The sequence below is a fragment of the Ammospiza nelsoni genome, chromosome Z (genome assembly GCF_027579445.1).
Source record: "Ammospiza nelsoni isolate bAmmNel1 chromosome Z, bAmmNel1.pri, whole genome shotgun sequence".
Classification (NCBI taxonomy): Eukaryota; Metazoa; Chordata; class Aves; order Passeriformes; family Passerellidae; genus Ammospiza; species Ammospiza nelsoni.
In genome coordinates this window covers 88,311,746-88,382,029 of record NC_080669.1, presented here as the reverse complement: position 1 = coordinate 88,382,029, position 70,284 = coordinate 88,311,746, and the positions used below count along the sequence as shown (strand labels likewise).

At 50.9% G+C, this 70,284-nt stretch overlaps 2 protein-coding genes across 4 annotated transcripts; one reads left to right on the top strand and one right to left on the bottom strand.

Moving 5' to 3' along the window:
• Positions 1 to 22,216: 22,216 nt before the first annotated feature.
• On the bottom strand, positions 22,217 to 59,607 carry WDR7 (WD repeat domain 7). 3 transcript variants are annotated; one of them, XM_059492710.1, is made up of 29 exons: positions 59,580 to 59,607; positions 54,364 to 54,532; positions 53,580 to 53,686; positions 53,114 to 53,192; positions 52,678 to 52,852; positions 52,458 to 52,534; positions 51,675 to 51,794; positions 51,215 to 51,360; positions 50,722 to 50,824; positions 50,468 to 50,609; positions 49,809 to 50,057; positions 48,932 to 49,152; positions 48,243 to 48,438; positions 47,194 to 47,408; positions 45,430 to 46,193; positions 45,234 to 45,322; positions 44,009 to 44,089; positions 43,416 to 43,534; positions 42,455 to 42,683; positions 41,684 to 41,797; positions 37,198 to 37,419; positions 35,027 to 35,213; positions 32,321 to 32,438; positions 31,970 to 32,119; positions 31,671 to 31,753; positions 29,510 to 29,609; positions 25,327 to 25,431; positions 24,394 to 24,597; positions 22,217 to 23,290 (listed from the first exon to the last, which is right to left on the bottom strand). In XM_059492710.1, the coding sequence occupies exons 2-28, from the start codon at positions 54,517 to 54,519 to the stop codon at positions 24,394 to 24,396; spliced, it is 4,551 nt and encodes a 1,516-aa protein (XP_059348693.1). In that variant the 5' UTR covers positions 54,520 to 54,532; positions 59,580 to 59,607; the 3' UTR covers positions 22,217 to 23,290. The 3 variants fall into 3 exon arrangements, with proteins under 3 accessions (XP_059348693.1, XP_059348694.1, XP_059348696.1); XM_059492711.1 differs by having other exon boundaries at positions 22,217 to 23,287; XM_059492713.1 differs by having other exon boundaries at positions 42,455 to 42,578.
• An 851-nt stretch (positions 59,608 to 60,458) lies between these two features.
• Positions 60,459 to 69,289, top strand: TXNL1 (thioredoxin like 1). Its single transcript, XM_059492800.1, has 8 exons — positions 60,459 to 60,678; positions 61,881 to 61,977; positions 62,302 to 62,475; positions 62,694 to 62,816; positions 63,712 to 63,781; positions 66,701 to 66,873; positions 67,996 to 68,100; positions 69,067 to 69,289. Exons 1-8 carry the CDS (start codon positions 60,581 to 60,583, stop codon positions 69,094 to 69,096), a joined length of 870 nt encoding a protein of 289 aa, XP_059348783.1. The 5' UTR covers positions 60,459 to 60,580; the 3' UTR covers positions 69,097 to 69,289.
• The last annotated feature ends 995 nt before the right edge of the window (positions 69,290 to 70,284 follow it).

Here is a 70,284-nt window from a genome sequence, read left to right as displayed (position 1 = left end):
CCCCTGGAGAGGCCGAAAGTAAATGAATCAGTGCTAGAAAGTGAAGGATATCATCCGTGCTGAATGGTGAAAAGGAGTCCTGAACAGTATCTTCATTGATTTTCCTGTAATTGACACAGAGCTCGGCTCGCCGGAGGCTGCAGCAGGAGCGGGGAGGCCCAGGTACCGCTCCCGCCTCAATTAGGCAGCTCGGGGCTGGGGGCAGCTCCACAGGAGCCACAGGGCCACAGGGTGCTCTGCAAGCTGCCTTGGGGACTAGGGGCAGCTAGGAAGGACGTGTCCCAGGCTGTCAGCAACTTCCCACCAGTCCTGGGATAGTCCCGGGTGCTCCGAGCCCTCAGCTGGTGAGAAACACCGGCCCTAAAGTCAGGAAAATCCAGCGGGGCAGTGGCAGGAAATCTGCTTAGCTGAGATCTGAGGCTCTCCTAGGAGAAATGTGCCTCGTGTGTGAAAGCTTTCAGCTGGGCAGCAGGACAGACAGACTCTCCTGGGGCAGAGTCCCTGGGCAGCAGGGGTGGCACTGCAGGAGGGATGGGTCCCATCGAGGAGAAGCACAGAAGGATCCTGGAGCATCAATCACTTCACAGCCCAGCACAGGAACCACCTGTCAGGTTGGGTGAGTGCTTAGGAAAGCTTCCCTCTTTTGACTTATTCATGCAAAAGGTACATGGTCTTTATAACAGCTCAGGAAACTTGTGCTTTGGAGATTTGCCCACACTGAAATCCCCTTTTTCCAGGCTATCTTTGCAATTTCCCTCCCTCCTTTGAAGCTGGTATTTGGGGTCTCCAAGCATAAGGGGGTCTCGGTCTGCCTCACAGCACTCCAAGTGGTTTTAAAATCTCTTTAAAACCAGGTGCTTGTCAGCCTGCTGGGGTGTGAAGATCCATGAATTTATTACCACGAGTATGCAGGATTACAGCAGCTCTGCTTGGGCTGCTAAGGTGTTCCCGGGGGAAGGGTGTGAGGAGCGAGTTCCTGCCGCTCCTGGGACACCCTGCTGGGCTGAGGAACCCTCACACGCCGGCCCTTGAGGCAGTGGGAGCAGCCACGGAGGCTGGAGCCAACCGGGGCACAGCGGGGACACCGCCGTGTGTGCTTGGGACAGACGGAACCCCAGCGAGGCCTGGGCCGGATTCAGGCTGGAACCAGGCGGGATCCCAGTGGGACCCATGCATGACCAGGTACGATTGCAGTGGGACCCTGGCAGGAGCCAGAGAGGATCCAGGCGGGATCCAGGTGGGATCCAGGCGGGATCCAGGCGGAACCCCAGCGGGACCTCGTCCTCCTGAGCCCCGCGGTTTCCCTGAGTCACTCCCTGCCCGGAGCCCCGCGTTCCTGCTGATGCAGCGCCGGGGTCACTAAATGCTTTGTTGAACGCCTGCCCGCATGTGCCTAAGTGCTTTCAGCCTGGGTGGCTGCTGAATCAGGTTTCCTGGGACAATTATTTTGAACATAAGTACCCAAAGTCTGCTCGAGTCCTTTTCTAAGTGCTTACGTTATTTTGTTTTAAAAACCTGGCGTTGCATCCTTATCCCTGTGGTCAGAGCCGTCGTAGGGATGTACTTATTTTAATTATATTTGGAAAAATGCTTGCTGGGCACAACAGGCACGTCTCTCCTCCTGACTCTAAAACGTGCAGTGATTTCTCTCAGCCTGTGAGCTCTCACCCTTCTGGCAGTGCTAGGAGCCCACTGAGCCCCTGATGGGGTCACATCCCATCAGGAATCTTTGGGAATTCAGTGCCAAGCCTCAGTGGGACACAACGGGAACAGTCCTGGTGTGCCCATGAGGAGGGATTGGGGTGTGTGTTGCTACCTCCTGCACTCACTGCTGCTCTTAGTGCAGGACCAGGGTTAGTTGAGCCAGGCCTGGCAAGGCTGGCTGCTGGATGAGGTTCCTGGGGGCTCAGGAGGACACGGCTGCCCCTGGAACAGGGAAATTGCCAGTTCCCAGGTTATTATTCACTCTCCACCTGGTTCAACCACCAGGAATTTACTAAAGGCTTCAGGGTTTAAGCTCATTATTTCTTTAATAGTTTATTACATCCTAAAACCATCCCACCACCTGGTTTGTTGCGCTGCATTAATGTCTCCCATGCCAATTGCTTCACCTCCTTCCCAAGGAAGCTGGAGAGATCCCAGAGAGGGGAGCCGGTTCCAGAGGCTCCTCTTTGTAGTGGAGAGAAAGGTGATGAGCCCAGCCATGTGCCCAGCACTGCGGGGTTGGAGGGCACTGCAGGGATGCGTGGCACCGCAGGGACTCGTGGCACTGCCACTCTCCAGGCTGCTGCCGTGGCCCCGTGGGCTGGCACACGGCCGGATCCCTTGGGATATGTCTGTCTGTCTGTCTGTGACAGCCAGCCCCAGCAAGGACAGCCAGCCCACTGTGCAAAATCCTAATGAAAGAGCTAAAGCTGGGAAGAGTGAGGAGCGATTAGTGGTGTGCATGCAGCTGAGCCTCCTGCAGATTACTCGTCTTTAGACCTAATCCTCCGCGCTGGAAAAAATCCCAAATCTCTTCATTTTTTTTATGGAGTGATTATCATAGACTACGGAATGATTGTGTAAAAATTAATCCTGGGGGATGAGCTCAGGTTTGAGCTCAGTGTGGTGCTGGCCAGGAGCTGGTAAACAAACCTTTCCCAGAGTGAGGGCATTGAGCTCCAGAGGCTCCCTTGTTTTCCCTGCTCTTTGTCCAGAGCTCCAGCTGGGTGCAGGAGCAGCGCATCGCGGGGTGGCCAGGGGTGCCCACAGGCCCAGGTGCCAAAGGCTTTGCCCGCTGAGGTGGGAGGGGGCTGTGCAGGACAGATGGGGACACGCCAGCAGCAGGGCTGTGCTGGCACCCCGGCTCCAGGCGCTCATCCATCCTCAGGGCTCGGGTTCAAGAAGGTGCTTAAGCCCAGCATTAGGAGAGCACGCCATCCCCATCCCGCTGCCAAGTGTGATGGATCTGTAACTATTCTGAAGCCATCCATGAATATTGCATGTGCATCCACTTATTGGAGCCTCCCCTGCATGGCTGCCTGGGCCTGGTTTAATGTTGGGCTCTCAGGAAATGCAAGCCAGGGAGGAATAATTGGGGATCAGCCCTTTTGGTGCCAGCAGGCAAGGGTGGGAGGGGAGAGGCAGGGAGTGAGCCAGGGGGCACTGCCAGGGATGGGGGTCCTGATTTAAATCCCTGCCCTCAGGTGTTTGATCCCTGGAAGAGAACAACACATGGCTTTGGGGGAGCCCTGGGCAGGAGCAAAGGGACAGGGACCACCTGCTCAGCCCTGTCTGGAGCCACAGCAGGGAGAGGTGACAGTGACTTGGAGTCTTGCTTGCAGACTGGTGCCGTGTTTCTCCAAGCCAAAAGCAGAGCAGGGCACCCAGGACGTGCTGCTGGCAGAGCCCTGCACACGGGATGAACAAGGTCAGAACTGCTGGGGAAAGGCAGCCCGGGAGGGGGCTCTGCAGTGATCCACTCAGGCAGGAGTTGGACATTAAGGCTGGGTTAATTTTATGCATTAATCAACAAGAGAGGGAACGTTTTACTTTACTGGAGGGCCGGCGTCCCTCCCATTTACACCGCACGGCTCCATTGATTTCATTAGGATCTGCCAGGCTGCAACGAGAGCGGAACTTGGCCCCTTAATTAAGACGACTGTTGCTAAAGGCAGAATGATGGAAAATAATTAACCCTGTAAAAAAACCACACGATGCTGAGAAGGAGAAATACATAATTTAGGAATCAGGAGGCCATTATGCAATATTAATTGCAGACAGCATGTCTGAACAGCACGACACACGGTGAGTCGTGCCGCTCCTCACAGGGCTGCTGGAGAGGCCAATCTCGCTCTTGGTGGCCGACCAAGAGCCCCAGAGCTGCATCTCTGGAATGCATGGTGGGGTCTGGGTGCATCGGGGGGCCCGGGCTGTGCTCAGGGGAGCCAGCAGGGAGCTGCTGTCTCCGCTCCCAGAGCTCCACAGATACGCTGCTTCTGCTGGTGGAGGCTCAACCAATTTCATTAGTTAAAGTTCTAATTGTGCTAAGGGAGCTTTGACCTCCTAGGAGGACCCTTGCCCTTCTTTGCCAAGAAAATTGGATTATTCCTCCTAGTGCTGATTGTGAGAGCCTTCTCTGCTGCTAAAATATTCTCTCTACTTCCTAATCAAATGACTTAAAAAGGCCAAACACAGAACTTTCAACAGCAATAGCAAACACACCCATTTATTAAAACAGACACAAGAAACAGCAATTCCATAGGCAATTTCTGGAGAAGGCTGTAAATGGATGCAAAGGGAAGCTCCACTTGTCCCTGGTGACACTTTAGGGGCTGGATACTGGCTGTGAAGCTCCTTTTAACAGAAAAGGAACCAGCAATGCCCTGGAGATCAGGATGTTGGTCAGCCCAGGGCTGGGATAGCAGCAGGAACAGCTGGATAATTTCAGGATGAGGGCACTGCCACAGCTGCATGCCTCTTGTATTTACTTCACCACAATGAAAGTGCTTTGCCCCATTGGTTCCACTATTTTGGTCTCAGAGGTAGCTCCATGATTGTGGAAGGGAAAGAGGGTTGTGAAAAATCAATTAATGTTCATTTCCTATATCATTAATGGCAAAGCTGGTAAGAACCCTCTTGTTTAACTGCTAGCAGGAGCAGCACATGGGGCCTCTGCCCTTCAGCCCCCTCTCCTTATACACTAAATCAAGGAATTATTTCCTAACTGACTGTAATTTTATTTTGTAGCTCTCACTAATGAGCTCTTTGTGTAATGTATCATAAATTACTTACAGCAAGATTTTTCTTTTACTTAGAATGGGTAAAAAATCAGCGTTGGCTCCAGCCTGTGCCCGCCGTGCCCACACCGCACTGGATTTTTCCATCTGAAGCTCAAGCCCTAATTTTGCAGATAAACAGCTTCTATTTCATTAAATGAGCTCTGCACAGAATGTTTATCTTAGTTATTTCCAGAAAATTAATTCATAGGGCTTAATCTGTTTAGCATCTGATTAATGGGATTTTTAATCACCCATAATAATGATAATAACAGGCTTAAAGTAATAACCCAGGCAAAGGTGTGTATTTGTCTTTGCTCTGCCCATTGTCCTGACAGCCATCAGTGCTGCACAATAACTCCAGATATTTGGCATTGTTCCTTTCAGATCTATTGATCAGGTGGGAAAACCAGGCCTATTTTCTCATATACAACGTTTGTAAAAGCACCTGTTATCAGAGAGGGAGTTTGGGAGGCAGCACTGGAGCCAAACTGCATCCAAACTGCTCCCTGCTGGGACACAAATGCCATTGAGCCCTGTCTCTGGTGATCAAACACCTGCTGCATGACACCTAAATTCAGACCTGTTAGCAGCCATGGCAAGGGGCTCAGGAGGGTGTGCTGGAGTGAGGGTTTAGCGGGACAGTGACCCTGCTGGGGCACAGGTGTTGGGGTCTGTGGTGTTTCATGGTGGGTGTCTGAATCCCACTGTTGATCTGGGTGCCACATCCCCTGCTGCCATCCTCAGGGTCCCACCTGGCCATGAACAGTGCAGCTGAGAGCAAACACAACCCTCTGCAGATGTGGGCAGGGCTCACCCTCCTCCTGTCGGGATTTATTCCTTTCTGTGCTGCTGCAGAGTGGCAGTGGCTGCTGTCCTGGCTGGGACACCCTTCACCTTTGTGAGGGAGAAACTCCTTTTGTGCCTGCAGAGACACAAAGCTGGCTGGTTTTGGCTCTGGCAGGTGAGCGGGAGGTCAGGGCACGGGCTGCAGCGCTTCCCAGGGAGGGATCAATACCCAGCCAGCCGTGCTCCCGCTCTGAACGGGCAGAAACACGGACAGGCACGTGCCGGGGAGGCAAAAGGCATCCTCTGCCTCTCCTCAGGCTCCTTCCCTCTCCCGGCTGAAATTGGAAAGAAATGGATCGATCTTTGACTCTTTTCGGGGTGAGGGGAAATTGCAGAATGAAGATGACTTGAAAGAATGAGATGGATGGGAATAACTGGAGCTCATCCTCCCCGGGAGAGGAAAATGCAGCACAAATGATGATGTTAGCCATCCATCCCTCGGTCAGGGCCTTTATTCTGAGGTCCATCATGGGGCCACTGCAGCCGAGGCCCCAGTGCTGTGCCCTGCTGGGCTCCCAGGCTCCTGGGAAGGGGAGGACTGTGGGGAGAGGCTGGGAGCCACCTGGGCCAGGGGAAGGTGGCCATGGCTTAAAGCACTGCATAGGCTTTAAGACCCCTTCCAAATCAAACCATTCTGGGATTCTCTGGTTTCCCATGCCTGAGAATCCTCCTCCACACCAGAGGAAAAGCCCCAGGGCATCACCAGGCTCAGAGGTGAGGCAAAACCTGCCTCCTTTCCCCTGCTTTTTTTCCATGAGGGTTCCCTTTTGCTCATCAGAGACAGGTCTGTATTCCCAACAGAAGCATTGCCAGCCGTGCCACAGACAGGTGTCCCCATCACCGTGTCACTCTCCAGACCCTGAGCCCCTTGAGGGTGCTGGGGGATTCCCTGGGGGAGCAAACACCCGTTCCTAGCCCAGGCCAGCTCCCCCAGCTCCTGCCCAAGGGAGGGATGAGCTCTCCTGGCACAGCAGTTATAAATTCCCAGCATAGCAGGCTCCAGGCTGATTGCCTTTCCTGACGGAGTCTCTCTGTAAATGAGGCTTTTCACAGATGACAGATAGAGCTGCTCCCGCGGAGCATAAATCCTGGCAGCCCGAAGTGCCGCCACAGCCTGTTTAACAGCCTGCTTCCCCCAGCCCCGGGTGCAGCTCCTCGGGATGACACAGCGCTCCGCGGGCGATTCCTCATCAATTAGCCCTGCCGGCACCGCTGGGCCCCGCCGCCGCTCGGCCGAGCCGGGCACCGACCCTGCTCCGGGTAACCCTGCTCCGAGGATGGCCTCCCTGCATTGCTGCCATGCCCTTGTGTGCGAGGATGGCCTCCCTGCATCGCTGCCATTCCCTTCTGTGCCAGCTCCTCCGGGACATCCTCCTCCCTCTCGTACTGTCTCTCCCTGCAGGCTCTCCCATGAGCCGTTTATCCTGTTCCTGACCTCTGGAGCAGATGGCACTGCGGGGTCACGGAGCTGCCCGGGGTGTGCTGCGGTCTGTGCTGGAAATCCCAGCCAGGGCACCCATGGCAGGAGCACAGGGATGCCCTAGTGCAGGAATTGGCACGGGGATGTTCCTCACAGGCACACAGGGATGCTGAGGTGCAGGAATTGGGACAGGGATGCTCAGCACAGGGATGCCCTAGAGCAGGAACTGGCACAGGAATGCTCACACAGGGCTGCTCAGCACAGGGATGCTCGGCGCAGGAATGCTCCATGCTGTGCCCTGTGCCAGACTGGCGGCAGGGAGCACCAGCTGTGCCAGGGAAGGACACAGGGGCCATCCATGGTGCTCTAAAGGTCTGTCCCTTCCTGAGCTGGACACAGCCGGGCTGCTTTACCCTGTGCCACCCTGGATCAGCTCCCTGCAGCCTCTCTCCTTAACCACAGATCCCAGCCCAGCTGGAGCCCCTCGCAGGCCGATGCTGAGGCATCATGTGGAGGAATCAATTTTGCCAGCCACCCAGGATACTTTTTCCTGGAGAAACTCGAAGTTTGTGAAGGAACACAAACATTTAGGTGATCCTGCCCCTTTCCCAAGGCAGCTGGCTCCTGCTGGAGCCATCGGCATTCCGGCCGAGGCGGGAGCAGCCCGGCTGTGCTCATTACTCTGCTCCCAGATGAACAGTAAGTCTCTGGAACAGTACTTACAGCCTGTAATAATATTACTGCTCACTCTGCTACATGGTCCCTCAGTCATTTTTTCAATTAAAAAAGGCCCAATGCTCTATTAACCTTTTGCCTGCTCCTCCATCCTTCATCTGCCGGCGGCCAGGATCGCAGCCGTGTGTTAAAGAAGGCATAGATTACTGTAAAGCAGCGCCGAGCCCTCTGTCATGGCCACGATGAAGTGTCATTTGTTCATTTAAAAATATGAGCCAGTTTATCAAATTCCCCACCTCTGAACCGGGGCTGCAATCTCTTTGTTACCCGTGCAGGAGGCAGCGCAGCGAGGCCAGCCGGGCTCACTGCCGGGGCTGGCAGGGCTCCTGATGCCCCTTCTGCCCTGGCCAGGTGTGCTCTGCCCCCAAAGCCTTCAGCAGCAAGGGCTGGCAGCTCGAGTGAGTGTTGTAAGCAAATACACCCATTTCCATGGCCCTGCAGCAGGGAGGGCAGCGAGGAGCCGCTGCTCCCATGGCCGTGTGTCCCATCCCACCGTGCGCCTCTGCTCCTGGGAAACTTCATCCCATTCAGCTCCCTTGGGGCTTTCCTGGGTGTTTTACACATGGACCCAGGGAAGGTGCACCCGGTGTCCCACCACTGCCAAACATGCTGGGTTTCATTTTATTCCCATTTATTTCTGATTTGCTGCTTTTATTCCTCTCTCAAGGCACCAGCTACTGGCTCTAGCTACAGGGACTTGTTAGACAAGAGCCCCGGATGCTCCAGTTTGATTTCCAGGATCCACAAATAACAGTGTACAACACATTATTTGCTAGAAATTACCTGAAGCTCAGCCCTCCGGAGCTCAGTGTGCTGTGCAGAAAAGAGACCCTGTTCCAATCAATATCCTTTCCACGGTCTCTGCCTGTCCACTGGCCATTATTTCACTGGCTTTATTTTGCTTACAGTCCCAGCTGCATCAATATAAGAGCTCCAAGTGGTTTGGAGGTGGGTTTGGAGCTCTAACCCTCTCCCTGGTAAGGTTACATGTCCTGGAAAAAGATGATATCCATAAAAACTGCTTCAGAGAAGTCCAAAAATGCCTGTGTTTGTCCCAGCAGTGCAGAGAGCAAAAGAACAGAGAATTTGCAGCATCACCTCCATTTTGGGCAGTGTCCACATCCACCCCCTTCCCTTCCCAGCGGTGTGTGAAATGGCTGGGATTAGCTGGGAGCCCTGGGAGCCAGGGAAAATGGGGCTAACTCCATATGAATATTGCTGTTGAGCTTTATCCTACAGTGCCACACTGAATTCATACACTGCTCATTTACCAAAGGCCTGGAATTTCACTCCCTGATCCTCCTTGCACCCAAGAGATGTGCCTGTGTCAGCGGGGAAGGGCTTGCACAGCTTCCCCCAGCTCCAGTCTGGGGGCTCTTTCCTTGTGGAGCAGCCTCAGGTTAAAGGTGCCTTGTTATCCCATCATTTTTCCTGTACAAGTTCCCATATCCGGCTATCAGGGCATTTTCCCCTCTTTCCTTGATGAGCTAAACATGTCAGGCTCTTTCAGCTGGTTGCTGTGCAGTGTCCTTCTGGCTGCAGGTAATTTTTATGGCTATTTTCCGTTCTCTGCCCAGTTTGCAGCATCCTCTCGAGCCCTGAGTACCACAACAGGCTGTAGCACTGCAATATCTGGCTACAAGTGCCCCATGCTGAGAGGCAGGAGCAGCTCCCCTCCGCCTCACCTGCATTTACCCAGGCCTTCCATTAGCCCATTTTCTCTCGGCAGCTTTTTGGGTATCATGTTCCATTGTTTATTTGAGGACAAACACCTAAAAGCTGGGTGTTTTTCAGAGCATGGCAGGTGACCCTGGATCTCCAGCTGCAGCTTTTCCTGGTGCCCCCCAGCTCCTCAGGCTCGCCTGCTGCTCCTGCTGCTCCCTGCATCCCTGCAATTGTTCGGGATGGGGCTTGGAGCAACCTGCCCCAGTGGAAGCTGTCCCTGCCCAGGATTGTCCCTGTCCCTGTCCCTGGATTGGCTGTAAATGCCTCCCAACACAAACCAGCCCTCCCAGCCCTGGCTTCTCTCCTGGGCTGGTCCCATCTCGCTGGTAATCTCTCTCTCTCGGAGAGTTTATGTGGATTAGCAGGTCCCGTTGTGTTATCCGTAAACCTCGCTGATCCCCCAGGGACGGCTCTAATGGGATTGTGCCACCTTTTCCAGGCTGGATGCGCCTCCTCCCCTGCTCCCTGTGCCCGCGGGCTCTCCCTCTCCCAGCCGTGCAGAGCTCCCTCCTTTCCCTTCTTGGCCCCCAGATTTATTATTCTACAGTGATTGTGTTGAATTGCATTTGAAATCAATTAGCACAGGTACTCAGAGATGAATGTTCATGCTCTGAAAAAAGGTGATGAAAACATACCATTTAAATAGAAATCAATTTCCCTTTCATGTATATCTTCCTAGCTGCTGCCCGAAATTAATAGTTTTTAGATATTTGTGTGCGAGAGGAGAGGCTCCCCTCGTAAAGCACTTCCCTCTCCTCCTCCTCCTCCGCGGCCGCGGGGCTCTCCCACGCCGCTTCCCTCTCCGGCAGAGGGGCTGCTGTGTCTGCCGAGCGGGAGCTGCATCGCCTCCTCCCTGCTCATCTTCCCGGGCCGTCATTAGCCACTTCCCCACGGGAAGCTCCTTAACTGGAGCGCGGATAAGCAGCGGGGCCGCAGCGCAGGGACCCCAGGCAGCGCGGGGCCTTCATCTCAGCCCGAGCGCCAATTACCCTCCCGGGGAGAGCGGGGCACGATGGTCCCGGCGGAGCGGGGCCAGCGCCCGAGAGCCGGGCCGGATCGAGGGAGGGATGGTCCCCCCGTCCGCCCCGGCACTGCGAGCACAGGGAGCCCCAGCAGCCCCAGGCACCCCTAAACGGGCCGGGGTCCCACCTGCGTCAGCTGCGGTGCCACTCGGGCTCCAGGCTGGGGACAGAAGCCAGGGAAAATGCCCAGAAACAAAAGCACCTCTTTGTTCAGAGCAGCTCTGGGTGTGGAGCCGGCTGAGCTGAGGGTGCCCCTGCCAGCGCAGCCTGGCCTTGGTGGCTGTGCTCATCCTTGCCCTCCCAGCCACCCCAGTAAGAATTCCACCCTGGAACTCTGTCCCGCTGAAATGCCATGATTTTCCCAAAGCCCAAATAAGTGCACGAGCCAGCTAAAAAGAAAAAAAATAGCTTTTTTTTTTTGCTAAACTTTTCTGGAAAATTGTGACCGCAGGATCCTTGTCCCATGCTCCATGGATCCCCTGAAGGAGGAATTTCCCCTGGGCTAAAGCAGCTCTCAGCAGTCAGGAGATGACCTTTGGTAGGGTGCCCTAAAACTGACCCGTCCCCTCATCCCTGGCTCTTAATGCCAAGGGTCTTCCCAGACTGCTTGTCCACAGGGACCAGCACTTCAATGCCATAATCATTTCATTTATTATCTTCTTTAGGCTACAAAATCTAATCCCCAAATTTAGGCAAGCATCTGTCCCCCTCATTTCCCACAAGGCACCAAATTATCGCTCAGCCCCTCTGCCTCGCCCTGATCCCTTCGATCTGGTTTTCTATCAGTGTTATTATTAATCTCCTCCTCCAATCATTTTCCTCACCATCTGTTTTCCAGCAGGACTGCCGTGCTTAGGGGAGGACCCTGAGCCCTGGGACTCCCTGCTCTAATCCCGTGGCAGTGAGGCTGTGGCCATCCCAAACAAGCTGCTCCCGTGACCTCCTTGTGTCCAGGGTGGAAGTGGGGCAGCAGGAAAGCTGAGGTGCTGCGCTGCTGCTGAGGTCTCACGGGGAAACGCAGTGCAAGGGCCAATTAGGTCAATGTTTTTAGGAAATGGGGGCAGTTCTCCCAGTGGGAAGGTGATGAAGTGTCCTGGAGAGGCTGTGGGTCCCAGGCTGGAGCTCTGGGCCTGCTGTAGGGTGGGAGTGGAGCTGATCCAGGTGCTCAGGAGCAAGCCCCGTGCTGGGATTATTGTCTGTGGGAGGATGCATCTCCAGCTCTGAGCTCTTCCCTGCTCACTCCGTTCTCACCATGGATGAGCTGCAGAATGGATGTTTGCCATCCACTCTGGATGCCCAGGACCCCCTCCCACACGCTCAGGGCAGCAGGCAGTCACTGTCTGGTGACAGAGGCACATTCCCTGGTCCCTGAACTGGGCTGTGCCCATGTGGTCTGGCAGAGATGCCCCAGGGTCCCCTTTCCCTGTGTCAGGGCCCCCATCCAGCCCCTGGCAGCAGCTCGGGAGTGCTAAAGGCACAGGGGCACCTTGCAGTCAATGGCCTCATTTACATATTTCATTTTTAGTCATTTCTGAACTACGCCCATGAATTGTCTAAGAGAAATGAGGTTTTTAGCTCAGCCCCTGGTAGCACAGGTCAGGAATAAAACCTGTTCACATCCTCTGTGTTTCTGGTCTCTGGGTATTGATCGCCGTCTCCATTTTCCCCACTCTCGGCTTGATTCCTGCCACTGCCTATTTTTGGTTTATGCTTCCTGCCAGCAGATCCTTCTGGAGCTTTTCTCAGGCTCCTGCCTTGCCTCCCACCGGCACTGCAGCATCTCCAGCCCCCCAGGTCCTCCCGGCTGGCTCCCAGCCCTGCCGCTGCCCTGTGCCCATGCAGGGGCTTTGGGACGCTGGGCTGGGTTTGTAGTTACAGCACATGTTCATATTTTAATGCAGAGATTTCATTCACCTCCCAACCAACCCCTCTGCATTGCTAGGATTTGTATCCCCCTCTTATTTTTAGATCTAGATATTTGCTAAAAGTATAGATTTTCACCCTTCTCTCAGCTGGCAATCACTCTGTGTGGGTAGGACTGCAAATCTGAGTTATTAAATCTTTACATACCCAGGACACCACGCTAAAGGCTTATTTGGGGTTCTGTTTGCTTGCAGGGTGTAAATGGAGTCTGAGCTATCCAAATCCCTGTCCTGCCCCCATCCATTTGTTCTGCCGTGACTGTGATCTCTTTGATTTCACAATTTTTCCCTCCCTGTGTTATTTGTTACCCGCTCAGACGAATGCAGGCTGGCAGGCTCAGAAATCAATTCAGCAGCGGAGTTTCAGTCTCAGAAGAGCTGTGTGGGGATGGCTGCCACCTTCCTGGGATGGTTGGTGACAGAAGATAAATCGCCGTGGATTTTTTGCCAACGTGCCATATTTCAAACTCATAATCAGTCCAGCATCACCCTGGGCTTCCTTCAGCAGCTCCTTCCACTGCAGGTGATTTATGGCCCCGGGTAGCGACACCAATTGTACATTTCTAATCCTCTCTTGTATAATTTCTCTGTGCTGCATTTCCTTAATTACCCTCTTTCTGACCTTCCTTTTCCTTCCTTACCCCTGCTTCCAGCTTGCTCCTGGCCTTCCTTGCCCTCGCTTGACTCCTTCATTTAATTCACGTTGTGAATGTGGTTGATGAGCGCCCTCAGCCCTGGTGACATTGGGGTTTTGGGGTGGAGTGTCCCTGAGGCTGGAGCAGGGGTGAGAGCAGCCCCTTGCCAGGCTGGGTTTGCCTGGAAAAGCTCCACAGCAAAGGAGGTGGGCAATCTCTGCTTTGGGCTGTTGAAACCACCCCAACATCCCTTCCCTGTGTGTAAAGCGTCCCTGTGCTGGCATTTGTCACCTCTGCTGTCAGTAATTCCAAACAGCCAAAGCCATGGGGACATCCTGGTTGTTCCCTGTGCACAGGATCTGGGAGCAAGCAACCCTCTGGTTCCAGCGCTGCAGGGACACAAATCCATGGCCAGGTGCCAGCTCTGCCATCCTGGAACAAGGTCATAGAGGAATCATAGAATCCCCACAGGCTGGGAAAGCCCTCCAAGCGCATTGAGACCCAACGCTCCCCCAGCACTGCCCCATGTCCCCAGGAGCCACATCCCCAAAGCTGTAAATCCCTCCAGGGACGGGGATGCCACTCTGGGCAGGGCTGGCTGGGCTGGGCCTGAGGGCACAGGGAAAGCACAACAGTTAACTTTAAGCAATCGCTGGAACATCTTCTTCATAATTAATAAATGGGAGATGTTACTGCAGCTAATCAATAAAGTTGTTAGAGGGAATTGATCGCAGGGGGAACTCTTTTTGTGGGTACAATTTTTCACCTCTGTGGAACAAAGGGCTCCCCAGGGTGCTCTCACCGTGATGTGCGTGGGGAGCCTGACCCAAACAGCCAAAGAGGGAGAGACTATTAATTAATTAATTAATTAATTAACTAACTAACACCCTGAGAGCCGGCAGAGGGGCAGAGACTGTTGGCTGTGCATGTGTCCCTCCTGGGGTGACCTGGGGCACCCTCAGTCTGTGCCACTCGTGCCAGCGCCGAGCAGGCAGTGCCCATGGAATGCTCATGGCAGGATGTTTTCCCAGCTCCCTCTTGGCTGGGTCAGCTTTTCCATGACAAACCCCAGCGCCAGGCAGCAAACATGCCTCTAGCAGGGGCTTTACAGGGTGATAATGAGCACAAAAACCTGGGACTGATGCTTGAAGTTAAAGGATTTGCCTTGGGAGATGAAATTTAAAGAGCTTGTTTGGGGTTCTCTCCTCGTTTGGGGTTTTTTAAAGTGGTTTGTTCCTTTTCCACTGGAGAAGCTGTTTGTGCCCCGGCATGTTTGGCTCCTGAACAAGGCTCGGGGCAGGGAGAGACATCCAGGAACACTCCTGGGGACAGGGTAGGGACAGCTGCGGGCCCTGGGGACAGGGCAGTGACAGCTGCGGGCCCCGGAGGCAATGGTGCCCCACGGCAGGGCCATGGGCAGTGCGGCCGTTCCTCTGCTCCCTTTCCTGCCTCCTGTTCCTCCTGGCCTCCAGCGCTTCCAGGGTCCCTTTCCTGCTCCTCCTGGCCTCGAGCACTTCCAGGATAGGCCATTGCTCAAACCAAGGTGAATATCCTTGGCTTTCCTGCCCCAGGTCGCTGTCCCAAGCAGGCACTGTCCGGGATGTCCCTGCAGCGGCAGCCAGTTACTGCCTGTAATTAACTCCAGCCAGCAAATCTCCTCTAAATCAATCACAGCCTGACTAATAAATAAATCTTGGCTCAATCACTACCTGTAGAACGTGCAGACAAGGGTGAGTGTCTCTGGTTTTCCGCTTCCTTGTGCTGGGTTGGGGAATCACGGGCTGACGGCAGGAGGGACACGGGGATCCGAGCGTGATGCATTATTTAAAACTTCAGAGATAATAAAATTCTGGAGGAGACTAGCCCATTAGCTCAGCGTCCCCACTGACATTTCTCCCACTGTATTAGGCGCTGTGTTAATGATTTTATATTCCCTTCTGACTCCCCACTCATTTTTCTTTGTCATTTTGGCAGGGCAGTGGGACAGGTTCCACAGTGACACCCCAGCAGCCAGAGCCCCCCTGGCCCCTCAGAGCAGAGCCCTCACCCCTGGTTTGGCTGAGCTCCTGTGGGACCAGCTCAGCATCACGCGTGCCTTTGCTAATTCCAGGGCCGTGTACCTTAATCCAATGGCTAATTCCAGGAATCTGTCACTCCGTAATGGGCTGTGCCCCCCGGGATGCGCCAGGATCTGCTGCTGAGACGCTGAGCAGGGAGGATCCCGTGGGGTCTCGGATGAGAGGGAAGCTGGCTAGAATTCCCTCATTAGCTCATTAACTCACTAATTGTGGGATATTTGTAAAACCCAGAAAACGGCCTGGAAATGAAGGAGGGAGTCGCCCAGCCAGGAGACTCCGTGGGAGGTGGCACTGGACCCAGAGCCGTGGATGTGCCCCACCCTCGCTGCCAGTGCCGGGGAGGCGTTTCCTCAGGGACAGGAGCTGTCTGTGGTGGGAAGCCCAGCGGAGCCGGGCGCTTTCTGCCAGCCAGGGAATGCCACGGCTCCGGCCGTGCGGGGTGCAGGGGCAGAGCAGGGGCAGGAGCCGCCGGAAAGGACCGGTACTCCTCACACAATGCAGCCTTGACTCGTGTATTTTTCATCCCAGCCGAGGGTACAGTGTCAGCCGATGACCTTTGTCACACCCCAGTGCTTTCTGGGATGTAAATTAGGGCCTTTTTTCCCCCCATCTGGACAGATAAGACGGACTCTGACTCGCCCGTCTCGGAAGCCGATATTTATTGTGAGCCCACCGCTCCTCTCAGCAGGTGGACAAAGATAATACTGTCATTATGTGCTCAGAAAATGCTTTGTAAAATTTGGTAAAGTCCGCGAGATAACATCTGCCTCGAGGACCGCTCCGCTGTAAACAGGGCTTGGAAAAATAGCACCCACTGCTTCTCCCCGGGAATATCGATTTTTGGTGTTGGAAAGGGTCAAATTCAAATCGGCGGCACAAAGAGCGGCTGCAGCTCCCGCTTTTCACAAAGAACAAAGTGCTGCGGCGGCGGGAGCGGCGCGGGGCCGGCGCGGCGCCTTTCCCACGGGAGCGGGCAGCTGCTGCCCGCGGGGACCGGCCTGTCCTGCGGGGAGCCGGGGGCTCACCGGGGCTCGGGGGGCTCACGGGGGCCCGGGGCGCCGCGGACACACCTGAGCCCCGGCCCGGCACCGCCTGCTCCGGCAGCGCCGCTCCGGGGCGGGACTGGGACGGGGAGGAGCAGGGAGAGCTGTCCTTGCTGCTGCTGCACCTCCCTGGGGACAGCGACATTCCGCCAAGGGCTGTCCCTGTCCCTCCAGGGCAGAGGAGTGTGGGCGTCAGAGGTGCTGGAACCCCAGAGCGGTGTGATGTGCCCGCCATCCCCTGGCACCTTCCTGGGCGCCCCTGCTGTGCCCCAGCAGGGAACAACCCCCAGGCACACCCCAGGCACGCTCCCCCAGCAGAGGGACTGGCATTTCCCAAATCCCTGCTTGCTGCTGCAAACCAAACCCCTGCTTCGCAGCACCAGCCCACAGCAGAGGGTCCTGGAGCACTGACAGCATCGTGCCAGCCCTGGAAATTCAGCAGCCGAGCTCTCGTCCCTCAGGAGCGCCTTGGACACAGCTCCTGCTCTAACGGGAAGCAAAAGCCTCGGCAGCAGAAAGGAAAATGCAGGAGTGGCACAGGCTGTTGGAAAGGGAAGGGTTTTGCCCCAGGAGCACGTGGCAGCTCCAAATCCCCTCCATCCCCAGGGCATCATTTATTCATATTCCCGTGTACAGACCGGGGGCTCGGGCAGACACAATCGATGGAGAGCACAAAAAGGGAACCTGGGATCGGAGGGAATCTTACACAGCAGGCCCTGAAAGCAGGATGGGCTGTCCAGGGAGGGGCAGGGCAGGGCAGGGCATCCCCCGTGGCATGGCGGGGGTGTGGGACAGCAGGGGACATGCAGGACAGCAGGGGACATGCAGGACAGCGGCACCATGGCACTCCCAGGGACCCTCGGAGGCTGCCAGGGATGTGCCACCGCCCTGGAGTGTCCCACAGCCCCTCCACCCCTCAGCTCCAGAGGGCACAAGGAGAACAGGGTGGAGCTGGGCAGGCACTGGGCCCTGCTCCCAGGGAGCAGGAGCAGGAACAGAGCTGGAGGAGCCCGTGCTGCTCCCCAAGGCAAGGACATGGCCCTGGATGGTTTGGGCCTCCCCTCCTGCTGGGAAGTGGGCTGGGCTCTGCCTGCAGGACACAGAGATGATGCTCTGTGGTTACACGCACGAGGGAGCTGGCATCTTGTAAGGGAAAAATAAACGTGCTTCCCACTCAGTGAAATGGAACTGGAGGCTTTGGAAATGCCAGTGGGCTCCATTTGTGGGTTGGGATGGCTTTGAGAACCAGATCATGCTGGGAGCCCATTTGGGGGAGAGCTGCTTGTTCAGCACATGGATTGTTTTTGTTGTGTGAGAATTGGCGCACAGCACTCTAAGCCCCATTTCCAGAGCAAGCTGCTCCGTGTGCCGTTTTCCAGGGATGCAGGTGAGGGGCTGGAGCAGGCAGGAGGATGGCAGGGTGACACACTGAGCCGTGCCCCTTCCTGAGGGGGTTTGGGCCTTTAGGGCCCCTGTGCAGAGCCATGTGTGACAGGGACAGCACACCCAGGGGATCTGCAGCCCTGATCCCAGATCAGAGCTCCATCCCTGTGCCCTGATGGGTACTCTGAGCCCGGCTGCATCCCTCACTCCCTGGATGGATGTGGGAACAGCAGCTCCCAGAGATGCTCCATCTTTCACCTCCAAATCCCCAGCACTGCTGCCACAGAGCTTTAAGCTGGTTCGAAATCCATCTCCCAGCTCATTATTATGCCGGGCAATTTTTCATTCATCGGGAATCTACGGCAGCATTTTAATGTGAGAAGCTCCCTGCTCTGTTTCTCTTCCCCTGAAGAAAAATAGCTTAATTTCTGCAGTTTGATAGATTTTCCTGAGCCTTCAAAAGGTAGAGAAAGACTCTTGAAAATCGGTCGTTGAACTATCCACAGGCATTTTATAATGGCCGTAAATAGGCCTGGACTGAATAGCTCTCCAGGCATCAGCTTGAATGGTGTCCTTGACACTGTTATTATTATCCCCACGGAGAAAAAAGGGAAAAAAGAAAGGGAAAGAAAGTCTGGGAGCCTCTCCACACTGCAGTTGGTGTGTCTCTAGGCTGGAAGAGCTAAATTCCCCCCGCTGGATCTACACTCCCAGAGATGTGCTGGTTTTCACCTCCCAGAATTGTCATAATTTTCATGGAATTTCCTGCATAAAAAAAATAACCAATGAACTTGAGAAATTTTGCAAGCTCTGGAGCAAATGAAGTACAAGAAGTTTAGGGGAATTTATTTTTTGCCTTTTTGCCCACCTAAATCTGTGGTTGCTTTCCATCAGGGAATTACTTTTGTAACTTCCAGGCTGTTGCGTCCCCTTGCTCTTTGCTGAGGAGCAGCCTCTGATCCCCAGTTTTGGGGGGTTACTTTTCAGGGTGACCATTTTCAGCACCCCAACACATCCCCATGGAGCAGCTCGAGAGGTTTCCAAACCCCATTTGGGCCCTTCCCCACTGCATATCCCAGCAGCTCCACCACACCTGTCCTTCTCACCGCAGATCCTGTGGGATTGTGTCACCAGAGACACTGTGCAGAAGCTCGAGGTTAATCAGCAAGAACAATTTTCTCAGCTTAAATAGGGTGCTTTCATTTCTTGAAAGCCACTCTGATGTTTCCAGCCCCCTCACAAGGCAAAAATAGCGTGTCCTAGAAATGTCACCGGCGTATGGATCCCTCCATATGGAAAACGAGCTCGGTGATGGGCCGTGTCTCTCCTGGAGCAGCCTCCCATGGGGTGATGCTCTGCCAGCCTGTGGGCTGTGCTGCCAGTCACAGAATTCCGGGCTGGGAAGGAGCTCAGAGCCCATCCAGTGCCAGCTCTGCCATGGCAGGGACACCTCCCGCTGTCCCAGCCTGGCCTGGGACACTGCCAGGGACCCAGGGACAGCCACAGCTGCTCTGGGCACCTGTGCCAGGGCCTGCCCGCCCTCACAGCCAGGAATGTGCTCCTTATTCCCTCCCCTTCCTCTGGGGGCTAAAACAGAACAAATACATCTGCGTTTTACCCCTTGGCCCGTGCTCAAACCGGGCAAACAGCTCAGCCTGGGGCTGGACTCAGTCTCTGCTGCGGGAACAGGGGAGAGCACGGCACTGCTGCTCTGCCAGTGCTGCTCCTTCCACGGCCGCATCCTCGGGGTGCCCCGGGGCCCTCTGTGTGTGCTCTGCGTCCCTCGGGCTGCCCTGCATGCCCCGGGTCCCTCTGGGTGCTCTGTGTCACTCTGCGTGCCCTGTGTCCCTCTGCGTGCCCTGGGTCCCTGTGTGTGCCCTGTGTCCCTCTGAGCGGCCCGCCTGTCCTGGGTCTCTCGGCATGCCCTGTGTCCCTGTGCGTGCCCTGCCTGCCCTGGGGTCCCGGCGTGTCCCCGGGGCTGGCAGCCCCTCCCCGCCCGGCAGGGCTGGCAGCGCCGCCGCCCTTCCCGGCAGAGCCGCGCTAATTGCCCGGCTCCCTTCGGCAGCCACCGCCGCGCTCCCTGCGCGCCGCTCCCCGGGGGCTCCTCCGCCGCCTTTCCTGGAAGTGTTTCCCCCTCGGGCCCCGCAGTTCCGCCTGCATCCATTATTGATGCCAGCGAGGGACCGGAGCTGGGTTCTGGTACCGCATCCTGCGGGATCCCACCCAGGAGCCGCCCGCCGCGCTGCTTTGGGGGCAGTGGGACACGGATGGGGCCGGTGTGGATGGAAACCTGCCCTCCGTGAGCTCGATATCGGGGATGAGCTTCGGGCGGGGTGTGCCAGGGCCGCCGGCAGCGCTGGAGCCTCTCTCCCCTTCCCAAATCCACCCCTGTCACAGGGAGGCGGCTCGGGACGGATTTTCAGCCCTGCCAATCTCCTGGCTTGCCGACCCTGACCAAAACTCTGTATTTAATGCCCCAGCCCACCCAGTGGTTACATAATTCCCAGCTCCGGGCTCGGGGCAGCATTGAGCGCCCGGAGTTTTTAATTGTCTCCCTCCTCCCCGACAGTGCAGGAGAACAGACAGAGCAGGCACGAAATGAATCCCACAAAACCACAGCTGACAGGTTTAAAAATCTATTTTCCTGCAAGGATCTACGGGAAGGACGGGTGATTAATGAAGACTATGAAGAAAAGGTTTTATCCAGCAGATTAATTCCAAAGGGTGTTTAAATCCTTAGCAGAGTTGGACAAGATGCTCCGAGGAGCAGCTGGGGGGGCTCCCTGGGCACCTTCCCAGCAGGGCACGGCATTCCAACCATTCCAAACAGCCAGGGCTCCATGTGCCCCCAGCAGTGGCTCCCTGTCCTTGTCCCCTCAGGCACCCCTTTGGCTGAGGCTGCTCCAAGCACTTTGGGTGCAATAATGCAGTGTTTCACCAAAAAGAGGGAGTATCTGTTACCCTCCACGTGTGTTTCCTGTGCAGGGACAGCCAAGGAGAGCAGCAGAAGGAATCTGGTGTAGATGGAGGGTGACCATTTCCAGCTCCCATGTTCAGGAGCAGTTAACTATCCAAACCTCCGGTTTGGGAGAAAAAAATGTTTTATCTCTTTTAATCCCTCTGAGCTGGAACCCACATCCCACAGGACAGGCCTCAGGCACAGAGGATTCCCTGTATCCCAGAAGTGCACTGTGTGGTTCTGAGTCCACGAGTCCCATTTATTCTCCTTCCCAGCGCCCCCACCGTGTGCCTGACAGAATTCCATTAGGGAGCTGCTATCCTGAGCTGTGTCCCTGCCCATGGCAGGGCTGGAGCTGGCTGAGCTTTCAGGGCCCTTCCAGCTCAAACCACTCCAGGATTCTGTAGCCCCCTCCCACAGCCAGGAGCAGGTGATGGCTCTGGACAACTGAAGCCACAGAAAATTGACTCTGAAAGGAGCAATCACAGCAGAGGCGGCTGCAGCTCTTCCCATTTCCCCTGGCAGAGCTTCCCCCGGGACCGTGTGCGCCTGACCCTAACCCTTCCCCATTTTCCAAGCCAGTGCACTTGATGGGAGCTCATCTCTGCTCTCCCCACGGCTCCCTGGCACGCCGGGCTGGGACACGGCGCTTTCGGCTTGGCTGAATCCCTGACTGCAGGCACAGATCGCATGGGGGCTCTGCCTCCATTTGCCGCCGCTCCTGCCAGCTCGGCAGGCATCCTCACCTACGGAGCACAGGCTGCTCTGCTCTGCTCTGCTCTGCTCAGGGGGACAGGAACTCCCTCAGTGCCCTGCAGAACACACATCTGGGCTGGACAGACAGCCTGGGAGGGCCAAGGAAACCCCTCTGCCACCCTGGGACCGTCCCTGTCCCCACCCTCTGCCTCAGCAGCAGCACCTTTGCTGTTTGTTCCTGACTAAAGTGCACTTTAACCCATTTTCTGTCTGAATCCGTTGTTTCATAAAAAAGCCAAATTAAACCTTGCAAGGGGTGCAGATTCCAGCATCACTTCCAAGCTGGAAGCATCAGTCTCCTTTCACCGTGTTGTAAACTGTGAGTAGCTCTGCAGGAGTGAGTAAATGCCTGTTTAAGGTTATTTACATCAATAAATAAATATTTACCCCTTTTTAGGCATCTCCGGTCCTCGCAAACAGGTTTCCAATTTACAAAAATCAATTAAAATCTGATATTAGAATGCACCAGCCCACGGTGATGTTCCCGGAGATGTCACTCAGCCTCCATTCCAAGCCCCACATCAGCATTCCAAAAGCTCTGCTGCTGAAAGAGCAGAAAGTTTCACCTTTTAATTTTTCATAGCGGATTAATTTTTAATTTTCAGACATCAGAGAGAGGGGGAAGTTCCCCAGGAGCCTCTCCCGCTTCAAAGCGTGCTCCAGGCAACCGCTGGACCGAGTGTCAATTTATCACACCGGAGGCTCCCTTCCAGATTTTTACTGAGGTGGTTTTTTTGTTGTTGTTCTTCAGACAAAAGTATTAATGCTGGTGAAGTTCCCTACAGCATTTCTTAATATCCTCCCAACCCAAACCATTGGAGAGCAGGATTCTGCTCTCATTCCAAAGGAAATGGGGGAAACTGAGATTCCTGATGAACCATCAGCAGGAGATCACTGACACCCAGGCAAGCCAGCACATTTCAGTTGGATTTTATTGCACAAGCATATTTACACCAGGAATGTCAATGCACAGAGGGCAGGGATGGTGGAGAAGCAGACACTGGGACCACCCCAGGGTTCTCCATCCCCCCCATCCAGGGACAGCTCCACACGCACAGGGACCAAGCAGCGCCAAGGACACGCAAAGCTGGCAGCAGGGATGGGCACAGCCCTGGCACAGACCCGCCTCAGCAGCTGGGGTTAGCCCTGCTCAGCTCTGGGCACACAGATATGGAGCTCCTGGGCTGCAAATCCCACACAGATCACCCAAGGCGGAATAAAACACATTTATTTCCTCTTTTGGAGCCATGTGAAAAATTAATTCCTGCATTTTTGGAACAAGTACCATGTTTAGCTTAGCAGGTAGTGCCAGCCTCAGGTGCAAGCTCTGCAGCCAAGGAAAAGCTGCACAAACAGAGATACTGAAATAAAAGGATTCCAGAGATTTTTTTCTCTTCCCCATGAGCAGTAAACAGAAAATTCCACACAAAATATTCCACAGAATCAGATATGTAAGAAGGAAACACAGTCACAGCGAGTGTCACACAGGAATATTCCTACTGAAGGAAATATTTCAGTACATCCAGTCAATAATTCATTTTTCCATAATTTTGATAATTTTTCCATTCAAAATGGCCCCCTTTGTCCTTTATTTAAATAAATACCTGCATTGGTGGCAAAAACCACCTTTCTATATAAATACTGCTTTTTTCCAAGTCTGCCATTGAACAGGATTTTTAAATTATTTATTTACACGTGGACTATAATTTTTCCTTCGGCCTGGGCACAGCAGCACTTGCAATCCCCTGAGGAAGGAGCCTTGGGATCAGCACATTCCAGCCCCGTTCCAGGCAGGTGCCTGGCTCTGGGGCAGCACTCCGCGGTCACCAGGAGCACGTCCATGTAAACACGAGCCTTTGTGGTAAACACTGACATTCTGGGAGGCTCCGCGGGGAAAGGGTCGGGTGACATCCAGCGCCGCGGGGCCGGGCTCAGCCGGCTTCGGGAGGAGCTGCTCCTGCTCCTGCTCCTGGATCCCGCTCTGCCCCCGCGCCCTCCTCCTGCTGGGGGCACCGAAAGGCTGTCAGTGCCACCGGCCGGCCGGCAGGGGTGAGCTCAGCCCCCCAGATCCGGGCAGGGATCCCTCAGATCCGGGCAGGATTGCCTCAGATCCTGGCTGAGCTCTTCAGATCCTGGCTGATCCCCTCAGATCCCGGCTGATCCCCTCAGATCCCACCTGGGCCCTTCAGATCCTGGCTGAGCCTCTCAGATCTGGGCAGGACTCCCTCAGATCCCGGCTGAGCCCCTCACTCCCTGGCTGATCCCCTCAGACCCCGGCAAGGCCTTCCCAGGTCCCGGTGATCCCTGGCACCGTTCTGGCATGGCTCCCTGTGCCCACACATGCTCACCCAGACCATGAGGCAGTGCTCCCTGTGCCCATGCTCACCCAGACCATGAGGCAGTGCTCCCTGTGCCCATGCTCACCCAGACCATGAGGCACTGCTCCCTGTGCCCATGCTCACCCAGACCATGAGGCAGTGCTCCCTGTACCCACACATGCTCACCCAGACCATGAGGCAGTGCTCCCTGTGCCCACACATGCTCACCCAGACCATGAGGCAGTGCTCCCTGTGCCCATGCTCACCCAGACCATGAGGCAGTGCTCCCTGTGCCCATGCTCACCCAGACCATGAGGCAGGGCTCCCTGTGCCCACACATGCTCACCCAGACCATGAGGCAGTGCTCCCTGTGCCCATGCTCACCCAGACCATGAGGCAGTGCTCCCTGTACCCACACATGCTCACCCAGACCATGAGGCAGTGCTCCCTGTGCCCATGCTCACCCAGACCATGAGGCAGGGCTCCCTGTGCCCACACATGCTCACCTAGACCATGAGGCAGGGCTCCCTGTGCCCATGCTCACCCAGACCATGAGGCAGTGCTCCCTGTACCCACACATGCTCACCCAGACCATGAGGCAGGGCTCCCTGTGCCCACACATGCTCACCCAGACCATGAGGCAGTGCTCCCTGTGCCCATGCTCACCCAGACCATGAGGCAGTGCTCCCTGTGCCCACACATGCTCACCTAGACCATGAGGCAGGGCTCCCTGTGCCCATGCTCACCCAGACCATGAGGCAGTGCGCCCTGTGCCCACACATGCTCACCTAGACCATGAAGCGGTGCTCCCTGCCGTCGTGGGCCATGAGGATGATGTTGCGGTTGGAGGTCCAGATGAGGCGGGCCAGGCGCAGCGCGGTGTGCGAGCCGGGCGAGGCCGGCTGCACCGGCGGCACCTGGTACGTCTTGACGCAGCGCAGCTGGGGCGCCGAGTTCAGCATGCCGATGCTGCCCAGCAGGGACGTGTTCATCTGGGGACACAGCCCGGCTCAGGTCCCCTCTGAGGGCCAGCAATGCCCACGGCACAGAGGGCACCGGAGCCGGGCTCTGGCACTGCCCGTGCGGCACAGCAAGGGCTGCGCTGAGGATCAGGGGCTGGCTTGGAGGGAAGGCACCTCAGAGCCCACCCTGCCATCCCCACTCAGTTCTCCAAGCCCTGTCTAACCTTGGACACCTCCAGGGATCCGCTGGGTTTGCACTGCTGGTGCCAGCTCCAAACTCTCCGTGCCCCCACAAGCAAGGCAGCATTTCCGTGCCCAGCAAACCCCGGGGTGTTTCATTGCCCTGAACCCCGAGCAGTGCCCTGTCCCAGCCACCCTTGTCCCGGCTCTCCCGTGTCAGGGTGTAAATCACGGCATCCCGGCCGGCAGTGTGCGAGCCCCGCGTGTGACATTTTCACAATTTAAATCATCCTGAGTAATAACCCTTTTAGGATGACTAATGTGCCTGATTTTCCTGCATTAATAATTGTGCCAAGCAGGACACGGAAGGGAAAAATCACCGGCGCACGAGGTCACATTTGAGAACTGCAGAGGTTGTTTAACCCCTTGTGCCTGGGCTGGGAGGGATTTCAAGGATCAGCTCATCCTTCCACCAGCCCAGGCTGCTCCAAGCCCAGCCCCACTGTGACCCTCCCTCCCTGGGATGCCCTCCCTGCTGGAAACGCCTGTACAGAAGGGACAACCCCCAGATGAGCTCACCTGCCAGAAGCAGAGGTGGCTGTCGGAGTTGGAGTAGGTGGCCAGGTAGCGGCCGTCGGGGGCGAAGGCCACGGCAGTGATGGGTCCCTTGTGGCCATGGATGGTCTGGGAACAGGGCACACCGTGGGAATGAGGGGCAGCCACGAGCTGGCAGCCCCAAAACAACAGCCGCACATGGAAACGCCTCCCCAGAGCTCCTCTCCCACAGCAGTAACCCCAGAAAGCATCAAAAAACCCAAGTCTGCATTAAATCCAAGGTGCCACACGATCTTCTCCTGGAACATCCCCTTCCCTCCTGGATCAGCACTAGCAAACCCCATTAGCAGGGCTCCTGTGCCCAGGCCCGGGTTATTAAAAGCCCTGCTCAGGGTGTGCACCTGGAATGAGCCTGATAAATTAACAATCCATTAAGGTATTCATTTATTCCTGGTGGAAAAGGGGGGTGAACCCCAGATCTCTCTCTTTAATGGGATCCCCACAGTTAATTAGTTTAGCCCCATCCCACTCTTTAGCACTTAACAAGCACCGAGCACTTGTCAATAAAATATGTTTTGGTGAGACAAAGGTAGAAATCAATAGGAGCAGCACACTTGTTGCTCTTTTTACTCCTGGAACTCGTTCCAAGAAGTACAAATCCTTCAGGGAATCCAGCTGCTTTGTTATTTAAAGGAAGTGCTTCTCTAATTGATGCTAATCCTTCCCAGGCAGGATTTTTGTGCTCTTAGCTTGCGTTTTCCACCAGGAAGTGAAGCAGCTGCTTCCAGCTTCCCTCTGCTGGGCTGGAATGGGAAGGGAACGCTCCTGGGAGCCTCCTGCACCACTGCAGCTATCCCAGAAACCCAGCTGCAAGCCCAGTGCTTGGGACAGTCCCCACTGAACTGCTCTGTGCCACTAAAGTGATGTAAACACCCACACTGATCCTTTTATATTCATAAATGCAAAATGGTCCCACCAAGCCTTTCAAAAGAAATCCCTATTTTTGAACTGATGTAAGGGAAATCTCTATGAACCCACACCGGTTTTAGCACCTTTAATAATTTGATTTCATAAATAAATCAATGAAAGTCCCTTCCTCTGTTGTTTCTATGTTTAGAAAAGGCCTTTATCCAATTGAGGTTACACTCAGGAATTCCCTTTTCTCTGAAATTTCAGGATGTGCTTTCCAGTGGCCTGGTTTGCCTGGAGATGCAGGATAAACACCTTTAAAGCACTGTTTTCAAGAACAGCATCTTCTACCCTGTAATTAATTAAGCCAAGCCACAATTCATTCCAAATGGAATATTAAATCCTTTTCTGCCTTCCACATAAATCAAACTTTGCCAAGGCATCCAGGACTGAAATAAAATCAGCCCTGCACAATCCAATTAATGCTCAGATTGCTGGGATTTTAATTCTGGAAGGACCCAGGACCAAACAGTATTGATTCCAGCCCAGGCTTAAAAGTAGTTTTTGCTTTGAAATAAACCCAAAATAACTTATGTTTCCCTTTAATCTTCCAGGTTTATTATACCGCAAATGACCCAGGTTTTAGGTACAAAAATTACATGTATTTCTGAAATGCAGCTCTAAATATTTATGATGAATCCCAAGATTTAATCAATAAAAATGGAATATTTCAGAGTCTCTCCTTATAGACCCAAATATGGTCGTAAAGGAAAAGAAGATAATTAAAGAATCTGTACTGAGGAATTAATTGGGGGATTTTAGGCCAGACTCTGGTACTCAGCAAGAATTTGCCTGGGAAGATATTAATATTTTCCCACCATCCCAAAAGCAACTATCAGGTATCCTAAAATTCAGTTACCTGCAATCTCTCCCTCCAGCCTCATTTTAGTGTTTAATTTCATATAAAATAGCATTTATGGCATAAGTATTTCCTGTGTTACTGCACCTTTAAGTGCAGGATTTTTACCTGTGTGTTAATAATTAGGAATCTTATGCAAAGTATTAAAAATTTGGTTGGAATTTAATATTACTTTAGTGTTTAATTGGGCAAACAGACCTTGTGCTCAACGATACCTTAATCCTGCTGCCTAATCCTTTTAGTATTGTTGTAGATGCATTATAGTTGTAATTATTAATCCAAGGGGTTTATTTTGGGATAGAATTTGCCATTGGTGTTTAATCCTGTGTGCTGTGGCCGTGGGGTTCCGAGCTGGGCAAACAAAGGGCACATTTCCAGGTGGAGCTGCTGCTCTCAGAACTGTTTTCCAATTCCCTGTGCAGCATCAATTATCTTTATCAAATCCCAGATCTCATCTCAGCCCTGATCAAGATGGAGCCCTGCTGGAGCAGGCCTGCCAGAGCCAGGGAAAGGCCGGGGAGGGAGGGAGGGATCAATAGTCATCATCGGATTGTGCTGCAGCTCAGGGGTGCGCAGGGAGGCTCCACCTGCCTTTTGGGAAGCTGCTCAGTTTAACCTCTGCCTCACCTGAGACAGGAGCGCTCCAAACGCTGCCGGGATGGCCGCAGAGCCCCCCCAGCACAGGCATGGGGCTCAGGAGCAGCACAGCCCAGGGACAGCCCAGGCAGGGAAAGGCCCCAGGATTTGGCTGTGGAATCCTGTGCTCAGGATAAAACATCAGGATAAAATCATACATGAACCCTTGGGGGAACTGGATCCTCCAGGGGCTGGTTCAGTCCCCACGCAGCAGGGAAACCCTCGCTCACAGCCCTGACCTTCCCCCTGTCCGGGCATTTCAGGAGCTCAAAGAACCTGCCACAGACCCACTGCTGCTCCAGCTGGAAAAGCATGGAGTCCACAGCAAATACTGCTGCTGCTTACTCCCAAAATTAAAATGGAGTCAGTTTGGGGGGAATTTGGAGCTTCAGAATGGGATCCCTGAAATCTCTGTGGGGGAATGTGGGAGGAGGAACATGGAGGAGGAATGAGTGAGGAGGAATATGGAGGAGGAATGAGTGAGGGGGAATATGGAGCGGGATTGTGTGAGGGGGAATATGTAGGTAGGAATATGGAGGGACAATGTGTGAGGGGGATTGTGTGAGGGGAAATATGGAGCAGGAATGTGCGAGGGGGAATGGGTGAGGAGTAATATGAAGCAGGATTGTGTGAGGGGGAATATGGAGCAGGAATGTGTGAGGGGGAATATAGAGGGGGAATATGCGAGGGGGGACATGGAGGAGGATTGTGTGAGGGGGAAAATGGAGAAGGAATATGTGAGGGGGAAGACGGAGGGGGAATGTGTGAGGGGGAATATGAGGAGGAATATAGAGGGGGAATACGTGAGGCTGCTGCTGCTGCCATGTGGGACAGCACCTGAGTGCAGGGCATGGATCCTTCATGATGCCCTGGCTGAGGAGGAGCTGCTCCCAGAGGGAAATGCCCTGGCAGAGGCTCCCAGAGGGAAATGCCCTGGCTGAGGCTCGCAGGGGCAGTTTATCAGGAGCCCCTTGGAGATGGGTGAGAGAGCAGAGCCATCACAGTGAGCGCTCTGAGTCAATACCCTGCGAGCTGCTGTGGGAATGAATAATCAAGAGCCAGCCCTGGGAGCTCTGGGAGCTGCCAGCAGCTGAAGGGCGGATCAATGGCCATGGGAAGGGCACTGCCAGCCCCAAGCACCCCATGGAGCCAGCAGCAACACCCTGGGAGGGTTCACAAACTCATTTCATTGGGGGAGGAGGAGAAAGATATGCTTGGATATGGAGTTATGGAAAAATAGACTCAGTGTCTGCATTTGGAATAGTCATAATACAGTCTACTAACACAGTAAATTTTACTGAGGGGAAACCCCATCCTAGATAAATGCTGGTTTATTTTTTGTTAATAAGGGGAATTTTTTATATCCATCATCCTATTGATCATTCCAAGTAATTTCTCAGTCAGTTCCTACAACCACCTTTCTCAAAAACAAAAATTACCTGGAAGGGGCAATAAAACCAAACCCAAAACGCTTTTCAGGATCCCAAAACCCCTCACAGGAATGGAAATTAAAACCCTGAGCTTTTCGCCAATGGCACAGCTTTTTCAAGTTATTCCATGTTTGTGAGCAGCCAGAAAAGTGTGCAGTTGTGAGAAATTATGTATAAAATCAGATTTGGAAGCAGGAATGTGTATCCAGTAGATGGTGCTGCCCCACAGTAATCTATCTGGAAATATTTTGTACCTCATGAATAGTAATTAACCCTGAAAAGGACCCGTCCTGATTACCCCAGCCGCTCTCACCTGGCACTTGCCGGTGCGGATGTCGTAGAGCGCCACGGAGCCGTGACGGGCGCCCACGGCGATGCGGTGGCTGCGCTCGTAGTAACTCACCATGTAGAACCTGGGGGGGACAATGGCACAGGGAGCTGGGGCTGGCACGTCACACCACATCATCTGGGTGCCACTGAGCCGGGGCTGGCACTGGCTCACACTCATCTGGGTGCCACTGGGCTGGGGCTGGCACGTCACACTCATATGGGTGCCACTGGGCTGGGGCTGGCACGTCACACCACATCATCTGGGTGCCACTGAGCCGGGGCTGGCACTGGCTCACACTCATCTGGGTGCCACTGGGCTGGGGCTGGCACGTCACACCACACTCATCTGGGTGCCACTGGGCTGGGGCTGGCACGTCACACTCATCTGGGTGCCACTGGGCTGGGGCTGGCACGTCACACTCATCTGGGTGCCACTGGGCTGGGGCTGGCACGTCACACTCATCTGGGTGCCACTGGGCTGGGGCTGGCACGTCACACCACACTCATCTGAGTGCCACTGAGCTGGGGCTGGCACGTCACACTCATATGGGACTCACTAAGGCCTGGAACTCAGAGGTGATTAAAAGATCCACTTGCTGCCAGTGTAACACCTGGCACTGCACAAAACCAGCTGATGTTACCATGGAACCTGATTGGATTTATCCATCAGATTTATTTATTTATTTGCGAATAATCTATGGGATAACCACCAGCTCCCTGACGGCCATGGGTGTACCCTCCCTGTGCTGGAACACCTCAGTAAAGCTGGTGAAGTGCCCATCCCACACCCTGTGTGACAGAGGGCATTTCCCATGAAAGTCACACAGAAAGGAAGGGAAGTGGAAGGAGAAGTAAGCAAACTCATCAGTTTCTGATGGGCATAAAGAAAAAGGAAGAGGGAAATTGGCCATCACGCACTCTCGGCTCCAGTAACACCCTTGGGGTAAAGGCTGCAATAGTCCTGAACACCCAGTGTGACCACGTGGCATTTATTGGAATTCCAGCAGCTGCAAAATCCAAGGAATTTCAGCACTTTGAAACCCAGGAGACACTAAATCCTAATTGCAAATCCAAATCCTTGGGGATATCACTGTGCCTTATCACAGGAGAGCAGACCTGTGGAAGTGCCAGCTGCATTCCGAATTATGCTGGAATTTTGCAGCTAAATTTTCCTCTACCAAAATGCACCAGAAACACCTGGAATTAGTCTCAAAAACTGTATTGCTGAGCATATTTAGGGCTTCAAACAAGCCACCTTTCAGACCTCTCTGCTGGTTCCTGGGGATTCCCAGTGCCATAGCAACTGCTATGTGTGAGACACGTCCTGCACTGCAGGATGGCAGCTGGCAAGGAAGGCAGGATGAAACACGGGGAAAATCAAGAAAGAATAGAAGGGAAGGAAGAGAATCCCTGGTTTTTGTGCAGGGAAAAGGGAAATGCAGCTCAGCTGCAGCTTTGCATGGCAGTGTGTCCCTCCCTGAGGTGTGACCGTCCTTCAGCTTTGATGCAGGACTTGGCCACACAATTCCAGTCCAGCATGGGGAACACTGGGACATAGAGGGATTAACCACGGGATGCTGCAGTGCTTCCCTGGAATCTCTGCAGAGATCCCCCCACTTTCTGTGGCCTGTTGGCAATTTCCCCATGGCTCTCTCCATGGCTGGGTGAGGCATCATTTTTACACTGGCTATAACCAGGAAATATTAGCAGAGAATTTAAAATACTGGATGGCTATAAATATGCACAGCAATAGGGAGATTGGGCACTCAGTCCCACTTATCCTTCCCTTTATGTTTTAAGGAAAGCCACTTAAAGCATCAGGAAGGAGGAAGATCATTCCATCAGGATCCAGCCTGGCAATGGGATAATTGTTCTTTCTGTGAAAGTATTCCATATTTTAATAGGTTATTAAATTAAAATGTAATGGCCGACAGGTGATTATTAGAATTTATAGGCTGGACCAGTTTAAGAGGATGACTGGGATATTTATTCACACTTACAGATACTGGAAATGCTCCCATTTTATAAATCACCTTTTACTCTTTGTTGTGTCACCTAAAAGACTGTTTCACTCTTAATTAGGAAATATATCCTGCTGGTGATCCTATAATTTATTTCATAGTATTCCCGTAGGAAGGGCTCACCTGCAGATGGCTGGGAAACATTCCTGAAGACCCTTCTTCTTAACCAAAGATCCTTCCAGGCAGTACATGATGATGTCCATCACCTTGCAAACAAAAATTACCATCAGCTGACAACCAAGTTCTCAGGGTCATCCCATCCCAGCAGATCAGGTTGTTCCAAGCTGTGTCCAGCCTGGCTTTGAGCTGCTTTAGCTTGGGATATTTTCCCCAACAATTTCAAGTTTGTGAAATATAGAACAGATCCTTTCTAGTCCCGAAGTGCACATGGCAAGCAGCTCCTGTGGTGGAGCCAGTCTCACCTCCACGAGCAGGTCCACGACGTCGGAGGGCATCTTGTCGATGAGGATCTCGATGACGCGCAGGATCTCGCCCTTGGCGCGGGCCAGCGTGCTGGTGTGGATGTTCTGCTGCGACTGCGTGTTGGCCGCCAGCGCCGTGTGCCGGTGCACCTGGGCACAGGGACACCGCTGGCACCGGGCAGAGGCCTCGGGGCCGCGGGGCCGGCCTGGACCCAGCACCGGCTCCGTGTGCCCCCCAAGCCCTGTGCGTGTCCCTGACCCCAGCCTGGGCCGGGCCGTGCCCGGTGCACACCGAGCCCCCAGCCCCGTCCCGCGGTGCCCATCCCGGGAGAGCCCCCCAGCCCCGCTCACCTCCTTGGCGATGGTGGTGATGAAGGCGGGCGGGCGGGCGGTGGCGATCAGGGACAGCGCGTGGCGAGCCGAGCGCGCCGAGTCGGCCGCGGGGCTCAGGGGCAGCCCCATTGTGATGCTAAACGGGAGCCGCACAAAGGCAGGCACAAAGGGAAGAAATATAGAGTGGAAAGATTAGAACCAGCTTATAATGTCAGTTCAAGGTCACCGGGAGCACTCCGGCAGTTCCAGTATAATGGACTCCCAACAAAGAGCAGTGATTAGGAGTCAGGGTGTTCCAGCATCAACCCCAAATCGAATAATTAACCATGAAGATTGAAAACAGTAAGTGCATCTGTCCAAAGTGGGCAAAAGGCCTTGTTAACAAATTATCTGTATGTGCTGAATACATATCACCCCACGGAGGCCCACGGCGTCTTCCCGAGGATTTATGGTTTGGTCTTTTACAGTATTTTAAACACAGCCTGAAAAATCCCCTGGCCAGAGTAATTCTCCTTAATTCAAGGCTTTTACTGGCTGTGACAAGATAAAAGCAAAAAGCAATAAGGTGCTAAGTACCCAGTAACTGCAAAAATAAAATTTCTACGTGCCCTGCACATTATCCAAAAATTCCCCAAACTGTAGGGACATGGAATCACAGCCAGTTTGGGTTGGAAAGGGTTTTAAGCATCACCTATTCCACCTCTGCAATGGATAGGGACACCTTCCACTACCCCAGACTGCTCCAAGCCATGTCCATCCCAGCCTTGGACACTTCCAGGGATGGGGCAGCCACTTATTTTTCTAGATAACCTGTGGAAGGGGTTCCTCCTTCTTCCCTGTGCTTTCTGGCTGATTTTTTGGGAAGAGAATAGCAGGAATTTATAATCTCAACCTGTTTATTTTCCTGTCCTATCTCTCACCATCACTGTACAGATTAGAATGCCCAAATGCGAAACTAAATAAAGTTTCACAAGGTGATGTCTCCATTGGCCTTTCCTTGGAAAACCACATGTAAATGTGACTTCCAAACTCCTGTCCATGAGGTGTTTCATGACAAAGGGATAAGCCAGGGAAGGACTATCCCAGTTAACTTTTGGAGGGACTGCCAAAGTCAAAGCCAGCAAACCCCAGGTGTCTCTCTCCCTTTCTGAAGGCTCAGTGTCACACCAGCAGTGTTTTCCCTTACAGGATGCAATACCAAGTGTGTATTTTCCTGGAAAGCAGCAGGCCTTTAGTGAATCCCTTCCCTTGGGAGGATGTGACAGAGGAGAGCTGGGGCCAGCCCTGCCAGGGGACACTCCAGCCAGGACAAAAGCACCCCGACCATCCTGGGCTCAGACTGCTCCAAGGCACAGATGAAATGCACGGATTGATCCCAAGGCGATTTGCTAATCTGGCTGCTCCCATCCGAGAACAGCCCAGGGAACCTGCGGCTGCCCCATCCCTGGAATGGTCCCAGGCCAGGCTGGATGGGACTGGAGCAACCTGGACAAGTGGCATGTGTGTGAAACACAGCTTAACTCAGAAAGCAGAAACACAGCCACAAATGGTTCCTATCATCATCCCAGAGGCCCAGAATGCTGGGAGAACACTCTTTATCCCCAGAGCTGAGCAGTTTCCCTGGCACAGTGTCACCCCCGGGAGCCAGGGCGAGCTGGGCAAGCGAGGGAGTTCCGAGCACCTGAGTTTTGCCTAACAGCTCAGATACTCCCTTGATTCAGCAGGGAAAAAAGAACCCCACTCGTTTTGCTGGTCAATAAATGTGATTTCTTCTTTTCTATCTAAAAGCAGAAGCTTGACATGAAAGCTCTTTAATAAAACCTCCGGGAGAGGCACCGGCAGCTGTGTGCCGTTATTGTGTCCGCGGCAAATCCGGCACAAAGCGGGAGCTCAGCGGGGCTCCGCCAGGGTGAGATCCACACTTAACCCCAGCACACATTGTTGCTCCATTTCTTTCCATCTCCCTCCATCCTGGATCTGTCAGCAATGTAACAGGCCATTTTCAATCTAAATCTTGTTATGGATTAATAAGCAAACGCTTTCGCGCTTATTATGCAATTTATCATGAGGAAAATTGCGCCGGGCTCCTCAAGGCTCCACGCTGATCCCTTCATTTATTCCCTGCTCTTTGGAGGGAGAGCCAGACTAATCTTCCTGACAGCTAAGGGTGGAATCACACCAGCACAAGGACTCGCTGGAGAGCTGTGGGCACTGGGATCCTGGAGTTGGGATGTGCATAAAATGGGGCTTTGGGAAGGGACAAGGTGCTGGTGCCTCCTGTCACACGACACGGCATCACTGGAATTCACACAAAAAACAATGGTAATCCAATTTGTCCATATTTCTCCTGCCAACACAGGACAAGGATCTGTTCATTGTATGCTGAGGAAATTAAAACTTACATAAAATGTGCTTAGAACAGTATCAGAACCCTCAAGACTGAGGGATGTGGAAACACATTTCTGGAATTGAAACAGCCTTGGGCAGCTCCTGATTGCAGGTGCCATTTAAATTCTGTGTTTGTCAACAAACAGTTCATGGAATCATGGCATGATCTGGGTTGAAAAGAACCTTAAGGATGCAACCTTCCACTAGGCTGCTCCATGCTTTGTCCAGCGTGGCTTTGGACACTTTGGCAGCCACGGCTCCTCCCCACCAACCCCTCTCCAATATCGCCCGTCCCTGCCCCCAGGGTTTGCCTGGCAGGGCTGGCACGGTACCCACTTGGCCAGCTGCTTCTCGGCGTCGGCGCAGAGCTCGAGCAGCCCCATGAGCACGGCCGACACGTCCATGTAGGGCTCCCAGACGGTGAAGCCGCGGCCGATGAGGTCGATGGCGGTGCGGCGGATGGTGCTGTGCGCCGGGAGCCGCGCGCTGGCCGGCTGCAGCAGCAGGAACGTCAGCGCCTTGCCTGCGGGGGATGCCAGGGGCTATGGGGGTGGCACGGGCCCCACGGGCCCCCGGGGCTGCCCCTGCCATGGGCACGGCGCCTTCACCCAGCCCCGCCTGCCCCAAGCCCATCCGACCCGCCCGTGGGCAGCTGTGCCACCCTGGCTCTCAAACACAGCACGGTCACTGCCTAAGAAATAACAGCAAATGCATTTTGGGGGGGAAAAATAGAAACGGAATCCTGAATCTTGATCCGGGTTCTGCACATTTTGGAAATATTCATATTTCATTTAACAGCCCGCTTTTACTTACACATAAATGGAGGAGGGCAGTGCTGGCTGATAATTTAGCATTATCTTGCCATCATTATTTATTACCCCTCAATAGTGCTTCTTGTGGTAAAGATAATTGCTGATTTTATCAGGCTTTGCTTGAACTGTCCTCAACAAGTTGCTTGGTTTGTTTATTAAACAAGCCTCCTGGTTTTAGGACCACGAAAAGCCAACAGAGCTTCTCTGGTTAATTCACACCAACCAATCCCGATCTGTGTGAAACAGCCCCCAAAATCCCTTCCTGTCATGCCACCAGATTGGTTTTCTGCCTCCAAACCAAACCCTTACTTAAAAGGTGCCTCCTCCAATAAACCCTCCCCTGTCCCCTCAGCACCCAGCAGCAGCCCTGACCCAAGGGTGGTGCCAGGCAGGACATCTTTGTTTAAAGCTCTGCCCAGCCCGAGCCAAGGAATGAATATTGACAAAAACATCCGGGCGCTAATGAGTTGTTCGTTAGGGCAATAAACATGTCACATTAGAGTCGGGCAGACGAGGTAATTAGCCCTGGAACAGCTCAGCACCCGGCATGGTGTGCATCCCCAGTGCCCACTCACCCTCTCCACCCCAAAATGCAGCTGGGCACAACTCCCCCAGCAGCCCAGGGAATGCCATTCCCTGTGCTGCATTCACAGTGCTGCCAAAACAGGGTTTATGCCCGGTGGTTCATCTGCACTGGCACATTTGCTCCTCTCGTCACTTTGTTAACCCAGATGTGCCCAAATGCTCCAATTTATCACCTGTTGCCAGTGCACAGCAGCCCCTGGATCCCAAAATGTCCTTCCTTGCCGTGGAATCTCTGTGAGCACACGGCTGCAGGCAGCCTTGTTATCCCCAGTTTGCCAATGGATTTTAAAAAATGAAATTATTTGCTGGGGAAAATCAATAGCCCAGGCAGGAACGAGCCACTGAGAACTCTGATCAAGATCCAACTAAATCCAAATGATGGACTCCAAGAATAGGATTTAACTTGATTGTGACCCTTTCTAGATGATTTTTTCCCCTGATCATTCACAGAGAGACAGAAATTTGGAGAGCTTGGTTAAGATTCCATATCCCTTCATCCCTTTCTGCTCAGTGGATTTTTAGTCTTTTATTTTTACTCCAGATCTTGTCTCAGGTATCAAAGCAAGATAAATTTAAAATCACTTGTTTTTTGCATAATGATGATCAGATATTTGGTTTTTTCCCAGTTACAATCATTCCCATCTGGAATTGCTCCAGGGCACCCTGGGCTGGTGGGATCCGTCCTTGCCCATGGGATGGGACAGCCACAGCTGTGCCAGGGCCTCTGGAAAGAGCTGTGATTAATCCAGGGAGTAATGCAGGTACCAGGCAAGGGCACAGCTGGAATTTCTGGAGAATTCCACCCTCTCCAAAAGGCACACAATCCCAAACACCCTGCAGCTGATGGATTTAAGCTTGCCCAGAGAAGTCATGGATTCCCCACCCCTGGAAGTGCCTAGAGCTGGGCTGGGAGCATCCTGGGGCAGTGGAAGGGGACAAATAACCAAGAACAAACCAGATAAATGCAGTGCACTCTTTTCTAGGAAAACTGAACAAACCCATCCGCAGGGGATGCTGGGGGCACTCCCAGCCCGTTCCCACTCCCCAGTCCCACCCTGTTCCAGGCAATCCGAACGAGCCCACCCCCACGGGAGCGCTGTGGGCACTCACACGTGTGCCTGGCCAGGGAGTAGTTGGCGCCGGCGCTGGTGAGGCCGAAGCCCTCGGGGATCTGGCTGGAGCTGCGGGGCCGCGTCAGCAGCTTGGGCGGCTCGATCTCGGCCCCGAACTCGGCGCCGATGACGCCCAGCAGCACGATGGCCGTGGCCTGCTTGCGCCGCTCCTCGTAGGACGAGGACACCTTCTTGGGCTGGGGCAGCCCCGCCAGGCAGCCTGCAGGGAGAGACAGGGCAGGGCTGTCAGTGATGCAAACACAAATTAACCATCAATGTGTCAATGGCATCGCGGCATCATGCGTCCCTGCGAGCACCGGGGTTTTCGTACCTCCATTCACCTCTAAAAACCTCCAAAAAAGTCAAAATATCCCTTCAAAAGCGGCCAAGAACTCATGGGGAAAGAGTCACCAGCAATTTCCAGCTTGGTTTGCTCACTGGTAGAAGAATTCTATGTTCACCTACTGATTTCTGCTTCTTGGTCACTTTGAACTGGCAAGTTGCAATTTTAATTGTTTTTTTTTTTTCAGGATAAGTTCTTTGCATGATGTATGGTATATAAAAGCATCTTTTTGATATAGGATCCATCACTACATCCAGCTTCCTATTAAGTGTCAGGATATTTAACTTTTAGGATAACAGTACACACCGTTAAACCAAAGGGATAGCAAAATGGCACCTATGGAATTTCAACAATGGGACAAAACCACAATTATGAATTGTACATAAAAGTACAATATTTGTTATTAGTTTAACACAGTCCAGGGATTCTGAGTTCCACCAAGCAGAGGAGGTTTTTTTATTTGGAGTAAAATCCCCAAATCTGAGAAGAAATTATTGGAATGAACCACAGGCACTTATTCTGACAAATAAAGCCCACTCTCACCTAGATGTTCATTTCCAGCATCCTGGGAAATTCCCTACCATTTGTAGGGAATAAATGGGAATTCCCTACCATTTGTAGGGAATAAATATAAGGAAGTTTTAATCCTTCCCAAGAGCTGTTTGCTGAGGAGTTGGGAGGCAGCACCTGGATTAATGAAGGCTGGATTAATGAAGCACACGGGATGTCTCTGTTAATGACATCCACGGGGCTCCGGAGGAAAACAAGGAATTCACCAAAATTTAGGAGCTGTGCTCGAGCCAAAAGGGAGAGAAAAACAAGGGAAACCTTAACAATGGGAAGGGAGGGGAAAAAAAGGGAAAAAATCGATAGCAACTGCCTTTGGAGGAAGAAGGATGCAAGGGGCTGGAACAAAGCAGGGCAGGAACAGCTGGAGGTGCCCAGGAGCCGTTTGTGCCGGGTCCCACACCCTGTTAACCCTTTCTGCATCCACAGGGAGCATCCCTCACACCACAGAATGGTTTGGGTGTGAGGGATTTGGGGATCACCCCATCCTTCCATGAGCCCAGATTCCTCCAGGCACTATCCAGCCCGGCTTTGGACACTTCAGGGATGGGGAATTCTGGGCCACAGAATCTGTAGAAGGAGAATTTTCATGTATCAACCTGGAATGGCCAAAATAAAAATCCCACTGGGAATCCAGGAGCTCCCCTGTGCCAAGACATCCCTCCTTGTTCACCCCACAAGAAATTCCACCCAGGACAGGCTGGGAAAGATCCACATTAGCAATCTGGAATGTGACAGCTTGATCCTCTGCCTCAAACCCCCAAAATCCCCCAAACCTGCCCCAAACTCCAAGAAATTCCAGACTGACCAAGCCAAGCCTCAGACCCAGCAGCATCCCCTCTGGAAGCACACCTGGAAGAGGGGATTTCATCTGGCTGTGCCCATTTGGTATTTTGTCCCCATGCTGCGTGCCCCGTTAATCACAGCCCGGGCTGACACGCAGATCCATTTTCCTGACAGGGCCCTTGATCACCTATCACAGGCAGAAAATTAATAACCTCAATGGCTCGGTGAGGAAAACACGAGCTGGGCTGCCAGGAGGACAAAAACCACTGGGATTGCAGCTAGAAAAATCCCAGTTCAGCCTGATGGAATGACAGAACAATCCTCAGTATCCCACTGCAAGCCCTAGAGCCCAGGGTGATGGAAGCAGGGGGGAAGTGCCCAAACCTCCCTGGTTTGCAGGCTGTGGCTGCTGCACTTAACAGCCAGCAGCACGTGGCTCCCCAGCTCCCCTTAATTGGCTTTGCACACTTCTTTGGGAAATTAATTCCAGCCCAGCTTACAATAAAAGGATTAAAGGCCCAGGAGATTCTCCAGGGTGAGCTGCACAGGGATCCACGGGTGTGGGTTAAGGAGAGGGGCACTGCAGAGCCAGGAACCCACCCCAAAACCCAGCCTGAGCCCAAAGCCCTGCCCTGGACAGCCCTGGGAACCCCCTGGGCATGGCCTACTCCGGGGTGTAGCTACTCAGCACTTGCACCAGGCTCAGCACTCACATGCATAACGACCACCTGGAAACACAGGAATACTGGGAACAGACATTTCACATGGAGAAATTATTGGCTCAACACACACACAGAGTTGTGAGGGCTCTCTCCCAATAATCAGGAGTGAAAATATTGTTCAGGAATGCCGGTGACAGTGCCCACAAGGGAAACGCAGGAACGGGAGAGTATTTTACAAAACCTGGGGCCATTCCCAGATGCACAGCTCTCTCTGCTGGCTCCACAGAGAACGGCAGCCTGGCAGGGAGCTGGGTGCCTGGAGAATTTGGGAATTTCTCCCTCACAGCCCATCCTCTGTTATGTCTGCCATCATAATTCACTGCCCATTCCTCATTTCTAATAAAACAATCAGTGCTCTGGAATATCTGAAATTCTAAATTGGGAATAATTTAACGGCTGAGCTCCTTAAGTGCTGGAGTTGTCATGCATTAGAAATTACAGCTTAATTCCTTTAATTGCAGGTAGATGTGCTTTTCTACATGTAAAATGAGCATTTGTGCAGCCATTCCCGTCTGCCGCAGTTCAGTGGAATTTCCTGCTCCCTTTTCTGAGGGAATGTTTCACTGTGCAGCTGCTGCAGCGTCTGGGAACGCAAAATGGGTGAGGATGCTGCAGCCTCTTCCAGGGAAACAGGCAGAGACAAAATGGATCCTGTGCTGCTCACATGGGCAATTTCAGGCACCTTTTGGCCAGGCTTCAAAGCACTGGGCCCATCCATCAACACTTCCCTCATTTAAGGGATGAGAATCTCAATTTTTTAAAGATCTGTTTATTGTTAATGGGATCTCAACATATAAGAGTCTGTAGACCAATGATATTTAATACTGGATTTGAAATTTAGTGACAACTTCCCAACAGGATCACTTGGAACAAATATTGATGAGTAAGAATTTGGAGTAGTTGCAGCCCAAATTCCAGCCAAAATAAAATTAAAGAAAGATATAGAACACACACTTCCACCAGACTGCTGATGGGCAGGAATGGGATTGTGGAGCTTCAGACTCATTGGCATCAATTTACCTACAAACATTCACCCACAAAAATGGACCCACAAATCAAAAAATACCATTTCAGAAGTGATTTAATGCCAGCAGTCTTGGAGCTCAGGAAACTATCCCAAAAGGAAAATGCAGGAATCCAGGTTATTAAAATTCACACTGCTACAAGCTCAACATGAGCAACTCAAATTAAAACAGCACATTTGTTACAGGGTTTCCCTCTGAAATATTTGATTTCTCCAAGTAAAACAGTTGTACTATCACACAGAACAAATAACAAATCACTTTGGAATTCATTGGAGGTTACCCAAAATCAGAAAGTCTGTAATTTACACAATTCAAAATATACCCAATATATAATATATATATAGGGTATATGTATTATATACCAAATATATGTTATAATATGTCCAATTATATCCAATATAATTATACCAAATATATATTATACATATTAACATATATAATATATAATTGGCATATATTACATATAATATAAGCCAATTCACCAAATTCTCAAATTCTGATCACTGGAGCCAGGAGAATTTATGCTCAAGTGGGAAAAAATGCTGCTGCCCATGTGTGAATTATTTAAACAAACATTTGGTCTGTTTTTAGTTACCCAAAAAAGCCTTTCCGGCATTAAAAGGAGATTTGAGGAAAGCCCAAATTTTCTAAGTAAAAACCACTGGAGTGTATTAAGGATTTTCAGCTAAGATGTTTCACTCTCCCTAAGTTCTGAGGTGCAAATCCTTTTAAGAAATGATCTTGATAAGTGGAAGCTTTTGGGGAATCCCAAGTTGGAAAAGATCCTATTGAGGAAAAAATTCTTATTTTTGCCTCTCTTCTCCCAGTACAAACCTCAGTGTATCCCCCTGAACCCAAAATTCAGCCCCCTTCGATCAGATCCCCCACCAGAATAGATGATTTGGGGAACAATTACAGAGAATGGCAGACAAGCACAGAGATCCTTTATTTCTGAAGGGCTGCTGCTGGCTGTGGGCAGGTGTGAGAGCATTAATGAAGCACATTAATTATCCCGGTGACATTAATGATGTGAGGGCTCACCTGCAGCGATGTCATCGTCCACCAGGTCGTGCTCCTCCTCCTGGACCTTGGCCTCAGCCCCTGAGGGCTCTGGGGGGGCACCTGCACCCTGGAGGGCCTCTGTGGTCACTCCAGCTGCAGAACAACCCGACACAACATCAGGGACTTGGCAACATGGGGAACATGAATGAGAAACCATTTTCAGGGAAAAAAGCTCCTGGAAATGCTCTCGCTGCAGGGAGAATCTCATCCCAGGATGGATGAGTGGGAATGTGGGGCTCCCTCAGAGGGTAACTGGGAATGTGGGGTTCCCAGGATGGATAACTGGGAATGTGGGGTTCCCCCAGTGGATAACTGGGAATATGGGGCTCCTTCAGTGGATAACTGGGAATGTGGGGCTCCTTCAGTGGATAACTGGGAATGTGGGGCTTCTTCAGTGGATAACTGGGAATGTGGGGTTCCCTCAATGGATAACTGGGAATATGGGGCTCCTTCAGTGGATAACTGGGAATGTGGGGTTCCCAGGATGGATAACTGGGAATATGGGGTTCCCTCAGTGGATAACTGGGAATGTGGGGTTCCCTCAATGGATAATTGGGAATGTGGGGTTCCTAAACCCTTTCCCAGGATGGATGACAGGCAATGTGGGGTTCCCAAGACCCTGTCCCTCAATGGATAACCAGGAAAGTGGGGTTCCCAGGGCCCCGTCCCTCAATGACTGACTGTCCCTAAGGTGTTCCCAGGCCCTGTGCCCCCGTTTCCCAGGCGAGGGCAGTGCCAGGGGCTCCTCACGGGAGATGACGCTGTCCATGTACTGGGGCAGGTACGGGGCCCAGGTGTCGATGGTCTCCTTGCGGCCCGCCTGCTCGATCCTGCGCAGCTCCGCCAGCAGCAGCGCCTGCGCCGCCTCCCGCACCTGCGGGGACAGCACACAGCACCGAGCCTTAGTGCCATTCCCGAGAGTTGAACTGGGATTAACTGGGAACTGCTCCAGCAGCAGCGCCTGCGCCGCCTCCCGCACCTGCGGGGACAGCACACAGCACCGAGCCTTAGTGCCATTCCCGAGAGTTGAACTGGGATTAACTGGGAACTGCTCCAGCAGCAGCCCCTGCAGCACAAGCACAGTTCTGATGCCTTCAGTTTTAGCTTTCATCTTTTCCACATTCTGCACTGCATTGGTGTGTAACTCTGAATTTCTTATAAAGTGTTGGCAAGTTCTCCTCACAGTTTAGTCACACTAAACAATCCTTCTCCAGCCCAGAACCAGCACTGACAGTGTTGCAGCTTCAGTCCATAAAGCACAAACAACAGGGAATTGAGGAGAGCAATCTAGGAAGATGGGACTGCACAGCCTGGATATGGAATTGGACAATGAACCCCAACATGGAAATGGAGCAAAACTTATAAAAGTGTGAAAATCTGTGACCTGGAGTCCATCAGGGGTGCAGCCCTTGCACTACCCAAGCTGTATCCCTTAAAAGCCTTTTACTAAGGGAGAAGGATGTTGGAAAACATTCAATTTTAAACTTGTGCAGCATGATATTTAAAAGACAAAAAAGAGTCAAAAGGGCTCTCATATTAACAAGTAATTATGCTTTGTTGGACTCAAACCTGCTTTTGTTGTTACTCTTTTTTTCTTGCAGTAGAAATAATAATGGCAACAGCAGAAATAATGATGAGCAACAGTAAATAATAATAATGATAATGATAATGGTAATAGTAATCATAATAAAAAGCAGAGGGCTGGCCTCACCTCCAGGCAGCGATCCTGCCACCTCCGGGCCAGCATCTCCAGCAGGGGCGGCCGGAACTTCTCGAGCCCCAGCAGGTCGGGCAGCATCACGCAGTGCATGGCAGCCAGCTGGCTCCAGCCTGGGGAGCACAGAAATGAACCCCAAAATCATCCAGAACGGGCCCTGAGCATCATCCAGCCCAGCCACGTCCACCTCTGCTCACATTGCACAAACTCATCCTCAGTTAAACTTGTGCAAACAGATCCAAGCACAGTTTATCCTTACTAGCACACTGCTGTCCTTATTTTCCAACTAAATTCTTTATTTCAGCACACTTAATCCAGGTGCATTCCTACTACAGCTCTGTGCAGGTAAAACCAGGAGAGAAATCCAGAGTTCAAATTAAAATGTCCCATATTCTATTCAATGTATGTCCAGTATTCAATTCAAATCTCCATCAGCACCAAAACTCAGATTTAAGGCTTCCCCAACAGGGAAACCTACCCCAGGTAGCCCATGTTCAAAGAATTCCCTCAAAAATCAAATAAAAAGAACAATGAGGAGGGGTTTTGGCTGAAGTAAAGGCCAAGTAGAAAAGTGAGGAAGGAAATACCTTCGTTGACTAAGAAACAGGAATGGAAAGCAGAAGTGTCAGAGTGCCCAGATTCCGTGCTGGAAGCAGCAGCAGGAGCAACTTGCAGAGGAAAGAAGAAGAAATAAAAAGAGAGAGAAAAAAAAAAGAGGGAAGTGAGGAGAGCAGCAGCAGAAAAACGGGTTAGTATCACTGGAGAATGGAAAACAAGGGGATGATCTTCAACTTAAATATTAAACTTAAAAATAAAACTCGGCTTCAAAATAACATCCAACTCAAAATAATAACCAACTTAATGAGAATTCCAGGTTTTCCAAGAAGGAAGAGGCAGACATGCAGCTGCAGAGGAACATGGAGACAGTGACAGAAACTGGGATGTTTTGAAAAGACCAAAATACATCTAAATCAAGTGATTTTAAATATGTTTTTAGGCAGGTGGCTTTGGTTTGACTTCTTGCTTGAGTGTAAGTTAGAAACCCAGGAATTTTGCTGCTTCTTCTTGTGCTTTTCCCACATTTGCACAGATTTGGAAGCTGTGCACCAAAGGCCAGAAAATTAACCTCAATCAGCCCGAGCTGCCCCATCTGTTCCACCAGGATGTCCAGGATGAATTCCTGAGGGCTGCCTGAATTTAACTTCATTCTAAATGGGCCTCTAGGCAAAAATGCAACTCTTTACCACAGAAATGCCAACAAGCCTGAAGGACACAAAAACCTTTTCTCCAGGCCTTCCACCCCACCAGGGTGGGGGGCACAGAGTGGCTGGAGCAAACCCCTTCCCAACCCCACTTGCATCAAATTTAGGGAAACCAGAAATGATAGCTGCACAAACCCACCCAGGCTGAAACTAAAGCCTCACTCCAGAGGTTTTTGCCTGGTTTTGCTGGAGCTGCTCACTCTGTTCCAACGTGAGGAGCTCCAACCAGCCAAGGAGTGATCCTGGCACCGAGCTGGGACCATTCCCACAGGAACACTTTGGGATGAGTCTGCAGAGCCTTGAGCTGCAGGTTTTAAGGCCTCCTCAGAGCCAGAATGTGTGGGAGCACTTGAAACAGGAATGATGATGTCAAGGCAGAGTCAGCATCTTGTACTGGCTCCTAAACCAGTCCTAATGCCCAGTAACTTCATGGACATTAACACTGCATTACTGTGTCCTCCCATGCAGTAATTTCTTGGTAACAAGGTGTTAAACTCAGTGCAATGAGCTGCAATAACAGAATCAAGGGTTGCAAAAAAAGCGGTTTTACCTTGTTTGATTTGCCCCTGTGCTGCATGGCTGGCCACGGGAGGGGGCGGCTTCACCTTGGCCATCTCAGGGGTGCCCGGCCGGGGTGGCCTAAATGGAGACACAGATCAATGGCATCCACGCACCCACCAACAACCAAACCACACCAAACCCTGCACCCCAGAGGGTCCTGCCAGGCCATGGCAGCGTTCCCCCACCTGCTGGGCCCTTTCTTCATGTGCTCCCCGATGAAGGTGGCGTTGGTCATGCTCATGAGCGTGTTGGCCAGCGAGATGACGGACAGCAGGTGCTGCGTGGTGACGGCCCGCGACACGCCGTAGGTGCCCTTGCCCAGGCCCTCTGTCACCGACATCTTCCTGCCCGGCTCCTGCAGGGCCGCCCTGCCCACGGGCTGGTTGTAGCCGGGCAGCATCAGGGACATGTGGCCGCCCCGCGACAGGAGGCCGAAGGACACGGAGCAGTGCGGCTTCAGCATGCCCAGGCGCTCCAGGCACAGCTCGTCCAGCACCGCGTTCAGCCCCCAGGCGTGCAGGCACGACATGAAGAGCTTGGCCGTGTCCATGGTCAGGTTGTACTCCAGCAGAGTCAGCGGCTTGGACTTGCTGGAGCGGTACTCCGGGTCGCCGTCCTCCCTCCTCTGCCTCGCCGCCTCCTCATCCTCGTCCTCATCGTCCAGCAGGTGCTCCTTGATGTTCTCCTTGATGGTCTCCTTGACCTGCTGGAAGAGCACGGCGGCGCGCTTGCCGGCCAGGAAGGAGCCGCCCTTGTCGGCGGCGCCGGGCGCTCTCTGCGCGCTCTCCGGGGACGCGGCGCCCGCGCTGGGCCGCGCCGCCTCCTCCGTCAGCAGCTGGATGATCAGCGCCTCCACGTCGAAGAACAGCACGTGCACGTCCGGGTCCGTCACGTTCGTCTTGATGGCCTGCACCATCAGCGAGTTGTGCGAGTACTTGGGCAAATTCCCCTGGAACAGCAGGGCAAAGGGAATTCACCACAGAGGCAGGTCTGAAACACACCCACTAACCACAGAAACCCCACTGCCAGGTGTTTATGGATAAACAGAGCTCTCCAGGAGAGACACAAGCTCACACTTCCTTCTCCTGAACCCTGGGACAGTGCAGCTATGTTCCAAGCAACAGCAATATTGTTATTAAGCTTAAAACATATTAAATGTTTCATATTTGGGGGGTGAACTATGGAATCAATATAGGGCTTTGGGAAAGCAGCTGCTCAGAGTCACCCAGACCTGCAATTACTGCACCCCTTGGTCACTCCCCTTCAGCCCATCTTCTCCCTCCCAAGGGGAAAAAAGGGAGGAACCAGGGAATGAAGGGAAAAAGCCGAAGGATGTCAGAAAGGAGACTGGAAACCAGAACATGAACATCAGCTTTGAAGCATTAATCTCCCTAAGCCCTTCATTCCCAGCACCCTCACTGCATGAGGAGCCCACACATAAAACCCTGCAGGAACAAATGCAACATTCCCAGTTCTGCCTGGATCCAGCAGAGCAGCAGCAGAGACCCTGAGCAGACATTTTTTAATGGAAACATGCTGCTGGTGATCCTCTAAGGAATGTTCTCACCACATCACTCACAGATTTCTCTCCCAACAGAAGGCACAGGAAGGGACGCATGGAGAAGCTGGGAATGGAGCTCTGCTGCTCTCTGCTGGCCACAAGCTGTGCCAGGGGAGCTCTGGGCTGGATATGGGGAACAGCTCCTCATGGAATGGGCTGGCCAAACCCAGGGCAGGGGGGATTAAAGCTTGGACTTCATTTTAGAGGGCTTTTCCAGACTAAAGCACTGCATGATTCCAGACTCTGGAACCCAACCAGAGAGTAGGACACGAACAGCAACATAAACTGGGGAAGCACCGTGTTTGTGTTGCTCTGGCTGAGAACCTGCTGGTTAAAATGACAGAAACTTCCCGTATTTCAGCTCTTTTTATGAACACAGCCCACGCACCTTGTCGGAGGCCTCGGAGGCCAGCAGGTTGGTGGCCAGGGTCTGCAGCTTCTGGTGGGCCACGTTCTTGAGGGCGGCCAGGCTGCGGCGGGTCATGGCCTGCTTCAGGTTGACGGCGGGGTGGCTGAGCGCGTCCACGGCCGCCGGCACGGCCTCGTCACACGCGCTCAGGATCTCCACGGCCGTGATCCCCATCACACAGCGGTCCAGAGCCCCTGCAGCGGGGACAGGGACAGCTCAGCATCCACATGGCACAGGGCACGGACACCTGGGGGTGACAGGTAACCTCTGTGCTTCAGCTGGGCTCTGAAAGGATGGAATTCCCTGTTCCCATGAGGGTCACAAACCCCCCAGTATGAAGCTCCTCATAGAAATGTGCCAAAGTGTTTGAATTCTCCCTCTGCTGGGTAGATGAAACAGGAAAGCCTTATACATATGATTGGCTGGCAAAAGATTGTGAGAATATGGGAACTATAAGTGAGATTGAGATGAAAGCCAGGTTTGAGATCCCTCAGTTACTGAACAACTGGAAAACAATGGTGTGGCCAGCTGAAGGTAATCCCCTTTTGATGGAACAACACCCTCTGCTTGCAGACAGGCCCAAGGGTCAGAGCAGCCCCTATAGCTTGGCAGAAGGGGCCCAAAGAGGAGTTTTTAGGGTTTAAAATGTAACACAGCATGGTAACGGAATGATTCTTATAGGCTGTATGCAAATGCTGTAGGATTTGTGTATTGTACTAGTGAGAATTAGAATATTCAGCACAGAAGAAGATTCATAGCATTGTAATGGGAACCTCGCTCTCTCATCCTCTTTCCCACTCTCTTTACTTCTCTGGAGCCTGCTCTGAGCTGTGGCTGGCAACTCCCAGCAGGGCCCTTTGCAATAAACCCCATGACCTGGCTCCAGAGATCTCTCACCTCTGTCCTACCCCCATCGCTCCTACATCCCTCAGTCAGCTCTGACAGCACTAGGAGCAGATCCATATTTCCATATTTCAGATCCATATTTCTATCCATGAAAAGGGATCAGGCAGGATGTCTGAGCTCACCGGTGTCCATCTGCCAGACGTACACGGAGCCGTCGGAGCAGCCCACCACCAGGTAGTCATCAGCTGGCCTCCACTTGATCACCTGGATGGGGAACAGGTGCCGGGACGCCAGCATGATGCACTTCTTCTCCCTGAGGCTCAGCAGCCCCACCGAGTGATCGCTGGCCACAGAGCACACACAGTGCTGCACTCGGGCCTGGGGAGGGAAAGAGAAACAGATTGATCATTGTGCAGAGTTGGTGTTAAAACCTTTCCCCCACTGGGCCGAGCAGGGTGACCAGACTCAGGCATCTATACCAATGTTCAAACTCACTGGGGTCACGGGGAACAGAATTCCCAGAAATTCCCTTTAATCCATCCTTTGCACATCACAAAGAGAAATGGGTATTAAACCCCATTCTGCTAAGCAAACCGCAGAGTTTCCAGTCAATGTCACTTTGTTCATTAAATGCTATTTATTAAGTTTCAAGAGGCAAGATTGTCTCTAAAACCTATTTTTAATAGCTTTAATAAAGCCCCTATTTTCAACCCTTTATAGAATTAAAACATGGTGGAAGAAACCATAAATGACAGAATAACCAAGCTCCTCTTTGTGAAGCTCTTGCAGACTGGGTCCGTGATGCATCCCCAGCATTCCTTGTTGCATTCCCACTCTTGAGGAGCACTGAGGGTTATCCTGGAGCACTCACGCTGCAGTTTTCTGGTGGAACCAGCAGCTGGGTGATCTCTCCGCCGTGCACACAGAAGATATGTTTCATCTCTCCCGAGAAGATGTCCCAGATGATGACGGAGAAGTCCACCCCTCCCGAGATGAGGTACCTCTGGTCGTAGCGGGAGGACACCTGGTGAGGGTACAGCAGGCACGTCACCTTGTTCCGGTGGCCTCGCAGCGTCCTGTGAGGGGGCCAGCCTGCCAGGGGACAAAAGCACAGGAAAGAGAGGGAAATAGAGATTCAACAGACAACTGAATCTCTGCGTCAAGTGTTTGTTCTGCACTCAGACCCCAAACTATGAAGGTAATGCCATATGGAACCCCCACACCCAAGCACAGCACAGGGATCCCACCAGGAACCCTGGCAGGTTTCCCCACTGAGATTTCTACTGGAACAATCCCGGACAGCACAGGAGATGCTCCCTTGCCTTATCTTTGCTCCTGCACCTCAAACCCCCGCAGAAACACCCAAATTCACCTGGCCTGGCTGGGCAGCTGCAGGGACTGCCAGCACAGAGAGCACAGCAGGTTTGTGGGGTTCCCGCTGCTCTCCCTGCAGCAGCTGCACGATGGCAGCAGATTGCTGAGTTTCCACCCCTGCATGGCCGTACCTCGGCGCAGCATGTGCTCGCCCTGCAGCAGCTGCACGATGGCAGCAGGTTTGTGGGTTCATGCTGTTCCCACATGGCCGTACCTCGGCGCACCATGTGCTGCCCCTGCAGCAGCTGCACGATGGCAGCAGATTGCTGAGTTTCCACCCCTGCATGGCCGTACCTCGGCGCAGCATGTGCTCGCCCTGCAGCAGCTGCACGATGGCAGCAGATTGCTGAGTTTCCACCCCTGCATGGCCGTACCTCGGCGCAGCATGTGCTCGCCCTGCAGCAGCTGCACGATGGCGGTCTGCGTGGCGGGCACGATGACGATGCTGCCGTCCTCGCGGCCGCACACGAGCCGCCCGTGGGCCGGCATGTAGACGCTGGCGGTGACGCGCAGGGGCTCGCTGGCGTTGGCCACCATGCTCAGCTGGTCGATGATGCCCGCGGGCCGCGGGCTCAGCTGGTCAAAGGCCTCCTGCAGGGACCTGGACGTGGCTGCCTGCAGGCCTGGGACAGGCGGGGAATACAGGCATGAGCTGGCAGGGGCTGGGAGATGCAATTGGATGGTTAACGTCTCCCCAACCCACTGTGGGATTCTCTACTGGGAATGGAGTCACTACAGTAATGCTAATTAAGATTTTGAACATATCTGATAAGGTGAAGTTACAATTCCTGCAAGGAGGTGACAATTAAACCCCAACTTTGTGATCTGTGGGAGAACCAGCATAGCTTTATCCAGCACAAACACACAGAAAGCACAAGGACCTGGCTATGACCGAGGCACCTTTTGCACCCTCATCCAGCACAAACACACAGAAAGCACCAAGCTCCGGCTATGACTGAGGCACCTTTTGCACCCTCATCCAGCTCAGCACAAACACACAGAAAGCACAAGGACCTGGCTATGACCGAGGCACCTTTTGCACCCTCCTGCTGGTCCAGGCTGTCGGGCACGCTCCAAATGCACAGCCTCCCCGAGGAGTCCCCTTGGATCAGGAGCCTGTAGGAGAACTCCCTCTGGCCACAGAAGAAGCGAGTCACTGGAGGGCATATCAGGAGCTGTTGGAAAGATAAGGAACCAGCTCAGAGCAGGCACAAAGCACGTGCCCAGCTCGAAGCTTCCCTCCCTTCAAAGCAGGACAAACCCGACACAGCCCCTAAAGAGATGTACCTGTTTCTCTGCTCTGTCCAACACGCTGTACAGCAACGGTGGGATCAGGTTCTCCACTGCCTTCCCCACATCCCTGCGGAACGAATCGCTGGCTGGGAGGCAGCTGGGAACATAGAAAGGACATAATACATTTGTAATAATAACATTCCTTGCATTTACAGAGTGATTCCCACAGCAGGACATGGGGGCTGCTCCTATCCCCATGCTCTGATCACACGAGGGCAAGGAAGGAGTTCCCACATGATTTATGTGGGAATACCCAAGATAAAACACTGTCACTACCCAGAAAAATCACATCATGAAGATATCAGAAGGAAAGTCTTTGATTTTACTCCTGTCATTTTTAACCTCTTTGATGCCAAATTTTGAATTAATTTTATAGCTTTATATTTACACATCTTCCCTTACTGGACCAATATTTCAGTAGCTCTTCAAAAAACTCAATTCAAATCAATCCAAAATTAAACAAAGGGGGTATTTTTCTGTTGAGTACCTGGCTGGTAATTTATAGATGAAACTCTGTCCATCCTCTGTCCATACAATCACTTTATCAGCTGCCACAAAGTCCCCACCAGTCCAGGTCTGCTCATTTTCACTGGGCACTGAACATAAGAGGGAATAATCTCCAGCATCAAACACCTGAGAGGAAACAAAGTCTGTGGTTATTAACCAATTAATTACACACTAAAATGCCCAGGCAGCAGCTGGTTTTGGGTTCAGTATCACAGAATCATGGAATGGTTTGGATTGTTGAAGACATTTAGGGCCATTTTGTTCCAAACCTCCCCACGGGCAGAGATTTGGGTTAAATATCTAGGAATACATTAAATAGATGTATATTTACATTGAATATTTGTGTATTTCAGTGTAGGGGTACACTGAAGAGACTTGGATTAAGACACGGATGTCTCATGACGTTTAATGGGGGTCCTGAGGGAGGGGCCGTGCCTTACCCTCCAGTACTTGGAGCACACGACGAGGAGCGAGCGCTGCGTGAAGGCGCAGAAGGAGATGCTCTGGCAGTTCTCGCAGTAGATGGGCTTGGACTCCTCCTCAAACACCGGCGCGGTGTCCTGGGGCACACAGAGCCAGCCCTCAGCCCCTGCTCCCTGCCAGGCCCTGCTGCAGGTGCCAGGGGAACACCCAAACCCTGCAGCAGCTTTATTCCGTGCCTCTCCTAAGCAGATCTGCAGAGCACATGGTGTCCCCTCTGGGCCTTAATCCCCCGGTTCCCCAGATTAGTGCTGCTGACCTTGCAGCCAGGGAAGCACATCCCACTCCCTGTCACTCCCAAAGACAAGGTGATTTTTCCTCAGCTGATTAATGTATTTTCCATGAAAAAAACCTTGATTTGCCCCTGAAACATGGGGCAAATCTCCTTTAAGACTTTTATTCATTAGTACCCAGGAAATGGCAAATAACAGGGAGCTGGAGATAATGCCATACAATGAATATTCCTAAAAATTGTATGGTCTGCTCAGTAAAACATTAACCCAAATCACTACACGGTACAAATAAAAAACAGAGTTGGGAAAATTGGACATAATCCTACATTTCATTTGGAAATCAGTTCTCTAAGAAGTATTAGGAATTCTGGCGGCAACTTAAACCAGTAAAGGAAAATCCAGTCAGTAATTTTCTACTGGAATAGGAAAAAGGGCTATCAGCAGCAGAATTTGAGGGACAGAACCCTCCATCCCACCAGAAGTGGCACTACTGCAGCAGCCTGTGCTTACCTGCATGCGACTGACCTCCGAGGTGATGATCCAGACCTTGAGGATGCCAGTCACGGACACGGCCACCACAGTGTCCTCTGGGAAACACACAGTGAGCCTGAGGCACAGACAGCTCCCCACCTGGATTCCCAGGGAAGCTGTGGCTGCCCCTGGCAGTGCCCAAGGCCAGGCTGGATGCCGTGGGACGGTGGGAGCTGTCCCTGCCACGAGAAACAATCACCTTGTGTCCTGTTGGAGCGGATGATGGTCATGGAGCTGATCCAGTCAGGAGAGATCTTGGATATCAGAGAGTAGAGAACCTCCAGGCTGGTTGCATCCACCACCAGAATTTCAGGGTAGTGTCCATGGCACAGGAGTCTCCCTTCCCGCTGCGTGCCGACTGTGAACTGATAGAACTGCAGAGATGGGAGCAAACAGGGGTTAGAATCCATGCAGGGCAGGATTAACCCATCCTGGCCTGAGGTGTGCTCCCAAACCCATCCTGGCCCCGAGGTGTGCTCCCAGACCCACCCTGCTGCCTGCAGAGACGGGAACAAACACAGATTAGAATCCATGCAGGACAGACATCAAACCATCCTGGCCCCGAGGTGTGCTCCCAGACCCACCCTGCTGCCTGCAGAGCACACTCCCCTCCCTGCCAGTGCTCCCACGCTCACCTGGATGCCCGTGTGTGCACAGGCCAGCTTGGTGAACTCGATGCACCTCCCATCGTTCACATCCCACAGGCACATCTCCCTGGAACGCGGGGAAAACACCACGTGGAAAACAAGCACTTCAAACCCTTCACACTGGGGGGACTTCACTGGAACCATTTATCAGGGATTAGGTCAGTTGTATTTAGAGAAACTCAAAATCAACTGGATTTTCCAGTCCTCATAAATCCACACAACCTCCTGTTCCCTGTGAGGATAAATTACAGAATCTGAGCAGCTTCTACCCCCTTCTACCTGCTTCTACCATTTAACTGCTGCTGTCTGACTAATACATAAAACCAATCAAAAAGTAAAATGTATTTGCTGAGGAATTTTATCTTGAGGATAAAAATCAAACACAGTGTTGAATATATGGATAAACTGGGCACAAATTCCCATTATTGCACATAACAAACACTTAGAAACTCACCCACTTTCTGATGCACTCACTATATATTGCTTTTCACTGGAAGCTGAGGCCTTGGATAAACAAGTAACTGAGGCTGTATGACCAAAGAGCAGAGCTCTGGGATTGATCTGGGAGCAGGGAAAGGAAACAGGGAGTCAAAATCACACAAATGACCAGAACATCCATAACCCAGCTTCCTACTTCATGTGTTATATATGCATTCATATGTGCACACACGTTTAATTAACACAGCATTGGATGGATCATCTTGGAATACTTTCTGCTCCACACAGGAATAAGAATTTGGGGGGAAAAAGCATTTTGCAAACTCCTCTCAATATTTACAAATCAAGTGCTGAATTTGGCTCAATTCAATTTAAATTGAGTTTGGCCAAATATAAAAGATTGTGCTGCAGATTAAGAGTTTTCCCCATAAATCCATAACTAAGGGGAGACCTCAGAGCCCCTTCCAGCGCCAAAAGGGGCTCCAAGAGAGCTGGAGAGGAGTTTGGGACAGGGAATAGAGTGCCAGGGAAAGGGGGAATGCCTTCCCACTGCCAGATGGGGTATTGGGAAGGAACTCCTTTTCACAACACCATATTGAACAGCTCAACTAGAAAGCAACTGGTTTAGAGCGGCTCCAAGAAATTGGAATGAGTTAAACAAGGCGCTGCTCCTGTAGGAAGCCCAAGAGGCAAAACCCCTCTGTGTAACCCCTGACAGCGCTGTGGGCAGGGCAGGGCAGAGCGGCTGCCTGAGCAGGGGGACAGGGAGCACAGGCCTGGGGGAACGGTGCCTCCATTACCTGCAGGTCAGCAGCCAGGTCCCAGAGGCAGATCTGCCCGTCGTGGCAGCCGGTGACGATGACGGAGCCATCGATGAGCAGCAGGGAGGACACGCAGTGCGTGGGGGCGCGCCGGCCCCACAGCACGATGGGCAGCACCAGGCTGTTACCGGCCATGGCCACTGCGCGCCTGCAACCCAACAGCGCAACAGCATCAGCAAGGCCTGCTCCCTGCCCTCAGGTGTCTGCCATCTTTTCAGCTCACGTTTTTCTATCTTTTCCCCTCATGTTTGTGCCATCTTTTCCCTTCTTGTTTCTACTATCCTGTCCCTTCCTGTCTCCGCTGTTCTGTCCCCTCATAGTTCCCACCCTTTTCCCCTCATGTTCCGTGCTCTTTTTCCCCTCAGGTTTCCCGCTCTTTTCCCCTCAGGTTTTCCGCCCTTTCCCCTGCATGTTTCTTGCTCTTTTCCCCTCATGCTTTTGCCATCTTTTCCCCTCACATTCCCTGCTCTTTTTCCCTCATGTTTTTGCCATCTTTTCCCCTCACGTTCCCTGTTCTTTTTTCCCTCATGCTTTTGCCATCTTTCCCCCTCACGTTTCCTGCTCTTTTCCCCTCATGTTTTTGCCATCTTTTCCCCTCATGTTTCCCACTCTTTTCCCCTGAAGTTTCCTGCTCTTTCCCCCTCATGTTTTTGCCATTTCTTCCCCTCATGTTTCCTGATCTTTTCACCTCACATTCCCTGCTCTTTTTCCCTCATGTTTTTGCCATCGTTTCCCCTCAGGTTTCCCGCTCTTTTCCCTTCATGTTTTTGCCATCTTTTTCCCTCATGTTTCCTGCTCTTTTCCCCTCATGTATTCTATTCTTTTTTACTTCATGTTTTCCCTTTCATGTTTCATCTTGTCCCCTCCTGTTTCTGCCATTCTGTCCCCTCAGGTTTCCCACCCTTTTCCCTTCACGTTTCCTGCCCTTTTCCCCTCAGATTTCTGCCATCTTTTCCCCTCATGTTTCCCACCCTTTCCCTCTCATGTTTTTGCCATCTTTTCCCCTCACATTTTCCACCCTTTTCCCCTCATGTTTCCTGCTCTTTTTCCCTCATGTTTTTGCCATCTTTTCCCCTCACATTTTCTGCTCTTTTCCCCTCATGTTTTTGCCATCTTTCCCCCTCATGTTTCTGCCATCTTGTCCCCTCCCATCTCTGCCATTCTGTCCCCTCATGTTTCCCACCATTTTCCCCTCACATTTGGGATGCAGCAGATGAGGAGCAGCAGAAGGACAGACAGACATGACCCCCCAGGTATGAGGCAATTTTGCTGTTTATTTACTTTCTGAGGGTGTGGTGGGGGAAGGCTGCAGTCTGGCCAAAATCCAAAATATTATCCTTTAAACCAAAAGGGAAAGGAGTAAAAATTGGGGGCCAAACAGCACACCCCTGTGCACACAAGGACTTTTGCCCGAATCCCTCTTTCTAGAGTAATTTTGAAGTTACAAATGTTTTAAACCCTGAGGCTGAAGCAGTTTTTGTACCCCTGATGTTGTTATGTCCCTGCTACACAGACATTCATGCTGGAATATGGAATATCCTGCCTTAGGTGAAATCAACCTTGTATAATCCACTGACAAACTGGATGCTGGCCACTCTCCAGCAGGAAATGGGTCCAGCAATATCTTTACAGCAACATTTCGGATATTCTGAACATATTGACACAAAAAACACAGTGGAATTTCAGTTGTCTCTGGGCCAAAACGGTCTCAATGACTGGGAATAGCAACTCAAGTTGTGGCAATAAAACCCACTTGAGTTTGCACAAGATTTAAACCCCACAACAACCCTCTGTTTGTGGTAGCAACATTCCCAGCCTGCCCATGCTGTTAGAATGGAGGTTTTCTTATCGGTGAAAAGGTCCTGTTAAATTAATAACCAAACACTCCTTGTGGATTATCTTGTGGAGGTTTATGCTCTGAACTCACCCTGGCTCAAAGCAGAGCTCTGATTTAGAGGAGGATGAAATATGTGTGGTTTTGTGGATTTTTTATAGCTATATACACGTTCTCCTACCTTGAGTTTTCATGGGTCTGTAAACCTGTTTCACAGCACTTCAGAGGGAATAAATCTGAGTTATGACAGCAAAATTAGGGTCACTCTGCGCTGCACAACCTGTGCCAGCACCCGGATCCATTCCAACAGGAATCCCTGTCATTTCTCATGCGTGCAAAAGCACAGGAGTTGTTACTCCATGTGATGAGCGCTGCCACCCTGTGCAGCCAGGGAACTGGAACGTGACTGTGTCTGTGGAAAAAAGGGGGAAGGGAGCCAGCGAGGGCAGGGTAATGAATGGCTAAGGATTACACATGGCTCCCGGGAGGCTCCTGGCAAGGCAGGGATCAGCTCTGGGGTTTCCACAAAATCCACATCACCAAATCACTGATACCACACCAAATGGCCCTTCCCAGGCAAGCAGCTCATTTCTGGCAGCCCACTGGCCCATCTTCATTAAAAGCTATTAAATTAAAACTCGTTTGTAATGATCAGGATCAATAAAGAGCAAAAATCCAGGCTTTCTGCACACTGCAAACCACACCTGGCCCTGCAGAGTTAATTGTTATGCAATGCTGGATCAATTGCTCTGTCTGGACCATAACAGCACAGAAAGAGAAATTAATGCAGCATTTTAAACAACATTTTAAACAAACCAAGAGCTACAATTAAAGCAGGCTTCATTTGCAGGGAAATCATCATAAAAATGGAATAAAAGCAGGAATAAAGTGTCCAGATGCAACAGACCAAAATGCAAATATCAACAACAAGAACAAAACCGCCCACACAAACATAAATACCCACTCAATTTTTGTGAGGAAACAAACCAGAAATGACTAAAGCAGAGCTGAAAAACACCAATGAGCAACACAAAAATCCCTTCCCACTGCTCCCAGCTCAGGGAACAAGTCACAGTGTTCCTGTGTCACAGGGCTGTCCAAAACAGCTGCATTTTTAATAAAATACAGAAAGTCCCCTGCTAGGGGCCCAGCATTGCTGCTTGATATCATGTATTTAACAATTCTGCATTTAGAGCCACTTCTGAACACTTCCTACCCACCCCACTCTGAATAAAGGGAATTTTCAAAAGGAACATACAGGAGGGTATTACAACATACAAGAGCACTAGCACACAACTAACCCTAAGAGATTTGGGATTTTCCATGCAGAAACCACATTATCAACCCCCTGACAGTCCCACTTCAAGCCCAGGTCTCAGAGTATTTCACAGCAAGGCTCTGGGAGAGAGAGGAAAAACAGAAACTACCTCTTTCCTTCTAGTTTGTGACTGTGGCAGCGCAAGGCCTTCATAAAAAACTTCCTTTTCAGGAAAAGCCACATGCTAATTCCCCAGGAATTTGGGTTCCAGAGCTCAGCCCCAGCACACACCAAGTGCAGCCCCTGGCAGCACCAAAATGCCTTTTTGTCTGAAAACAATCAATAATTCCATTTTTTTACATCAGTGATGACAAAGCACAGGAGCAAATCAGCACTGTCCCAGTGCCAAAGGGGCCCAAAAGCAGGCAGGGAATCCTCCCACAGCAATTCCCACCACTCAGAACTGCCCCAAACCCTCTGGGTCCTGCAGAAAAGGGAACTTGGAAACACAAAATGGAGATGCCACGAGTACAATTCCTCCTGGTAACATTTGTGTCTCCATGGGGTAAATTTGTGTCTATCCACAAGTGCCAAAATCCTGGTTTTCCTCCCAAAACACAATGAAGCAGATTATTCTGTTATTCCATGTACACAGGGATGTACACACGTCATCCTTGTATTTATTTCCTCCACCTGAAATTTTCTCACATAAAACCTTGCAAATAATAAAAAATAAATAATATAGAAATAATTCTAATCATAAGACAGTAAGATACAATAAATGCAGGGATGTGGGAAACACATAACAATATTGTACAATAAACAGAACAAATGCAGGGATGTGCAAAAACACCTTCCCAAAACCAGGATTTTTAAAAATATTTTAACAGAAAGCAGTTGTTTAAATGAGGAAATGAACCAAAAAATGTTAACTAATGTGTGACTCTTTGAACTGCTCTGCTTGAAGGTGGGACTTAGGCACATTTAATCCCGGATCAGTTCCTATTTCAGTAAAGCCACTAAACTGATTTTTCAAGTACAAGGAGTTAAACACTGAATCCAAGACTCCAACCCTTTTCAAGCTGTCTACCCAGAAATCCACACTGTGGATTTTTACAGAAAAGCCCCCAAACAAAACAAACCCATGGGAGGAGGAGGTAAAACAAAACTAACCCCGCCTCTGTTACACCAGAGCAGCTCTTCCCAAACATTTGTATTTCCATTGAGGAAAGAATTAATCACAGGATTTGTGTGCACACTCCAATAATCTGCCCCCAAAATACTAATAAATAGCACTAAACAGTGTTAAATAGTAGAACATAGCTATGAATGGGCTATTTATGCATTTTGGGAAAATCTAATGATTTTACATTTAATGACAGGTTAGACTTTCTAATTGTTACTTAGGGATAGAGAGAAGGGACCATTGATGGAGGGAGAATACAATGAGAACACCTTCCCTGGGTATGCAGGAGCTTCCAAACCTAGAGACAGAACAAAACACTAATTTGGGACACGAGAGTCGAGTTAATTAACACCTTCGGAAGCCACTTGTTAGGTTTTCCTGGTGCTTAATTTGATGACACACTGAAGCCACAGTAATTTTTCCTGTTTGGAACTGTCACCAAGGACAGTTATCCAAAGCAGCTGGAGCACCCCAAATCCCATCCCTGGGTGCCAAGAGCACCAGGTCTGGCACGGGAAAGGGAAATAAACCCGGGCAAGGCTGCGAGGTAGCAAGAAATCGGCATTAAAAGGCATTTAAACCCCTCAGAGGATCCATTCCTGCCAGGAGCCTCTCCGTTAGCAGCGATGGAAACCTCCATCCATCCATTAATAACCCGGTGCTCGCTTTGAGGTGAGCCCTGACGGAATCCCAAACCCCATCCCGCTCCGTTACCGCTGTCCCGGGATCCCTGGCTCCCTGGGCTCCGGCCCAGCCGGGCGTCGGTCCCGGACCGCCCGGGTCCCCGCGCCGGCCGCTGCCGCAGCCTCCTCAGCGCTCCCGGCGCAGGGGATGCTGCGGGGCCTGCGGAGCGCCGCGGGCTGGCCCCGCGCTCCCGCCGGCAGCGAGCCGCTCTCCCGCCCCGGTCCCTGTCGCACCTGCTCGGTGCCGGTGTCGGTGCCGGGGGCCGTCCCGGCCCGCAGGTGTCCCGGGCGCCGCGGCCCCGCCGCGCTCGGTGCGGCAGCGGCCGGATGACAGCGCGTCACGCGACACTGGCGCAAAGCCCCGGCCGGCGCGCTTGACGGCAAAGCGCCGCCGCCGTGGAAACCGCCGGGTGACGCTGAGGGAGCGCAGGGAGCCCACCGGTGATTACTTGCGTTAAAAATTAATTCATTGGTTAGCGATTACTGCGAGGCTTTTGAACAGGCGAGAGTAAAGTGCTGGGGATATTCCTGGTGTTTAGCAGGAAAAACGGAATTAGGAGGCATCTTGAAGTGACATTATGAAGTGGCCCTCAGGGATGTTCTCCTGAGGGGCAGGGAGCCTGCAGGAAAGGGTGTGCTGCTCAGGGTTCTAAAGTACGTTGGGAAGTTGTCAGGAATGACGCTGCAAATTGGGTCGGAGAAAGTCCTGGATTTAATTTTGGTTTTATTTTGTGGTCGTTACAAGCACTTATGTCTTATTTCCCCCCTTTTGGCTTCAGGGTTTATTTCACAATTCTTTTCCGTACGCGACGGCGCGACTTTATTAAAAAGCATAGTTTCAGTAAGGTGACAAAAATTTACATCAGTCATCCCCATAACGTCATCAAAAAACGAGTTGATGACGAAACTAGTGCTGAAGTTTTATTTTGATATTTAAAATCGCGTCTCCCTTCGCAAAATTCCCGCGCTTGCCCTTTCCCAAAATGGCCGCCAGGGGGCGCCGCGCCCTCACGGCCTGCCCGTTCTCAAAATGGCGGCCGGGGGCATCGCTGCCCGTTCCCAAAATGGCGGCCGGTGACGTCACTGGGTTCCGCGCTGCCCTACCCCAAGATGGCGGCCGGGCGGGAGCGGAGCGGGGCGGCCGCGCCTGCGCCCGTGCCAGCGGTGCATGCCGGGCGTCCTGCCCGCCGTGACGCTGCACATCGCACCCGGCACCGCCACCGGGGCCCGCGGCCATGGCGGGCGTGAAGGTGATCGCCAACGACACCGAGTTCCAGCCCGAGCTGAGCGCCGCCGGCTCCCGCCTGGCCGTGGTGAAGTTCACCATGAGGGGGTGAGTGAGGGCGGGGGCGGCTCCTGCGCGCCCGTTCCGCCTCAGGCTCCGGGAAAGGCGCCGCTGTTGCCGTGTTTTTATTCGGGCTTCCCCGGCGCGGTTTGCAGCGTGAGGGGCGCTCCGGAACGCGTCAGTGCAGTCGCAGCATCAGCCCCTTTCTAAGTTCCGTGATTTTTAACACGATGTTCCCAGGTCCTGGGATAAATTCCCGTTTTTCCCGCCGAACCCACTGCCCGCGGACCCGCCATCCCTCAGGCGCTCTGAGGGAGCAGGGGCTGCGCTGGTTTAAAGCCCCGTTAAAGGGCAGGAAAGTGATGGGAACAAGGCACGGACAGCACTAAAAACAAGTTAAAACTTGCAAAAACATCTTTTGCCCCATAAAACTTGCCTTGATCCGCACCCCATTTGCCCAGGACATGTCGATTATCCCTTTCCCCCTCCTCAGCAGGGAGATGCAATTGTGGTGAAATCGGGATGAATTTGTCACCAAATAAACCTCGATATCTGAATTATCCCCATTAATTTGTGAAATTAGGCAGAATAGTGATAATCTCAGGGGTTTGGGAGTTCATAGGGCACCTCATTATTTTGTGGCTGCTGCCTCTTAGTTATGGGTGGTTTTTTGCCAATTTTCTGCGTCGGGGTTTTTTCATTCCACTTTTCGTTTCTCTTTCTCAGTGAGAAACTCCCTTTACAGGAATTGATACAGCTGAGCACTTCCTACACTTACGCTGACGCAGAATAAATAAAAAATACACATTTTCATCCAAAGCAATGCCATTAAATCAAAAGAAACCAACTCTGTCCTCCCAGGGCCAAATAAACATGGGAATAACTGGTTATAGGTGTAAATGAGATTTGTTGTGGGAGCAGTTTGATACGTGTTGACCATTAAATATTTAAGTTGTGTGTAAATATAATTTTTTCCCAGGATGGACTAAAGATACGAGTTTTTGGTTAGTAGTATTTTCCCTTTGTAACACTTTCTTGAGCAGGACTGTGGTAAAAATTATGCAAATGAAGACAATAAATTGCAGGTTCCCAAATGCCATAGTTCATTGTATCAGCAGCGGGCAGCCGGGTAGAGGGGCTGTTTTTACAGCAGGATATCAGGAAGAACAGGAACATTCCAATTCCATTTGGGGCAGGCACTGACACAGAAACCAGGAGCGGAATCCATGGACGTGTCGCTTTTCCCACAGGTGCGGCCCTTGCCTGCGGATCGCGCCCGCCTTCAACGCCCTGAGCAACAAATACCCACAGGCGACGTTCCTGGAGGTGGACGTGCACCAGTGCCAGGTGCGTGCTCCAGACCCTTCCTGCTGCCCGGGGATGGGCACCGGGGAGGGCACAGGGGCCCTGCAGTGGCTGCTCCCAAACTGGGAGAACAAATCCCTGCCAGGGGAATATCCCTGCTCCTGCTGTGCTGCCCTGCCTTGGAGCAGTGTGGAAGCACAGTAATTCATTGATCCTCAGCCCCAAATAGATACTGCGCACAGCACTAGGGTGAATTAAATAAATTTAAAAAATGAAATAAATGGGTTTATTGGTGGGACTGGGTAGCTGTCAGTGGTGCAGGTGAGATTGCCTGAAGCACTCATGGGGACTCACATCTGCTCCCAGGGCACGGCTGCCACCAACAACATCTCAGCAACGCCCACGTTCCTGTTCTTCCGGAACAAGGTGCGCATCGACCAGTACCAGGGAGCAGATGCCGTGGGCCTGGAGGACAAAATCAAACAGCACCTGGAGAACGATCCTGGCAACAGCGAGGACACTGACATCCCCAAAGGATATGTGAGTAGCTCGCCACAGCTTTGTTGTGTAGCTCAAGTGTTAAAACAAATGTACTTGAAGTTAAATAGTTGGGTTTTAGGCAGAGCTGCCTGAGAAAATGTAAATGTTGACATATACACATTTCCTACGAATGAAGAATGTCCCCAGTCATTAAAATGCATTTTGTGTGCCGTGCTGTGGCTGTCCCAGCTGTGAGCAGCTGTGCTCTCTGTCCCCAGATGGATCTGCTGCCCTTCATCAACAAGGCTGGCTGCGAGTGCCTCAACGAGAGCGACGAGCACGGCTTCGAGAACTGCCTGCGCAAGGACTCCTCCTACCTGGAGTCCGACTGCGACGAGCAGGTGTGCTGCACGGGGACAGGGCTGCACAGGGCTGCATGGGGACAGGGCTGCATGGGGACAGGGCTGCACAGGGCTGCATGGGGACAGGGCTGCACAGGGCTGCACGGGGACAGGGCTGCACAGGGCTGCATGGGGACAGGGCTGCACAGGGCTGCATGGGGACAGGGCTGCATGGGGACAGGGCTGCACGGGGACAGGGCTGCACAGGGCTGCATGGGGACAGGGCTGCACCTGGGACAGGGCTGCACGGGGACAGGGCTGCATGGGGACAGGGCTGCACGGGGACAGGGCTGCATGGGGACAGGGCTGCACGGGGACAGGGCTGCACAGGGCTGCATGGGGACAGGGCTGCATGGGGACAGGGCTGCACGGGGACAGGGCTGCACCTGGGACAGGGCTGCACGGGGACAGGGCTGCACATGGATCCAAGGGGCTTCTCCTGAGGGGCTGGGGGCCTGCAGGAAAGGGAGTGCTGCCCATGGATCCAGGATGTTCTGCAGGAGCCCTGGGCTCCCAGGGTGTGCTGCCCGTGGATGCAGGATGTTCTCCTGCAGGGCTCCCAGGGTGTGCTGCCCATGGATGCAGGATGTTCTCCTGCAGGATATCTGGCCTCCAAGGCTGTGCTGCCCATGGATGCAGGGATGTTCTCCTGCAGGCTCCCAAGGTTTCCACCCTGAGAATGCCCAGGCACAGGGCAGTAAAGGCACAGGATGGGTGGAACAGGGCAAGTGAGCCCAGCCTTTTATTCCAGAGCTGCCCTATCCCTGTCTCCTGTGCTGGGCTGGTTCCAAGTGCACAAACCAGTGTGTAATTTTGGTTTTTTCCCTCTTGGTTTTTTTCCACTTGGTTCCAAGTGCACAAACCAGTGTGTAATTTTGGTTTTTTCCCTCCACAGCTGCTCATCACTGTAGCTTTTAGTCAGCCTGTCAAGCTTTACTCTATGAAACTGCAGGGGCCAGACAATGGTGAGTGATACACGTAGAATTATTTATTGTTGATTGATGGACAAAGATCAGAGTTTGACACACAAATCAGTTTATTACAGATAGATGCACAAAGTATTTCTTACTGTTTGGTACACAAAGAGAAGTATTTATATTGATACACACATACAAGTATTTATCATAGACTGATACACAAATAGAAATATTTATTATAGATTGATGCACACATACAAATGTTTATTATAGATTGATACACAAATTATTTATTGTCGTTTGATACACAAATCAAAGTATTATAGATTGATACACATTTACATTTATTATAGACAGATACACAAATAGAAATATTTATTACAGATTGATGCACGCATAAAAGTATTTATTGTGGATTGATACATAAATAGCAATATTTGTTATAGATTGATACACAAATAGAAGTATTTAATAGATATTGATGCACAGATAGAAATAGAAATATTTCTTATAGATTGATACACAAATAAAATATTGTAGTTTGATACACAAATAGAAATATTTATTATAGGTGGATGCACACATAGAAGTATTTATTATAAATTGATAAATAAAGTATTTCTTAGAGTTTGATGCACATGTAGATTTATTATTGATTGATACACAAACAAATATTTATTACAGATTGATACACAAAAAAGTATTTCTTATAGTTTGATGCACACATAGCAATATTTATTATAGGTGGATGCACACAACGAAGTATTTATTACAGATTGATACACAAATAAAGTATTTCTTATAGTTTGATGCACACACAGATTTATTATAGATTGATACACAAATATTTACTATAGTTTGATATGCAAATAAAATATTTATTATAGATTGATACACACATAGAAGCATTTATTATAAATTGATACACAATTCATTGTAGTTTAATACACCAAACAGAGATATTTGTTATAGGTTGATGCACAAAGAAGTATTATACATTGATACACAACAAGAAATATTTATTATAGATTGTTACACAAATATTTACTATAGTTTGATGTACAAATAGAAATATTTATTATAGGTTGATACACACATAGAAGTGTTTATTATAGATTAATACACAAATTATTTATTGCAGTTTGATACACAAATAGAAATATTTATTATAGATGGATACACACATAGAAGTATTTATTACAGATTGATACACATTTACAAGTATGTAGACTGGTACACAAATAGAAATGTTTATTACAGATTGATGCACACATGGAAGTATTTATTGTAGATTGATACATAAATAGAAATATTTTTATAGGTTGATACACATGTAGAAGTATTTATTATAGTTTGATACACACATAGAAGTATTTATTATAAATTGATACGCAATTTATTTATTGTCGTTTGACACTCAAATAGAAATATTGGTTATATATTGATGCACACATAGAAGTGCTATAGATTGATACACAAAAAGAAATATTTATTATAGGTGGATACACAAATAAAGTATTTATTGTATTTTAATGCACAAATATTTGCTATAGTTTGATACACAGTAGAAATATTTATTATAGGTGGATACACACATAGAAGTATTTCTTACAGCTTGATACACAAATAAAGTATTTCTTATTGTTTGATGCACACAGATTTATTATAGATTGATACATCAATAGAAATATTTATTAATACACAAATATTTACTATAGTTTGATACACAGATAGAAGTGTTTATTGCAGTTTGAGACACAAATAGAAATATTTGTAATAGGTTGATACACAAATAAAGTATTTGGTGTAGTTTGATACACAAATCAAAGTTTTATTATAGACTGATACACAAATAGAATTATTTCTTATAGATTGATACACAAATTACTTATTGCAGTTTCATATACAAATAAAAATATTTCTTATAGATACAAATAGCTATTATATTTTGATACACAAAATGAAGTACTTGATACACAAAATGATACACAAAATTAAATACCAGATATACTATAGTTTGATACACAGGTAGAAGTGTTTATTATAGACTGATACACAAATAAAGTATTTACTATAGATTGATACACAAAGATTTACAATAGTTTGATACACAAATGCAATATTTATTGTGGTTTGGTACACACATAGAAGTGTTTATAGTTTGGTAGCCTGGAGAGAGACACCTGGACTCAATTCCAGGCCAGACAGAGATCCACTGAAATATTCCCCATATTTTATAATAACCAAGCTCCCGCTGTGCAGTGTGTGCAATCTCCTGGCTGGGTTCTGCCGTTTGTGGGGACTGTAATTCCCATTGCCTGTGTGTGTCCAGGGCAGGGCCCCAAATCCATCCCTGCACTGTAATTCCCATTGCCTGTGTGTCCAGGGCCCCAAATCCATCCCTGCACTGTAATTCCCATTCCCTGTTTGTCCAGGGCCCCAAATCCATCCCTGCACTGTAATTCCCATTGCCTGTGTGTGTCCAGGGCAGGGCCCCAAATCCATCCCTGCACTGTAATTCCCATTGCCTGTGTGTGTCCAGGGCAGGGCCCCAAATCCATCCCTGCACTGTAATTCCCATTCCCTGTGTGTGTCCAGGGCAGGGCCCCAAATCCATCCCTGCACTGTAATTCCCATTGCTTGTGTGTGTCCAGGGCAGGGCCCCAAATCCATCCCTGGCACTGTAATTCCCATTCCCTGTTTGTCCAGGGCCCCAAATCCATCCCTGCACTGTAATTCCCATTGCCTGTGTGTGTCCAGGGCCCCAAATCCATCCCTGCACTGTAATTCCCATTGCCTGTGTGTGTCCAGGGCAGGGCCCCAAATCCATCCCTGCACTGTAATTCCCATTGCCTGTGTGTGTCCAGGGCCCCAAATCCATCCCTGCACTGTAATTCCCATTGCCTGTGTGTGTCCATGGCCCCAAATCCATCCCTGCACTGTAATTCCCATTGCCTGTGTGTCCAGGGCAGGGCCCCAAGTCCATCAAGATTTTCATCAACCTGCCGCGCTCCATGGACTTTGAGGAGGCCGAGCGCAGCGAGCCCACGCAGGCGCTGCAGCTGGGCCCCGAGGACATCAGGGAGGATGGCATCGTGCAGCTGCGCTACGTCAAGTTCCAGAATGTCAACAGTGTCACTGTGAGTGCCACCAGCCCGGGCAGTGGCACTGCTCTGACGTTCTTCGCTTTGTGTCAGAGTACGGCCGGCCTGGGGCTGTGGGGATCCCAGCTGGGGGTTACAGGCTGTCAGGAAAGGCACTGCTCTCTCAATCATTATTAAATAAGAGACTGAGATGTGTGTAATGGAAATAAAGGTGTGAGTTGGTCAGCTCCCACATCTGGAGCAGCTGGAAGAGGGAAGGGATGAGGTGTGCAAATCCCTCTGGCTGTCCTGAGCATCCAGGACCCCTGCCAGGGGGCTCAGGGCCCAAAACACCTGTGGGTTTGATTATGACCCATGGGGCAAATTCCCAACCTCAGATGAAGTTCTGCGAGTCAGGACAAATTAAGTAGAATAATAGTGAAGTTATCCCAGGGTGGAAAAGTAGATTTTAGGGGTTTTGGTTTGGCAAGATGGAGGGAACTGGTTGTGCCCAGCCTTTCTCCTTCTTCGTCCTGGCCTCCATCTTCTGCTGTGATGGTGGCACTTTTGCATTGGTCTGGAGTAGAAGCTCACTGTCTAACACAGGTGATAGGTATTGGAAAATAATTGTAAATATTGTACACGTCGTTTTTAGTGTAAACACATAACACAGAGTGCCTGGAACTGTCCTGCTGGACAGGAAAAAGAATTTTCTAGATAAGATCCAATAAACAACCTTGAGAGCCCTGACTCCTTCTTCAGGCACCAGGCTGGGAAAAAAGACTTTGGAACTTTTCTCCAAGTCACTCTGACAAGTAGAGATCCCCACACCAAAGATCTGCCTCCATGGTTCAGAAGGCTGATTTATTATTTTATGATAGGTACATTATTAAAACTATACCAAAATAATAAAGGATTTAATCAGAAAGCTGGCATGGAATAGAAAAGAATGATAATAAAATCTTGTGATTGGCCATTCATTAAAAACAACCACATCAGACCAATCACAGATGCACCTGTTGCATTGCACAGCAGCAGATAATTATTCATTTTGTTCCTGAGCCTCTCAGAAAAAATCCTGGCAAAGGGATTGTTCAGAAATTAAAATCTAAAAATTAAAATATAAAAATTAAAATCTGAAATTTTAAAAGTCCTTCTTTTGGCTTTTCCCCATGGCAGCTGTTTGTGCAGTCCAATCATGGTGACGAAGAGACGACGAGAATCACATATTTCACATTTATTGGCACTCCAGTGCAGGCCACCAACATGAACGACTTCAAACGAGTGAGCCCCTTGCTTTTATTCTTTATTTTTAAATAAAGTAGTTTATTTTATTTTTTTTAATTTAAAATGAACTGCTTCAATATTTATGGTACACAGGTTTTCAGCAGGTTAAAAGCACTAACACCAACATGACACCTACTTAGTTCTTAGCAGCAAAACCAAAATTTAATTTCTTTTTTTAACTAAAACTTCATTTCTCTCCTGCTAATAACTTAATAAAGGAGTTTTACAGCTTTTCCTGCCTTTCACTGCCACTCAAGATCATTAAAAATCATTCTGCTGTTCTAAAACAAACGCAGATTTTAGACTTCCCTCATTCTCCCAGACTGGAAACACTGGCTGCCAGTGTTTCATCTTTTCCCTTTTCTTTTTTTTGCCATTTTCTCCTCTTTTTTCTACTTTTCCCTTTTTTTGCCTATTTATTCCCATTTTCCCTCTCACTTTTCCCCAAAATCCCTTTTGTTTTGCTCAGCTCACACATGTGGAGCAGCTGTAGGTATTAGTGCAGGGATGAAATGAAAATCCCCTTTTTCTGCTCTTTTTTCTACTTTCCCCCTTTTTTTTTGCCTATTTATTCCCATTTTTCCCCCAAATCTCCATTTTCCTCTTTTTTTTCTCCTTTCTCCTAATTTTTCTGCCTTTTTTCTCCTTTCTTTCCCATTTTCCTCTACATAACCACTTTCCCTCTGTAGCATACTTCATTTATTCCCCCAAATTATCATTTTTCCTTATAAAATTCCTATTTAATCCCAAAATCCCAAAAAGATGGGTATTTTGATGGGGAAAATTGCTATTTTGATGGGAAAAAAGGGAATTTTGATGGGAGAAGAGGGGAATTTTGAGGACAAGAAAAGGGAGCTTTGCAGGGGAGGGAAATTGAGAATTTTGGGGGGGAAATGGGGATTTTTTGGGGGAAAAAAAGGGAATTTTTGGGCAGAGGGTTGACTGTGCTGTTTCCTGTTGCAGGTAGTGGGCAAGAAGGGAGAGAGCCACTAGGAAGCCGTGGCGAGGCTGGTTTCCTTTCTCCATTCCTGGATAAGTGCTGCCATAAGCAGGGACTGTCCCTTTGATTTGCTGCCATTCCCAATAAATCATTGCTTTAGCTGGAGCACCTTCCTCGTCTCCTCCTCCTGCTCCCGTTCCTCCTGCTGCTGCCGGATTTGTAAATAAAAGCGCTGACTTTTGCCAAGGTGCCTTTTCTTCTTGCAGGAAGGGACGGCGGCTGTTCCAGGCTGTGGGAGTTCACAGGGCCCCTGCCAGCGAGCTCAGAGTTTGTGTTGTCCCACACACTTGAGCTTCAGGCCCTGAAAACCAGCGTGCAGTTATTCTGGTCATTTATTGCATTTGGGACATTTCCAGGGTGCACTCCCTGGAAATCAGAGCACAGGGAGGAGATTGGAGAATTATTCTAGTTATTTATTTCATTTATGACATTTTTAGGGTGCATTCCCCACATTCCTGCACAGCAGCAACCCCACGGGTTCATCCCCTAAAAATCAGGGCACAGGAAACAGATTGTAGCATTATTCAACTTATTTATCTTATTCATGACCTTTATTTGTATGCATTTATTTGTTTTGGAACACAAAGAGAAATAATAAGGTAGGTGGACACAAAAGATTTATTATAGATTGATAGACAAATAGAAATATTTGTTGTAGGTGGATACACAAATAAAGTTTTTATTACAGGTTGATAGACAAATAGAAATATTATTGATTGACTCACAAAGTATTTATTGTAGATTGATAACCTATACACAAATATATATTAAGTATTTATAATAGATTTATGTACAGATATGTGTTTATTATAGATTGACACACAAATTATTGATTATAGATTGATACACAAATAGAAGTATTTATTATGGATTGAAACACAAATATTTATTATAGTTTGATACACAGAAATATTTATTATAGATTGAAACACAATTATTTATTGCAGTTTCATACACACATAGAAATATTTATCATAGGTTGATACACAAATAAAGTATTCATTATAGAGCACAAGAAACAGATTGTAGAATTATTCAGATTATTTATTTCATTCATGACCTTTATTTGTATGCATTTATTTGTTTTGGAACACAAAGAGAAATAATAAGGTAGGTGGACACAAAAGATTTATTATAGATTGATAGACAAATAGAAATATTTATTATAGATTGATACACAA

Excerpts from the sequence above, each read along its gene's own strand:
- WDR7 (XM_059492710.1), bottom strand. The coding sequence starts at position 54,519 with ATGGCCGGTAACAGCCTGGTGCTGCCCATCGTGCTGTGGGGCCGGCGC. Across the intron at positions 44,090-45,233 it reads ACAGGGGCAAATCAAACAAG|TTGCTCCTGCTGCTGCTTCC; the intron begins GTAAAACCGCTT and ends TTCCTCTGCAAG. Across the intron at positions 42,684-43,415 it reads GGCAGGATCGCTGCCTGGAG|GTGCGGGAGGCGGCGCAGGC; the intron begins GTGAGGCCAGCC and ends CTGTCCCCGCAG.
- TXNL1 (XM_059492800.1), top strand. The coding sequence starts at position 60,581 with ATGGCGGGCGTGAAGGTGATCGCCAACGACACCGAGTTCCAGCCCGAG. Across the intron at positions 60,679-61,880 it reads GTGAAGTTCACCATGAGGGG|GTGCGGCCCTTGCCTGCGGA; the intron begins GTGAGTGAGGGC and ends CTTTTCCCACAG. Across the intron at positions 61,978-62,301 it reads TGGACGTGCACCAGTGCCAG|GGCACGGCTGCCACCAACAA; the intron begins GTGCGTGCTCCA and ends ATCTGCTCCCAG.